Source organism: Sabethes cyaneus, chromosome 2, assembly GCF_943734655.1.
Source record: "Sabethes cyaneus chromosome 2, idSabCyanKW18_F2, whole genome shotgun sequence".
Taxonomy (NCBI): domain Eukaryota; kingdom Metazoa; phylum Arthropoda; class Insecta; order Diptera; family Culicidae; genus Sabethes; species Sabethes cyaneus.
In genome coordinates, this window is record NC_071354.1 from 132,226,506 (window position 1) to 132,298,594 (window position 72,089).

Sequence of the window (72,089 nt, forward strand, 5' to 3'; positions counted from 1 at the left end):
CCATCCCTCGCACTTCAATCTAAACCTGTTGCATTGGCGCACCTCTACAACAATTTATAGCACCGACCGCAGACTTGCAGATCACGAGATTCACGAGATTGGATTTAAATTGAATCTATTCTCAACCGCTGCTCGGGTGGCAGTTTAAATCATTCGTACCCCAGACTTTGTGGTGTTCAGTTGTGTACTTCACTTTTATCTCTCTAGTACAGTAGAGGTTATATAGTATTCATTCTATCTCTCTCCTTCGATCTGAGTTTGTGTTCAAAAAGTTAATATGAAGGTGCTAATTGCTTTGGCGCTCCTCGGATATACATCACTGGTTAAGGCTGTGAGTTAATCTAAATTAAAGAATCTATTAGAAAATACGTTACGTGAAAACTGACAGTAACGATAACAGCTGATAAAAAGTGACATGGTTGTGAATACTTGAAACTGGTCGTGCTCCCACTGTGATGCATATCACTGATGTGGAAAAGTGAGATTATTGTCAAAGCAATTTGGTTCAATTGGGACGCAAATCGTTTCCGAACTCAAAGTGTGATTTCCGATGTAAGCTCCGGTTTTTGTGGCCGGTTAGAATCAACAAATGGGGAAGGGCATTTTTGTTGCCGTAATCAGTCAAGTGAAGTTTATCGCATTGTTGTGCCGGTGTAACGCACAGACATAAAGGTGTGATTAAAAAATAGTTACAAAAAAAGAGTATAATTGGAATAATTTTATTATTCAGGTTTTAAAATTATCATTAGCGGGTGCACATTCAAGTGCACAATGGAATCCTAGGCAGAACGCGTAAAGATGGTGCTATAGACAAATAACCATTGTTATAGAGCAAAACAAATGAAAAAAGCGATTTTTGATCGATTGTCCATTGAAGTCGTGTAGTGGTTCCGCGCTAAATCGTATTTGTAATCTATTGTTTGCATCATATAATACAATTTTTATGGACCCCGAAAATAGTTTAGAATCATGTACTTTTTCAATTCATTTGCTTAACAGAATAGTTTACTCAAATTGAAAAATCTGAATCTCCATAAATTCGTATTGATCTTCATAAAATACAGTAAGAAAAGAGATTTGGAGTCATCAGTTAGTGTGATTTAAATCGGTGACCTTGTATGTGTACTCGGAATTGGAGAAACTAGGTAGGAAGACACATATCCAAATATTTCGCTACCTCAAATCCATTGAAAACATATTTTTTAAAAGGATGAAGCTGCTTTAAATAAATAAATAAAACTTAATGGCGTTTTGTTCGGAATTGAAAAATGTTTTAGTGGTGCAATGCAGTAGAGTAAAATAGTTAGGAAGTCAATCGTCTAATGGCAACGTTTCAGTTCGGCCATTATTAGTTTGATTCATGTTATGTTACATTTTTACAGCGGGTTTTGTTTAGAATGGATCATATTATCAATGAAAATCAAATTTTCTGGAAATTGGAGAATATTCAAATTTGGATCAGTAAATCCATGAAAATAATTTTGAAATGTTGACAGTGTTTTCTACTTTGTGACCTAAATTAAAATATTGCATTGTTGCTCAAAATAAATCAAGTTTATAATTATATACTAATGTAACAACATTAAATTACTCAACAGGACCAGGTGAAGAAGGCATTTGCTTTCCTGCAAGGTACTTCCGGTGTAACAGGCAATGTTACGTTATCCCAACCATCCTGCACCGAACCTGTGTTCATAGAGGTCAACGTCATTGGGCTTACTCCCGGTAAACACGGTTTCCACGTCCACGAGAAGGGCGATCTAAGTGATGGTTGTGCCAGCACTGGTGGTCATTATAACCCTGATAAGGTTGGTTCAGATAAATTTTACTACTGCAAAAAGTAACTTTGACGGATAATTTCAGGTAACGCATGGAGCTCCCGATGACCAAGTGCGTCACGTGGGTGACCTTGGCAATATCTTAGCCGACGAGAATGGAATCGCAAAAACGTCCTTTTCCGATACGGTAGTTTCTCTATATGGCACTCGCAGCGTCGTTGGTCGGGCCATTGTTGTACACTCTGGCGTGGATGATTTTGGAAAAACAAATCATCCAGATTCACTGAAAACGGGGAATGCTGGTGGGCGAGTTGTATGCGGCGTAATAGGAATTCTGTAAATATTCGTTTTTGATGATCCTACCGTTTGTGTTTTGTTACGTTGTCGAGTACTAATTTATGATATCAAGTTTTACACTGTACACAGTGACTGTACTGCTTTGAAAGATTAAATATTGGCCAGATATGGCTCTTCAATACACGCATCTAATTGTTTCACATCACATCACATCACCTGTCGAACCAGTTTTGTTGCGTTGTACATTTTATGTTCATTAATATTCGTACTGAAGTAGATTTGGGAGGTTTGTGCTGTTGGTTGCATGCTTGGTTTTTAGTTTCTCTTTAGGGGATTTTTATGGAGTTGATTGTTATAGCTAATGCTTTCTTAAAGTAATACATATTTTTAACACCCGACATTCAACAATCATTTGAGGTCTAGTCTTCTCTGTTAAGCGCAATAGCTGCATTATGTAACATTCGCTGTAGTTGTATGAAATTCCGAGAGTATATTTCTCATGTCATTGTGAGAAACTTAGTTCTTGATGTAATAAGTATTCATGATCTTCAACATATGCACTGCGCTGAAATAAAATTTAACGCAATTGGTACCGTCTAATGGGGTACCTTGCAGAGTTTTCGTATGTAATACCGTATATACAACACATTTGGATAAATGAAAAAAATGTGTGATCAATACTTGCTATTGCAGAAATTGAAAAGTAGCTTGTTACACGATGTCAACAGGGTAACTTGCAACTAGACGAGTTGTTGAACAAGTTTAATGTATTCATTAATTGGAATAAGTTTCTTGTCACTTGAAGATACAAATATGGAATCCGACTTGCAAATGTTTAATCATTATACCCATGAATGTCCTAAGTTACGCGAAAAAGTTTATTTATGAGTTCAGTGAAGGAATTTTAAATGTCTTTGTTTAAGTTTTGTATATGTTATTGGTTTAACGTAACGTAATTTGTTTTAACGTAATGAATATGTAACGGCTTATTTATTTGATTTGTTTTTCTGTCTGTTGGATATAACCTTGTTACTTCGAGCTATCTGTACTTTGCGTGTACCTGTGTGAACTGGTTCAATCATGATTTTTTATTGCCTGTAGAATGATCTTCTCTCAATTTAAAATGATCCCCGATTAACAATTACCGGGGCTCAACCTTAATTTTTCTGTTTTTGTGGAGCAGGAGCTTAAGCGGTCTTAATTTCGTTCAGTACAGTTATGAATGCCTGCCTTGGACCATAAATTATCTGCGATTTCCGGATCACGCCCACTTCCACCGGGAAGATTTTTAATAATTGCGTTTGGATTTGAAGGATAAATACCTATACCTTTAAATCCGGATTGTAAAACTTGATCAGTGTTATCCAGAGTGGTTAAAGTTTTCTTTACCAGACATGGAAAAAGTTTTTAGAATCGTGCCTTTCAATTTTAGTTTGTACAATAGTTTAAATGATGCACCTTAGATTGTTTAGGCTGGAATTACAAATGAGATGATTTTTCAACTAGTGAATAAACATTTATTTATTGTTTTGAGTTAGAATAGAATTATTGGGTTCCTTTTTGATGAAAAGAAGCAGAATTGTTCTGTGAAACTGTATTAACAGTTGTTTAATTTATACAATAAGCAAATGTGAATAAAATGGTGTGTTTTTCATATCATCGATAGCGGTTACATATAGGGTTTCTTTCTAATTCTCGTCGTAGTAAGTAAAGCGATTCTAATTTTCATCATTTGTTGGATGGATTTAATGCATACTCCAAAAGTTCTTGTGCTGATTTGACACTTATCTTCCGATCCGTAAACTTTGAAATCACTGAAAAGCGATTATTAAACCATATTATTGAAATTACGCAACTGACTTTATTTCTTAAATTCGTCTTACCGTTTTAAAATCCGTCCATCAAAATTTTTCATCGTCCGAACTAAAAATCACAACAATGTTTACAAAGATAACGCGCATGTATTTGTGTAGGACGGCATGACAAATGTTATACTGCAAAATTTCCGCAGGTCAGGCAAGTTTTCCTGGCTGTAGAATAACGACAATGCCTAGCGTAAGTTATTTTCACTTATGAATAACGAAAATTAAAACGATTAGTCGACATTTTCTTCTTCGTCGCACGAAAAAACGTAGGAAATTTGGCTGGTAGGACTTATTTAATGATTAAAAGCATTAAAATATATCTTAGCTCGCTTTGATAAAAATGTTGATATTATTAATAATTTGTGTTGGATAGGACGAGAATAGGCAAATATGACGAAGCAGCAACATACCCTACCTAAGCGATTACTTGTTTATATTTAGGAAAGCTGAAAATTCTCTCCCGTGACGGAACGAAACAGCTGCATAATGTCGTTGTCGTTGTATTTCTCTTTCTTAAGGAACAATGCATTTCTGCAATGCATACGTTGCGGAAATTTAACAGTTTTTTCATGGGGTTTTCACAAGGGCATGGTGTGTTGATATCTCTTTCTCAAGTAGGAGTGAAGAGAGCAACTTTCAAATGGTCCTCGGTAGAGGGGAATTCCAAGCAAATTTTTTGGTTCCTGTCAAAATTATCAGTTTGGTATCCCACGCATAGGGGGACATCGAAAATGTATGAGTTTGACAGCCACTAGGGTAACCAACCTATTTTGGACCCCATCAGCAGCTGTACATAATTTGGACACTTGCATTTGATTTTGCTGTAAGTGTCCAAATTATGTACAGCTGCTGAGGGGGTCCAAAATACGTTGGTTACCCTACTCCCCGTAGGTTTTTCATCGAATATCAGCAACGTGGTAAAATCCGTATGTATTGTGTCTGGACCTCTACTATAGCGATTTCATCTTGCCGCATTTTTATTGCACTTTCTGTGCCGGTCGCACATTCAAAATACGGAGTCCAGTTGAGTTGAAAGTGCGCTATTCAATGCCAAATTTACAAAGCGGTCACAAAGTTTTCAAAGCTTTTACAAAATCGGAGCCATAAAAGGCATCTTTTGTGGATCTGGTTGGATCGACAATAGCCTTTTTGAGCAGTGGTTTTTCAAGACAGCTTTTAAGTTGGTGCAGTGGGATTTCGAATTTGGCATGGTTCGATTTTGGCAGGCCTCGATTTTGGCAACAAAGGTATCCGTTTTTGGCAACACAAAATATTTTCCTTATAAAAATAGGGGAAGACGGGGTAAGATGGCCTCCCTAAGCAATTAAATTGCTAGCATAAAATGCGTTCGAAAGTTCGCTTTTTCTTGTATCACACATGAATAAGCGTTTATTTATCTACCATTAACCATTATATAATTATTTGTTTTGTGTATTTTTGCACGATTTTTCGTAAAACCGTCTAAATATCACGCGTCAATTTTCAGGTGGGGTAAGAAGGACCACCAAAGGGGTAAGACGGACCTTGACGGAGTTAGACATCGTGGCAGTTTTCATGCGTTTTTAGAGTTGTAAAACTAACTTCAATGGTATTTACTCAACAGAAACAAATTTTTTAAAGATTTTTCATAAAATAGCATAAAATTAGCTTGTAACTAACATAAAATTAAGTTGTACTGCTCAGCCAACTCAAATGCCAGTTCTTTGATCATACTGAGTCCATAGAACCGCTTTACCGCTTTAAATCAAACCCTAGGTGCTACATTCCGTTATCGAAACTTGACCTTCTGTTTTTATACAACAGACTTCGCAGCCAGCAGAGTGCAGGGCAATTGCAGGGCCATTTGCTACGATCCTATTGACTCTAACAGCTTCTCCCAGCCGAGATTTGAACATACGACGACATACCATTATCCACGGCTAATTTGGCCTGATTCATCTGATCCGCCGTCTACTGCATCCGCGCTGTTTTTCTAATATACTTTCGAGGCATCTACGCAAACAACAACGAACATCACACTGGAAAATCTTCAAACATTATTAGCGCTACAACGCATAGCCCTTTTACCCCGTGAAAAATGACCCGTCTTATCCCTAGCTCACAATCTTCACCATTTTGCTTTTTTCACTTAAGCCGTACTATTTTACATACCTATTTCGACACACACAAAACAGGAATCGTTTTACAAACGTCAGTGACTCGGAGAAACGTCGAAATACTCCGTTGTTTTGCAAAAATCCCTTGAATTTGTTACTGCTAAAATTAGATCACACAAAGTCACGACGAGCGAATAGTTTGTTTTGATTCTAATTTTAACGTTTCGTGTGGCTGAGAGCCACAGAGTGTTTCGAAAGTACTCCAATGCGTTAACAAAGAAGGTACGGTAGCCTAATTGCAAAAAATTTCGGGATTTCTATTCGAAATCGATGTGGTCCGTCTTACCCCGCCGGGCCTTCTTATCCCGTCTAACCCTATACCTAAATAACAGTCAGTTTCCGCATACATGCCTTCAATGAAACAAAAATGATGCCCTCAATGTGTTCATGAAAAAAAGTTTGCTGTTATAGAATGTTTTGAACAATAATATTTTTATTGCCGTAGGACTACGCCTTACCGCAGGTTGCCAAAAACTTACTTGCACCGGACGGATAGCTCTTGGTGGACTTTTCAGACATAAAACGGTTGCAATCGTTGACTAATAATATTTACTCAGTTTCTAACGCATTTCAATTCAATTTTGTCATATCAAAAAAGTTGGCACGGTTTCGATTTGGGCAACATAGACGACACGCACTTGTTGCCAAATGCGAAATCCCACTTTTCCTACTTCAAAGATAATGAGCGATCTGAGAAAATCAGGGATAGTTCAAGCACCCACCTGGCTTTGGTGGCAATCAAAGCCTGCCAAGAGTACAATATTAGCTACCTGTTACTTTCTCAAAATAGTACACATTTGTATCATCCTTTGGATGTGCTCTTTTTTCGAGTGCTAAAAATATAGTAGCGAGAAGTTATCCAGAACTACAAAACAAATGCGCAAGGTAGAAGCGCCAAGAACGCTCTAGCGCTCTAGCATATCCATACTCCATATTTATCTTCCCGGTATATTAGCAGCACTTGAAAAACACCAACACATAGGGTGATTTATATATTTTCGACAGGCGTTACGCGTACTCTATTTTGGAAATGTCCAAAATAGAGAAGGCGTAACGCTTGTCCAAACTAGATAAATCACCCTAAACTATTTGAATCCCTTTTGTTCTGCTGTTGAGGTACAGCAATCCACCGAATAGGCCCTTCGGTGGTGCAATTTGCTCATCGTAATTACTCAGGATTTTTCAAATAGATATAACTGATTTTTGGTAGGCGATAACCTATTGATAAGCCCGAACAATACCGTGTAAATGTTGGTAAATTAAGCGTTGGTAAATACCTACAGCATCGAATTACTTCAACTAAGTATCGATTTCTTTCTGTAGTGTTCATTTTTTCTTATTTTTTCCTTCTGCTCAATATCTACAGAAAAAGTGAAATAAAATACCGTGACACGGATACTCGGTAAGTAACTAACAGCGAAGTTATGAGAGGCAAAAGAAGTGAGAAAAGCGTTGAAAAAATGTTCACCAAGGCGTGGGAAAATTAATCTTATTCTCATGTTGAGTTAATATTTGAAAATTTAAACACAACATCGCATCACGCTAAGCGTTTGATTGAGTGGCTGTGCAGTTCATATTTCTAGTTGGCTAGCCGGAGTGTGACACGGCCATATGGATATGAAGAGGAAATAAAACAAACAGCTTTTTACGCGGTGACGATGCTATCTATACTGAAACATCTATAGCCAGTTTCTGAAGAGTGTGATTCGAAAGCTGTTGCCGTCATTTATAGGCGATGGAGCAGACAGAGTATGGTTTGGCAGGATCGCTAGACGCTGAAAAGAGTACCCTTCTTGGGATATTTAACAGCACAGCGATACCGCATGTAGCACTATGCCTCGCTGATTGAAACTAAATTATAAACCGCTTAAACATTATTAAAGGCATCTAAAGATTCATGAAATTTCTAGGATATTTATGGGCAAGCTTTAACTAAAAATATTACTTGAAAAATTTACATTTCAACTACAACTTTCTTGAGATAAACAAAAATAATGACACTATACAAATATGCTCAATCTACTAACCCAAAACGCCATCAATTTTGAACTATCCTAATGCTTTTACGTTTTCCTACTATGCGGTTGACAGTGATGTCTTGAGGGGTGTGAAATGTTTTCACTTTTGTCTACGAATTCCAGGACTCTCTTCTGCTGGTGTTCGTTGACTTCGAAAAGGCGTTCGACCGACTCAATCACGAAAACATCTGGGGCGCACTTAGGCGTAGAGGAGTTCCAGATAAGCTAGTCCATCTCATCGAGGCTCAGTACGAGGCGTTCTCGTGCAAGGTTTTGCACGACGACGTCTTGTCCGACCCCATAAGGGTTACTGCTGGCGTGAGACAGGGCTGCATTTTATCACCGCTTCTGTTTCTCATCATTATGGATGAGATATTAGTTGGAGCAGTTGACAGTAGACCAAATCGAGGATTGCCTTGGAATCCTCTAACGATGGAGCAGCTAAATGACCTCGACCTAGCCGACGACATTGTCTTGCTCGCACAACGCCGAAATGATATGCAGAGCAAGTTAGACGACCTCTCCGAGAGCAGCAGGTCTCACAGTCAATGTGGCGAAAACTAAGTCTATGGTAGTGAACACTGACAATTCCACCAACTTTACAGTAGCGGGACAACAAGTTGAGCAGGTAGCTGTCTTTCAATATCTTGGTAGCCAAACAACGCCCGATGGTGGTACCAAGACTGATATAGCCACACGGATCAGAAAGGCCAGGGGTGCCTTTGCAGGTCTGCGAAACATTTGGCGCTCAAACCAGATCACTCTACGTACGAAAACCCGAATCTTTAATTCAAACGTTAAATCCGTACTGCTGTATGCCTGCGAAACGTGGTGTGTCTCAGCGGAGACAACGCAAAAACTGCAGGTATTCATTAACCGGTGCCTGCGATATATTATTCGTGCCTGGTGGCCTGATAACTGGATATCCAATGAGGAACTCCATCGTCGGTGTCATCAACGGCCGATAGCCACAGAAATTCGTGAGCGTAGGTGGAAGTGGATCGGACACACCTTGAGGAAAGGAGCGAACGAGGTTTGCAGAGCAGCACTCGACTGGAATCCACAAGGACAGCGTAGAAGAGGCAGACCCAGAGGCTCATGGCGACGGAGCTTAGCCAACGACATCCGGGCTGTAGACGAGAACCTGTCCTGGCGACAGGTAAAAGCCATGGCGGGTAACCGTCAGCAGTGGAGATCTCTGATTTCATCCCTTTGTTCTGCCGGACCGGCGTACATGGACACATAATAAAAAAACAGTACACATCAAAGCCATGGGTATAAACGTCCTTATGAACTTGACCCTTCTTTATCGACAGACTTCGCAGCGGGTTACTAGAGTACAGGAAAATTACGAGCCTAGTGCAAAGATCCTATTAACTCTGTGGCGGCACCTAGTCGAGATTCGAATATACGACTGGCTTGTTATGCCAGCACCGTACCCCAGAGCTATCTGGGCGGGCACAAATAACAGAATCGAATAGTCAAAAATAAGATACAATAATAATTAAATCGGAATATTAGAAGAAACAGGTACAGCACGTTCATATCGATTTTTTTACAATATCAAGATCAAATTAAAGAACGGTTGTCTTAAGAAACTGCTTATTGGTCGGCCCTGAAAGCAGTCAATAAATGTTCACGTTTTCAGCTAAGTGCTCAATAGTGAAAACACAAGGAAGAGAGTTTTAGAACGCCTTTCTTCTCCTTGATTAGCATTTTCATTCAAAAAAATTATCATCTCTCACCATGCTAGTCGCGCGACCTTAAACTGAAAAGTAACAAAGTTATATACTAGCTATATTTTCGTGTTCATGATACATAAAACCTCATTCTATGTTGTTCTGCTAGGTTTGGTTAGAACAAAGCACAGTATAACCACAGTAAATAAATTTTTCCCACAAAAAAAATAATAGCCATTTAACTTTATTTCAGGTACCCATTTGAAGCACCAGATGAACCCTGTAGCAACGGTCAATCGAAGTTGTTCAATTCAGGACGTATCACCATGTATTTACTAATTGGTTTTGTTACCGCTAAGATTTTTGGGCATTAATATTCCACGCGAAAAAGGCCCATTAATTTTTCTCCTGTCATTGTGCCCTTTACTAGTAGCGCTATGAACGACAACTACAGGTACCTAGTTCATTGAACTGCGTGATTTCTGAAATTTCTTTAGTGCCCATGCTATTTCTGTATAGATATAGCATTATATGTCGCCAAAATAAATATACCCTTGGAATAAAGAAGGGTAGATTAAGTATTTCTTCGCGTGAGAGAAGTTGTTCATATATTTAAGATTCCTATGCATAGGGGAGACGAACATCACATCATTCTTCCTTATAACTTACATTTTAATTTAGTTTTTTGAATTGATACAATGTAAAGATTTTTTTTTGTAATAGATGTATGTTAAATTATAATTAATATTATAATATAAATAAAAAAACAATAACGCAAAACTCATAGACCAGCTTTTGATGATATGCTTATTCAAGACACGTAATACGAGATTAACATTAAAATTGATTCCAATAATTTTTAGACTGAGATTAAACTGACTTAAACGGCTTGTGTCTTTTTGCACAAAACATGAATTATAGCAAAAGTATGAGTTCTCTAGATAAATAATATACAATCACGTTACTTTTAATTTTTCAAAAACAGGGGAGAATTCATTTTACTTCTAAAACTCTTTTAAATCCCACTTAAATATCTGTTGAAATTTCCACTTTAGAAACTGCGATGATGACTGCTAGAAATACTTCTAGACAAAAAAAAATTTGATTATATGCTCAAGAAACACGGTCTAGAATTTGATTAAACTTGATGTATTTGTTTCCTGGAAATAAATCAATGTATTGGAACCAACTTTTTTTTGTTTTGCTGGTAGAAATTTGGAAAAGACTAATTACTTTTGAGATTTATAAATAAAACACAACTTGAAAAAAAAAAAAAGAAAATGAACACACAAAGCTCAAAATTGATAGAAGTCTTGTCCAAACATTTACCAACAAAACAAAAAAAAATCGAAATAAGAAAATGTGTTTTTTTTTATTTTCATTAGTTTAAGTTTGGTTGGTTAAACAATTTTGGAGGAATGATAAAAATTAACTGTCGAAACAGGAAACACAGTTTTTGTTAAATCATTCAATCGGACAGCTTAACTATCTTTCCCCTATCATTATGTATAACTAAAAGCTCGACTGGCCGCTATTTACCATATTTACCGAAATAGTAAATATTTATTATCGTTCTGTAGATAGCTGTACATGGACCATTTATCTTCTCTAGTACAATGAATTTAAAACAATAAAGCGTCTAGCCAGAGTATAATACATAATGAATCGAAGATATGGGTAGGTCTGCTACAAACTACTGCATTCGTTGCATGACTGAAGGTAAAGTGTAGCATTTAATCAATCCTGAGAAAAGTCAAGGCTAGCCATAGTTCTTTCAACAACACGTATTATACATGAAAACATGTTTACACAATCATTTGTCAAAATGTAAATATAGTTTGAGCCGTAATCAAAAATAACATGTTTTATTCTATTACAAATATATAATATTGCTGATTTTTGTGCAAATGATTGTATTTCTAATATTTATCGTCAACTTTCTCCAGAGCATATGGGGCCTACTAGAAACATAGAAAGAGAAGGTATGCCGTATTCGTTAATAAGAATTTGTATCCTCAAATCACAGAAGGCGATTGCAAGTATAATACGAGAAATTCATATATCAACAGAAGAGATAACGTCCCTTACTAACACATCTAGTATGTGTTAGTAAGGGACGTTATCTTTTCTGTTGATTCCTGTTTCAGAATCACGAAGATTCCCATTTCATAGTAAAGGGAATTCTTTCACCAAGTTATAGGTATCCTGGCAATTCACCTTTTGGGTTCTCATACATGAATCCTGTTTCTAAAAGCAAGGCATTCTGTACGAATCCTATGCAGAATTCCTACATACGATTCCAATGCGAAAAATTCAGAGATTCTGTGCGAATCGTTTTGGTTCGTCCACCACGTTATTGCAACTGGCAGCAATTTTACGAGTCGTACGCAAATTCGTTTTTTAATAAGAATTATCCTGTACTTACTAAATACATTGAAAATAAATTTAACAAGCAAGGAGGGGTGCAGTGGGGAGGCAATAACGAAAAACTGATGGTTCAAATTGCTAAATTGCAAATATGTGTGGTAAACGCAGAAAATAAGCACGCTAATAATTTTCGCGTAGGACTCTAAATAGGTGGAAACTCCGTAATACTCGTAATTGACTTAAAATGAATAGCTATTTTGTTTATATCAGTTGTAAAATTTAAATGTGCTTGTTATAATTGGGCTTAATTACTTGACCAAACTCGTGTTTTTAGTCTTTGACCTTGAAATGCGGTCAGGCATTAATATAAATATTTTTTTGAAACGATGGTTTCTACAGTTGATGGAGGGACGGTAGAGGAAAGTAATGAAATTTTTTTGGGAAAGGAGGGGAAAGAGTGGAAAGGAAGGGTGGAGGGTAATAGGTAGCTATGCTTAACAAGTTGTCGTTGTGACTCCTATCTTTTGTCCAATGCTGGAAGGTGCATAGGTCGAACCAAGTTATAATCAAAGATTATAACCGGATTTGAACCCACAACACCTGCCAGGGCGTGTGGCTCGCTGATACCCAAAAAATATTAATATTAATGCCTGACCGCATTTCAAGGTCAAAGACCCCCCCACCCTTTCTTTCCACTCTTTCCCCTCCTTTCTTAATTACTTACTTTTTGATCCATGTTCACCATGTTATTGATCCAAATCTCCACTGCCGACGGTTACCCTTCTTGACTTTCACCTATGGCCTATCGCTAGGATAGGTTCTCATTAACGGCCCAGATGTCATTGGCTAAGCTGAATCCTCATGAGCCTCAGGGTCGACCTCTTCTTCGTTTTTCTTGTAGATGCCAGTAAAGTGCTTTCGTTTGCTCTTCTCCTCAAGGTTGTTGAATTTCTGGTGTTATCGACCGTTGATGACATCGACAATGGCCACTAGGTATGAATGATATTTCGTGAGCTTATGTCAATTAATATCTGCAGTTTTTGCGTTGCACCACGTGTTGCAGGCGTACAGTAACACAGATTTCACGTTTAAGTTTAAAATTCGGCTTATGGTAATATCTTTGAGCGCCAGATATTTCGCAGACCTGCAAAGGCACCCCTGGTTATATCAGTCTTTGTACGTTTCGGAGAGGAAGGCCTGAGGAGGTCTGCGCCTGATCCCCGCTCTTCGACGCCAAAACCGATAAGTCGTCCATGAGCGCCGTGAATAGACCGACCGTCTTACTTACTTACTTACTTACTTACTTACTTACTTACTTACTTACTTACTTACTTACTTACTCACTTACTTACTTATTCAGCCGAGAGCCGGGATGGCTCTTGCCGTATCAAGAATTCCTATTCATTTTGCTCGGTCCTGGGCTACTCGTCGCCAATTCGTTGCGTGTCTCGACACACGCAAGTCGGCTTCAACCTGGTCGAGCCATCGTGCATGTTGAGCCCCTCTATTCCTGGTGCCGGTGGGGTTCTTGAAGAGAACGGATTTCACTACACAGTCGTCCGGCATCCTTGCGACGTGGCCGGCCCACCGTAGTCTCCCAGCTTTCGCCAAGTGTACGATGGGAATCTCTCCAAGCAGTGCCTGTAGCTTGTGATTCATACGTCTCCGCCACTCTCCGCTTTCCGTTTGCGCTCCACCAAAAATAGTCCGCAATACCTTTCGTTCAAAACGGCAGGTGCACGTATGTCTTCCGCAAGCAAAGTTACCGTTTCAAGTCCGTAGAGGACTACCGGTCTTATTAGCGTTTTGTACATCGTCAGCTTTGTATTATATTTGATTTATATTGTATAATTCTTTCTTTGCAGAGTCATATGTCTGTCTTGTATGTGTATTTGGTGTTTTGTCCGCTTGTTAGTCCGCGGTAAGTTTCTGGGAAGTGAGTTGCCTCCAGCACATTGGTGGGTAGCCGACCTTGTTAACAAGAGTCCGACCGAGCTAGTCGTTAGTTATAGTTTTTTGGAAAAAAGTCCTCCCTCTCCTATTACCGCCAGATTTGTAAGTATCTGTAGAAGGTAAAATCACCTAACGTATTTGGATTTCAACTTTTATTTCTTTTCTGTGTAGTGATCGTTGACGGCTCGAAGTGATGGATGAGTTTGTATATTTGAGACCACTGTCAAAAGCCCAAGTAATGAAATTCAAGTTCAATGTTTTCATATAATGTAATGAAACAATTAAAGGTGTTTGTCGTATCCAAACAGAGTGGGAGAAGACGTGAAAGGGGAAAGAGCGGACAATTAGGTAAGGAAGGGTAATTTAAGTAGCGCTTACTAAGTATGTGTACCATCCCAAGTAACAATTTGGGTTTTATTGCACTTTTATGATGGCATTTAAGACACAAATTGGTCTTGAAGACCAGCATAAGAGTACAATAAAACTCACATTGTTGCTTGGGATATCTCTTTACCCAAGCTGCAGGATCCACTGATCGAACCAAGCAACAACGAGAGCCAATTATAACCAATCATAGCGTGATTATCAACTCGACCAAAGCTTGGCAGGCACAGGACCCTCTCAATTCAATGAAACTTTGTGTATGTAAAGAGTTCATGTGAATAAGCAACTTTGCATACTTAGTTTTTCCAATATTGGTCTAGACAAGCTTTTGGAAAGGGCACAATTTTTTTTCACTTTTTTTTAATAAAAAAATTAACTCGAAAACTATAGGACCTACGAAAAAATTATCTATGGGTGACTTTTAGAAAATACTTAGAAAAATTTAAAAATTGATTTCTACACTGAAAAAAAAATCATTTTAAAAATTAAAAATCGATTTCCTAAAAAACGCCACCTCAGAAGTTATAATTTTTTTTTTGAAGATAAATAATTATGTAGCCTACAAATCTTTCATATATCGCAAGATGGTCAAACTGAAGGGGGAAAAGTTTTTCTAACAAAAGCTTTTTTAAGTGCCCTAAGGGTTGTACGAAAGGGTGACGAAGGACTATATCAGATTATTAGATCAAAGACTAATGCAGTTCACATGTTTGGCATATGTATGTTTATGAGAATCTCTGAATGCCATTCAGGGAATGTTTAAAAGAGAAGAGTGAAACATTCAAATCCAATTCTTCATTGAATACAATGGTGGTTATGAAAATACGTGGACGGGGGTTCATAAATACAACGCCTGCAACCATTGAGACATAGAGATTTCTTTTAAAAATCACTAGTGTGCATCATAAAGGTTGAAATAGAAATGAAAGAACAGCCCATAGATTATTCTATTGAATATGATTATGCGTAGCTTGACATGTTTCAATAATTTTACTTTAACTCACTTGTGACCTTTAAAAGGGCCATTGGTTACAAATAACATTAAAGCCAAAGCACGTTCATCGCAAATATGACGTGCCATTCGTTTTTGACATGAATCGCAACAGATACGTAAGTTAGCGGCGTCGATTCACTGTCTCTTGCTCCGAGAAGGTTTTACTACTTTCACAGCTTGCCGCTTGTTACATACCAGGAAATTTGGCACAAACGCAAAAATTTCTGTTTTATTTGTATGAAAGTCCTTATCCTTCTACCTTATCCCTGGATGAGGGGTCTTAAACCATTATAAAATAAGTTCATGCCACCAAAAACCCCAACATGCCAAATTTGTTTCCATTTGCTTGATTAGTTCTCGAGTTTTGAGGAAATTTGTGTTTCATTTGTATAGGAGCCCCCCCCCCCCCCTTCTCTTACACCCTCCATAAAATTGCTCTCTTATCCCCCCTAAAAAATGGGTGGTCATTTCATTTATCCAACGACATATAAATTGTTCAGTTTTGTTCAGTAGTTTAGTAGGGGAAGGGCTGTAAAAACGGACACTGCGAGAAAGGCGGACACTTGTCATATTTCATAAACAATATTTTTTTGAAGCAAATCAATGATGGGAAATGTTTCTATAGACTGAATGAACACTTGAATTATACTGCAGATTTTTAGTAGCTCACAAGGAAACATCACTATCGGTCACAGGCTTAGAGCTTAACCATATACACAATAGTGTAATCCTGTCGATCTAGAACTTCACTGCACTGCTCGTAAAGGTGTAGCCTATGAACTTTTTTGACAAAACTTAACTTGAAATTTGTATGGGCATTTGACTTAATGGAGGCGCATGGTCCATTGTGAATATCTTAACGTTTAAGTAACAGTTCAAAAAGAAAATGATATGGTTTGAAAAAGGATAATTAGATTATGCAACAAGCCTTTCTAAAATCCCTTTTTCGTTCACCTGAAAGTGTTATTAAACTTTTCTCCTCGTTAATTCCGATACGAATGTTTGGTGTTCTGAATTGAAACTACAAATGTAATTGGTTGAGGTTGAGGTTGAGGTTGAGTCAGGCAGAAGTAAAATGATTTTCAATTTTTTCTGAGCGATTTGCGGCTACTCCATCATTTGCTTATAACCGGACCACGAATTAATTTTTAAAACTCTGTCATCTTCAATTATGTCCAATAAAGCCTCCTTCATCCTTTACTTACTTGACTTTTATGGCGACAATCCACTTATCGAATCCATGCCGAATTCAGGAGCCGTCTCCACATTTCTCGGTCTTGGGCTGCCGCTCTCCAGTAGCCCCTAACACCCGCTGCTCTAGCAGCTACATTAACCGCACTCATCCAACGGGTACGCGGTCTGCTTTCGCTGGTCTCTCATCCAACATCCTTGCTACGTGACCAGCCAATTTAATCTGCTGTGGTTTAGTCGCTTTATAATATTCGCATCTTGGTTTACTTGGTAGATTTCATGATTCATGCGCCATCAGAGAATGTGGCGCCTCTTTTGTCTGATATGCCGCCAAGAAGTGATCGTGAAAATGATCAAAAACGACAAGAGCTCGTCGGTCGCTTTCTTTCAATTTCCACGGTTTGTGGCCGTAGAGTACCACCGGGAGAATTAGCGTCTTATAGGGCGCGAGTTTTGTACGGAGTTGCAGACTACGGGACTTCAGCTGGCTACGTAATCCGTAAAAGGCCCTGTTGTCATTAACGTCCCAAGGTAAACAAATTCGTAGACCACTTCGAAAGTATCTCCTACTATCACCACCGCAGTTCCAACACCCACGGGCCAACATATACTTTGTTTTAGAAGAATTTATGAAAAGTCTCATTCGCGCAGCTTCCACTTCACGACGCGTATTCGCTGTTTCCACAGCTCTACGGTTAACACCGATGATACCGATGTCGTCCGCAAACGCTAGGAGCATATGAGATTTCGTGAAGATGGTACCGATTCTCTACATGCCTGCTCTTCGAATAGTACCTTCCAATACAATGTTGAAAAGCAAATTCGATAGCCCGTCATCTTGCTTCAAACCATCTAATGTCACAAATGAGTCCGATGTTTCACCCGCTATCCTAATGCTTGATTGGAACCATTAACAATAGAACGTTTCAGCCTTATCAGTTTTGTTGGAAAACCATATTCGAGCATAATTTGCCACAGCTCATTGCGTTTAACTGAACTGTACGCCGCTTTAAAGTCTATAAACAAATGGTGAGTCTGCAAGTTGAATTCTCGGAATTTATCGTGGATTTTTCGCAAGGTGGACATTTGGTCCGTCTTGGACCATCTCTCTTGAATACCGCACAGGTATTCGCCAACAAAGATCTCCTGCAATGGCATCAGTCTGAGAAACAGGATACGGGGGAGAAGTTTGTATGCATAATTGAGAAAATTAATGCCTCGGTGATTGTTGCATTCGAGTCAATGGCTTTTTTTGTAAATAGGGAATATGAGACCTTCTAACTAGTCCGTAGGAATTTCCTCCTTTTAGTCTTTTAGTCTATATCTTTTAGTATAATCTGATGGATTACACCCGTTCTTTCAAAAGTTCACTCCCGACTTTCAAAAGTTCAGCAGGGATGTCATCCTTTCAGCTGCTTTGCCATTTTTCAGCTATCTCACTGCTTTTATAACCTCGTCCAAAGTTAGTGGATCCACAGCTCGTCCATCATCTTTAGTCGTTGTCCTATTTCTGTTGAGCGCTCCATCTTGTTGACCATTCAACAATGTATCGAAATGTTGTTCCCAACGTCTAGCAACCTACTTCATCCATTGCTTGGCAATTTCGCTGCCCATCAGACCAGATTTGTTGGAGTATATTTGCAAATTTCCAATTGCTGTTTTATTCAACATGATACGTAACAAAGAAAAGGTTAAGAGGAATGATTTTTTCGGTTATCCAGCAGCAAAACTATTGTAAACGTCTCTGAACGTTTGGCTCAATAATGCTACCGTATTTAGTTAAATAGAGAGAAAATACCGTCCTGTATCGTAAACGAATAACTTGAACCGCAATTAACGTATTATCAGTATGAGAAAAGCTTAATAACACTTTCAGGTGGACAAAAAAGATTTTAGAAATGATTGTTGCGTAATCAAATCATCCTTTTCCAAACCATATCATTTTCTTTTTGAACTGTTACTTAAACGTTCCGGATATTCACAATGTACCATGCGCCTCCATTATGTCAAATGCCCATACAAATTTCTAGTTAAGTTTTCTCAAAAAAGTTTCATAGGCTACACCTTTACGAGCAGTGGAGTGAAGTTCTTGATCGACAGGACTATAATATGGTGTATATGGTTAAGCTCTAAGCCTGTGACCGATAGTGATGTTTCCTTGTCAGCTGTCAAATTTATAAGCCGAACAATTTTTTTTGACGTAGGACTACATCTTACGGCAAGTTTTGAGATAGGGTGTCATTCCAAAAAATCGAAAAAGGCGAGCGTCACGAAAAATGAAAGGTTTTGAGCGCTAATAGCTCAGTGGTCTTCCGATCGATTTTCAATATTCTTACACCAATCGATCCGAAAATCTTCTAGGAATTGACCCAAATGAAGAAAAGTATGGACTCTTGATGTTGAACTATTGAAAAATTGAAAATAATGAACCTATGTTTTACCAGAATTCTCGCTTCGTGATTGGTTGGAAGATTCTTTGCGATGATCTAAACCTATACCAATTTGATATCTGTGCTTGGGAAGTAAGCTAAAACAAGTGACAAAGTTACCCCATTTCAACAAGATTTCTTAACACCGCGGTTAAACTTAGACCATTTTGATGTCCTTGCTTGGGAAGTACGCCAGAAAGAGTGACAAAGCTCCCTCGTACCAACAAATTTCTTATGAACGCGATTAAACCTAGTCCAATTTGATGTCTGTGTTAGGGAAGTGTGCCAGAAAATATGACACAAGTTCGTTGTCCCAACAGATCGCAAATTCTTTACTGCAAGACGATTAAACCTCGGCGAATTTGATATCTGTGTTGGAAAAATGTGCTACAGCTGTAGTGTTCGGTTATAATACGACTCTGTATGAATACGCATGCTTGCCGTTTCATTAGAAGTGTAGTGAAAAGATGTGCTGTTGATAAAATAGGATTGAATTGGTAAAATCCCTTCAACGTGGGGAACCATGGGTAATAAAAACAATCTTTAATTTCAGTAAGGTAGCAGGAGAGCAATAGTTTGTGTTCTTGATTTTGTTGAATTGTTTTCAAATGCATCTTTTGAGAATTGAACGTATGCAATGTTACTACTTTGATAAATGTCAAATGTTGCATATAGCATGTATACATGCAGAATCGAATGATTACAAGCATGAACAACATTTTACTATCACTACAAAGAGACTTACGTAGTCCTGCGTCACCTATATATGCGGTCGTGTCTTGTACACAACCCCTCTGATTTTTTTTGACGTAAGACTACGTCTTACGGCAAGTTTTGAGATAGGGTGTCATTCCAAAAAATCGAAAAATGCGAGCGTCACGAAAAATGAAAGGTTTTGAGCGCTAATAGGTCAACGGTTTTCCGTTCGATTTTCAATATTCTTACACCAATCGATCGGAAAATCTTTTAAGAATTGACCCAAATGAAGAAAAGTATGGATTCTTGATGTTGAACTATTGAAAAATTGAAATCGATGAACCTATGTTTTACCAGAATTCTCGCTTCGTGATTGGTTGGAAGATTCTTTACGATGATCTAAACCTATATCAATTTGAAATCTGTGCTTGGGAAGTAAGCCAAAACAAGTGACAAAGTTTCCTCATTTCAACAAGATTTCTTAACACCGCGGTTTAACCTAGACCATTTTGATATCCTTGCTTGGGAAGTACGCCTGAGAGAGTAACAAAGTCCCCTCGTACCAACAGATTTCTTACGAACGCGATTAAACCTAGTCCAATTTGATGTCTGTGTTAGGGAAAGGTGCCAGAAAAAATGACACAAGTTCGTTGTTCCAACAGATCGCAAATTCTTTACTGCGAGACGATTAAACCTCGGCGAACTTGATATCTGTGTTGGGAAAATGTGCTACAGCTGTACTATTCGGTTATAATACGACACTGTATGAATACGCATGCTTGCCGTTTCATTAGAAGTGTAGTGAAAAGATGTGCTGTTGATAAAATAGGATTGAATTGGTAAAATCCCTTCAACGTGGGAAACCATGGATTATAAAAACAATCTTTAATTTCAGTAAGGTAGCAGGAAAGCAATAGTTTGTGTTCTTGATTTTGATAAAGTGCTTTCAAATGCACAATCTTTTGAGAACTGAATGTATGCAATGTTACTACTTTGATAAATGTTACATACAATGCATGTAGCATGTATATAAGTTGCATATAGCATGTATACATGAAAGATCGAATGATTACAAGCATGAATACATGCAACTATCACTACAAAGAGACTTACGTAGTCCTGCGTCACCTATATATACGGTCGTGTCTTGTACACAACCCCTCTGATTTTTTTAATTCTATATTAGAGAGGTTTTCAGCCTGCGGCTGGTTCGCCTCAATTAATACTGATAATTCGTCGCCTCGTGACACCTTTTCGCGAATGTCCGTCTTTCCCATATCAAGTGTCCGTCTTTCCCGCCCATGAGCAGACACTTTGATTTATACATAACTAGAGGACCCTGCGCGTGTTGCTGCGTCATTCTAAAAAGGGGGTAGATGCATAATGCTGAAGGTAATTGTAATCTTGCAATCAACCAAGATATTCCTAAATCATACCGCAAATTTCTAAGACCACGTAGCAATTTTAGTTTTATTCTTCTTCTTCTTCTTCTTCTTCAGCAGCATAGAGCAGGGGTGGCTCGTGCTGTTTCAAGCACTCGTCTCCATTCAACTCGGTCTTGGGCCACTCGTCGCCAATTTCCTAGTCGTCTCAGAAGTCGCAAATCGTTTTCGACCTGGTCGAGCCATCGTGCACGTTGGGCCCCCCTGTTCCTGGTGCCGGTGGGGTTGTTGAAGAGGACTATTTTCGTCGCACTGTCGTCCGGCATCCTTACGACGTGTCCGGCCCACTGTAGCCTGCTAACTTTCGCTAGATGTACGATGGGAGTCTCCCCAAGCAGTGCCTGTAGCTCGTGATTCATACGCCTCCGCCACTCTCCGCTTTCCGTTTGTACTCCGCCAAATATCGTCCGCAGCACTTTCCGCTCAAACACGGCAAGGGCGCGTATGTCCTCCGTAAGCAGCGTCACGGCTTCAAGTCCATAAAGAACTACCGGTCTAATAATGGTTTTGTACATTGTTAGCTTCGTGCGGCGGCGTATGCTTCCTGATCGTAGCGTTTTACGAAGGGCAAAGTAGGCCCGATTTCCCGCTTGGATGCGCCGCTGGATCTCCTTACTAGTGTTGTTGTCCGCGGTCACCAGCGATCCCAAATACACGAACTCCTCTACCACTTCCAGTTCGTCGCCGTCAACGGTTACCGTCCGTGGGAGGCACGCATTTGTTTCCTTTGAGCCTCTTCCTTTCATGTATTTGGTCTTCGACGCATTTATTTTTAGCCCAATTCTCCTAGACTCCGCTTTCAGTCTGGCGTAGATTGCCTCCGCCGTCGCAAAGTTCCTGGCAATGATATCGAAGTCATCTGCAAAGCCTAGAAGTTGGCTACCCTTGGTAAAAATCGTGCCTCTCGTTTCGATGCCCGCTCGTCGGATCACCCCCTCAAGAGCGATGTTGAACAGCATGCAGGATAGACCGTCACCTTGTCTCAACCCTCGTCGCGTCTCGAAGGGACTCGAGAGTGTCCCAGAGATGCGTACGAAACACATCACTCGATCCAATGTAGCTCTGATCAGTCGCGTCAGTTTGTCCGGAAAACCGTATTCGTGCATTATCTGCCATAGCTTGTCTCGATCGACTGTATCGTATGCTGCTTTGAAATCAATAAAGATGTGATGCGTGGGCACGTTGTATTCCCGACATTTCTGCAAAATCTGTCGGATAGTAAAAATTTGGTCCGTAGTTGCGCGAGCCCCCATGAAACCCGCCTGATAATTCCCTACGAAACCTTGTGCTATCGGTGACAGCCGGCGTAACAGGATCTGGGAGAGTACCTTGTAGGCGGCGTTTACCAGCGTTATACCACGATAGTTGCAGCAGTCTAGCCGATCACCCTTTTTGTAGATGGGACAAACCACTTCTTCCATCCATTCCTCCGGTAGCTTTTCCTCCTCCCAAATCCTAGAAATAACCCAGTGTAAAGCCTTTGCTAGCGTTTCTCCGCCATGTTTATAAAGCTCTGCCGGTAGGCGGTCCTTCCCAGCGGCTTTATTGGTCTTCAGCAGCCTGATTTCTCGTTTGACTTCTTGGAGATCAGGTGCTAGGACATCACTATCTTCCATGGGCGCTCCTAGGTTAATTTCCGTTCCGCCTCCTTCTGCGACTTCGCCATTGAGGTGTTCATCGAAGAACTGCTTCCACCTGTCGACCACCTCGCGCTCGTTTGTAATTAGATTCCCTCCCTCGTCCCTATACATGTCAGGTTTCGGTGTGTAGCACTTTCGAGTTTGGTTCACCTTCTCATAAAACTTGCGCGTGTCATTAGCTCGGAATAGTTGCTCTAATTCTTCACGATCTCTGTCCTCGTTTTGGCGCTTTTTTCTCCTCAGGATCGTGGTCAACTGGTTCCTAGCTCGTCGGTACTTGGCCAGGTTCTCTCTAGTGGCAATACTTAGATAATTTCTCCAAGCATTTTTTTTCTCTTCCACCGCTTGTTGGCATTCCCCATCAAACCAATCATTTTGTGTACTCCGAGGCTCAATACCTAGTGCCGCGGTAGCGGCCTCTCCGATGGCCGAGCGTATTCTGCCCCAACCGTCTTCGAGGTTTGAAGCACCTAACTCCTCGGAAGAGGGCAGTGCCTCATTCAGTACTCGCGCGTAGTTCTCGGCAGCTTGTGGGTTGTCTAGCTGCCTGGTGTTCAGCCGAAGAGGGCGGCTTTGACGTGTCCGGTATACGGTGGACAGCTTTGAGCGCACATGTACTGCTACTAGGTAATGGTCAGAATCTATATCCGCACCCCGACGGGAGCGTACGTTCGTGATGTTAGAGAAGAACCGGCCCTCTATGAGAACGTGGTCAATTTGGTTCATTGTACGTTGGTCAGGTGATCTCCAGGTGGCTTTGTGGATATCCTTGCGCGGGAAAAAGGTGCTTCGGATCACCAGGCCTCGGGAAGCTGCGAAGTTTATACATCGTTTTATTACTAACCCTTAAATAGCGAGGTTGTCAAAATCGCAATAAATATCGGTGAAGTTTGCTTGAAAACAGTTGAAAACTGGTCAGAAACCATAGACTTAGAGTAATTTTAACATTTTTTTCTTTTTATTTTCATTTCAACAATGTATTTTTTCTTAAATTTTGTTTTTAAAATAATTATTACCTTTTCTCACATTTATTTAATTTGACTTATTATCTAGGCTTCACCGATTTATTATTAACAATTTTGTTCCAAAATTGTTCTATCTTTTCGTATGGACGAAATCAGCTAGTTTTTGGTGGTATTGTTATTGACTAATGTTTTATGGAAGAATCTAAAATTTCTCGAGCTCGATTACGTTTTGAATTATGCAAAAATTTCTGCTTACTTTGTATGAGAGCCACCCCCCTCCCCCCTCTTCTAGATGGGGAAAGGGTCACAAAAAACGGTAGAAAAAAAACTTGCGTCCAAAAACCCCCATATGCCACATTCGGTTCCATTTGCTTGATTAACAGTCGAGTTATGCAGAAATTCGTGTTTCATTTGTATGGGATCTCCCCCTTCCAGAGGGAAGAGGGGTCTTAATCCGCCTTAGAAAAAAATTCTGTCTCTAGAAACCCCCACATGTTAAATTTGTTCCATTTGCTTGATTAACAGTCGAGTTATGAGGAAATTTTTGTTTCATTTGTATGGGAGCCCCCCTTCTAAAAGGGGAGGGGTCTCAAACCACCATAGAAAAAATCCTGTCTCTAGAAAGCCCCACATGTCAAATTTGGTGCCATTTGCTTGATTAACAGACGGTTTATGAAGAAATTTGTGTTTCATTTGTATGGGAGCCCCCCCTTCTAAAAGAGGAGGGGTCTCAAATCACCACAGAAAAAAATCCTGCCCCTAGAAAGTCCCACATGCCAAATTTGATGCCATTTGCTTGTTTAACAGTCGAGTTATGCAGAAATTTATGTTTCATTTGTATGGGAGCCTCCCGCCTCTAGAAGGGGGTCTCAAACCATGCCAACAACATTCCTCACATCAGACGTAATGCGTATGCCAAGTTTCATCAAAATCCGTCGAACGGTTTGCGAGTCTATACCGTTGCCTTCGTTTCTCTCCGCTCGCTGCTCAACACTTTCAGCTCTTCTCTTAATCCCTCTACGTTCTCTTTCCCTTGTTTGTCTACCAAGATTAGTCCTTTTTGGTGGCATAGTGTTAAAATATTATGTTAAGTTTTGTAAAATACAGACAATGCTGCAAAAGCTTTGATTTTAGGTTTGTAAAATTCAACAAATTAATTGGTGTTGACATGAGATTGCTTTGATGTTTTTGCTTTTTCGACAGTAGTGAATGTATGCGATTGAAATGCAGTTTGTTCCACATGCAGTATTTTCGTAATTTTTAAAACTTCCACATACAGAAATTGAACAAAACCATGCTAACAACATTCCTCATATCATACGCAATGTATATGCCAAGTTTCATCAAAATCCGTCGAGCGGTTTGCGAGTCTATACCGGACACACGAACAGCATTTCATTTTTATATATATAGATGTTTATAATATTCAAAAAAAGTATAAATTTTGGAAGAAATGTTCTAGCACCCGTTGTAACTGTATTAGACAGAGACTTAAAGGTTCAGATTGCATGAAGATTGCGATCAGTACAGTTATATTTGAGTAGATATTGAGGCTTAACCTTAAGGTGTCCGTCTTTACCGCCCTTCCCCTAGTTATAACCATTTGAAATCTTTTATTCAAACGTTACACTTCTATTTTCACAAAGTGCTACCCAGTCCCAGTATAGAAAACAAAGACGTAGTCCTACGTTGAAAAAAATTGCGCCCTCTCCAAAAGTTAGGTTAGAGCAATTTTGGAAAGCTAAGTATGCAAAGTTGCTTATTTACATGAACTCTTTACACACACAAAGTCCTGTCCTGGCTTCGCTCGCTCTTTTCGCTTCGATTTTGCTATTTTGATTAGCGCATCTCATCCACAAGCAGAAATTGAAAAAAGAAGTGTAAGGTGCTATAATGCTGCTACCCCGTTGGTAGCAAAAACAGTGCTCTTTGGTTACCAACATTGATGCAGCCTTAGCGTATCGTAAATACAGAAAATAAAACTATACTTTCTTCTGCAATATTGTAGGCAATTACTTCCTCTGCAAATGCTCCATATATCACTTTTTCAAATTCTGCTTGATTGAGGCGCAGTAAAAAGAGAAAAATCGAACCGAAAAGAGCGTGCCGAACCTGTCACTGGTAGAGGCTAGCTCCAAGTTGATAAATTGCGATTATTGTCAAACGAGTGTTTGTGGTGCCACAAAACTGAGTTTGTACGTCATATTCAAATTGATTTAGAAAAGAATTTGTTTTCTTTGCCGAATGCGTCATGAAAAAATTGTAACCGATTGTTACAGTATGATTAAATAATTTTTTAAATTTGTTATGCATGATTATGATAAACGCCCACCTATTTTGAATCCTGTACTAAACGCTCAACACAGTTCAAACACATTCCACAACACCGATGGGCTAATGGGTAACGGCACAAAATACAATGCGGTCGACAAACCGCCAAATCAAGTGAAAAGAACCTTTGGGCCGTTCTCAAGAATGTGCCAACGGCCATTTCGAATCAGGCGAGCGAGTGCTTCAGTAGTGCGAAAAATTTGAATTAGTGCCAAAGTGCCAAATTTAACGGTTTATAAAAAGATTTCAAACCGAGACAGTCATTCAGGTAACAAAAAGGGAGAAATAACTTATATAAGCCCGAAGATTACACTAAAAGGGTAAATTTCCCACCCACGTATAGGACCTTTTGGTATATTTCATATACTTTTCCTTGATACCGTTTATTGCGATTGGCGATCGCATTCCCGGGAGCTTGCGAGCAACCGAAGGCACTCTGCACTCGTTTCGGCCTAGGCAACTTGACGGTTGCCTACGCCTAACCCGTAAAGGACCAGCGTTTCGTCCTCTGATCGTCCGCGATTATAACTGCCAAGGAGGACATCAACCCTCGGGCATTGGCCCTAAACATAAAGGAGGATTCCCTTCTCGGTCTGGCAAAAGTCGGTATCGTCCGTCGCCAGCCGATTTTAGTCAAAGAAGGAAGCGCCTGGGAGAATACTTGCCTGGAACGCCTTTCCAGATCGCCCATTCCGTCGTCGACGCCATTTTGCCAGCCGGTATTGGAGACGCCCGTAGCCGCACCGAGGATCAGCGAGCGCTCGCCGGTCAATTCAGTCACCGTCACAGTCGAAAAGCAGAGGAGCAGCGTGGTACGTACCGTGAACCCAACCCATTGGAAACACTACACCGCACAATAAACACACTTAAATAAAAAAGTTGGCCGTTTTAGTGTAATTCTAGTATCGCAAAATCCCTCCAGTTTGCCCAGTAGCGCGCCGACCTTGCAACGAAGTCCGGGTCTCGTGCTGCTGAAGTTTGTCGGGGTAGCAGCTCACTTGGGAGTTGTTACAAAATTGTCAGAACAAATTTGATTGGAATTTTGTTGAACTATTTTCGAGTTTTTTTCGGTTTTTTTTCGGTGCATTCAAATAGAATGAATTTTGTTTTCTTTTTTGCGACAATATTTCTTCCATTCAATTTTAATTTTACTTTTACAGAAATAATTATAATTCTTATATTTTTCTGGGATAAATTTGATAAATATTTGGTAACTCTTTACGTATAGGTATTGTTAATATCTCCCTAACGACATATAACACTCTTCTTTAAAACATTTTGGCAAATATTAATGGACTAAAACCAAAAACAGATTTACTCTCAAAACTAAGCCGATATAATTTTGGCAGTCTAATGGCAACCTAATAAAAGCCGCTTACTGCGCGTGTTTCAATATTTTTGAAAATGCCTATTTAAACAATTTATTATTTATGTATAAGTGAAAGATCGCCTGATTGAATGCTTTTTAGGATATCATGCCAGAATACAAACTATAACATTCGGTTAGGTATAAAATGCCATTAGCACTAGTACCTGGCTATGTACCCTGGCACGAATATAGATCAAAAGTAAATAGAATCGGCTCTACCGACATCATTGTGCTTCTCCAAGTAAAACGTAGCGCGGAATTTTCCTTGACGATGAAAGCACTGACCGCCGATGTTGGGAAGCGGTTATTGCGTGGCTTGTCGTTTGAGGATCGCTTGGGCAATGGATTGAAATGTGGCACAACATGTGGCCGTTTCACTTGACCAGTCGTTCTACTGTATAGCGGGGTGCTGGGGGTAGGTGGTGAGTTTTTCCGTTTTCAGGACATGCTAGGTGTTGAACTCGGCAGGAAAACTTACATGGAAAAACCTCTGGCGTACATAATGAAAAACTGGTATATTCAAATGACTGCACGCCAACATTGATTCAGTCTCGTTCAAGTAGTTGAAAGAATTTGTCGGTTGGAAAGTGGTCCCGCGAGATTGGCTGTGTTTGTTCAAAACTATAGTCCTGATTTTCAATCAAGTGAAAGTATAATTATTGTGCAAATACCAAGCGCAGCATTTACGCGTTGTTAAAATGAGATCATTATTGATGGATAATATACGAGCCCGGTTAGGCAGCTGTGGAACTACCACGATAAAATATTTGCTCTTTGTCTTCAATCTTATATTTGCGGTAAGCTACTATTCCTATTATTTTTAAGTTAAATTGAATTTTATATATATAAGCTGTATATAAACATATATAAACAGAGAGTAAATGTAGCATTTATTAGGTGTGATTATTTTTAATAAAGATGACGCCTCCATAGGCCTTAATCGAAAATCAAATTTACGTAATTTAATCTATATAATTTTTCTATAGTTGTTCACTAAAGTCTTCAGAAATTGGTCAAAATGAGCAGTAACATGTCGTGTAAGCCCCATTTTTATGTTTATTAAGAACCTGCGTGTTGACCGTTTGTTGACCCAAAAGACAAACAACAAGCAATTCAATTAATGATTATCATACGACTGTAGGGAAATTTCGTCCAAAAGTATGTGACGCCACGCGCCGTCTTTTTATTACCATCACCTATTTCCAGAAACAGCAGTGGTTCTAGTGGTTCTGGCGGGGGCTTTCACTGCATTAAGAATTAGTGCCTGAATCCGCTCTCACCCCCGCATCACAATATCAGAATAATTACAGGTTAAGATAGGAATCGGACTGCGAGCGTGGCAATGTCCTTCATGAAAAGAAAATGATTATGATTCGACGGTTATGAGGGCCAGAGAAAACTGAATTTATTTGTGGTGCCTTGACCATCGTTGTAAGTAGGACAGACGATATATATTATCAAAGGGTTTATTCATATAAGTTAATAATGCAGACAGACGACACAATTTACATGTAGTGTTTTAATTTTTCACAATTAAAATTACTGCTATATGTTTGCTAACATAAAAGGCAGAATGAAGGCTGAAAAGAGAAATATGTATTTGGACGAAAATCCCAGTGCTTCAGATAATAAATTTTTGCACTGAATTCTCGAATATCTATTTGATAAGATAAATGACATAATATTTATTAATCATTTCAAAGGATCTGTAATGACAGACGCAAAACATATCACGTTGCAATGTTTTTATTGCTCTGTTTTGGCATCCGCATGCTTTTTTGCAGTTACATTATCAAATAAAATTTTGAAATTACATGTTCTTCTCTAAGCATAAAGCTTTGTAAGATCAGAAAATTTCAGTATTTTTTGATTTAATCAACCGAGTGACAAGGTGTACCATCTGAATCTGGTGAAGAAATTCACTTAAGAACTCCGCTCCTAGGAATACATGTAATTTAAATTATTTAGGAGAATTTTATTGATATAAATCAAATAGAGTGGCATTACAGAAAATTAAGCACAGTTTAATATAATTTTAAACCTATAGTCTAACGGGTGGCAACTAAAATTTTGGAATTTTTTTCTCAAGCTGTCAAAAAAAGGCAAAGATACATCAAGAAGATTCGATTTACCGAAATTAAAAATACCTTATCCATTGTTGAAAAAAAAGTGTACATTTGAAAACGGTCCGTAATCGGTTGTTCGGTGAAGCTTTCGTTTGACGTCGAAATAGGAGCGTTGTACGGCCGTCATGTCAACTTTGTGAATGCATCTCTTGATTCTACCAATCAACTGTTTGCAATGTGTGGCTGTCCAATTATTTTTGTACACCAGGGAACTCAAAATCCCGAAGAAATCTTCGATTAGGCGCACTGAGACAAATTTTTCGGTCACGGTTTTTGGGTAAAAATGGGATCGAATGGGTATTCAGGAACGATTATGTTTTTGCTCTGTTCGGCCAAAACACGTATTGTCCATCTGCATGATATTTTTGTAGAAACGGGATTAAAATTTTCTTCAAACCTTTGTCTGGTGCCTCTGAATTGATAGCCAAACCAGAGGACTTGTTGTTGAAGAATTGCTGATGATACTGCTATTGCGGAGCTTCCACTTTTTTAGACTCCCACGCGAAAATTGTTAGCGTGGTTATTTTCTGCGTGTCCCACACATCCTTACAATTTAGTAATCTGAGCCACCAGTTTTTTGTTATTGTCTCTCCACCGTACCACTCCTTGCCTGACAAGCATATTTTCAATGTTTTTGGTAAGTACTTGATAATTATTATTAAAATAAGGATTTGTGTAGGACTCGTAAAATTGCTGCAAGGCACAATATTGCTTTGACTGCGTCCCTGTTTTTTTGAGGTAGTATCGCAGATCAGACTTCCCAAAAAACCACCTTGGTCTACCACCTGCGCGATTGAGATATTTGAAACGACAACGTTCGAAAATGCTCAAGAAATACTGTCGACATAAGAACCAGTTCTCTAAACACCAATTTGAGCAAACGAGTCGAGTACACCGTTGCTAAAATCGGCAGTAGTTCGCATTTACTGACATGGAAAAATGTGAAGTGCGTCCGCATCACATTTCGAGACTGTATTCAACTCAACCGCAATCCTCCATGACCCGGATACTTGCAACGCCATTCGCCAAGCTACCGTCGATGTTCATGACATGGATGTTTTCGGTGTCAGTGCTTTGATGGTTGTTACGGCACTCGTGAAGTTAAAGTTATCTTCTACCAGACGGCCAGACGGATGACACCAATATACAAAACAGGAGACAAAACAGATATTTTCAATTATTGTGGGATAACACGCTCTCCGCTGGATCGAAATGCTTCGAGATCATACTAAATAAAGTAATTTTTGAGGGGTCAGTCCCGGCGTAGTGGTTAGCATTCACGCCTCTCACGCCGAGGACCCGAGTTCAAATCCCAATCCCGCAGAACATGACGTTTTCTCAATACGGGTTCTTCCACAAGTGTTCTGTAGAGTCGAACCTCTGTGAATTTATTTTCTTCTGCATAAGCAATATGGACAGTACTATGCAAATTAATGCGATATATACAGATATCAAAGCTGCTTTTGACTCAGTGAACCATGAAATACTGTATGCCAAATTTTGTCGTCTGGATCAGCTGAATTAACAACATTCACTCCGTAGTGTGCTATTCCTCAAGGAAGCAATTTAAGACCTCTTCTATTCACTCTCGTCTTTAATTATGTCTCTCTGATTCTACCAAACGGCTGATCTACACAAATAATTTGAAGATTTACCTCGCCAAATCTAGCATTTGAAATAAAGCTACTGCTCATTAGTAAGATCCGTTCTCGAGTTCAATTGTATGGTACCCCTATGAAAAATTGCACATTTCCCGAATCGTATCAGCGCAGCATAAGGTTGTCCGAAACGCGCTACAAAATCTTTCAAGGACGCACCCGCAAGACCTACGTTACCTATTGACCATTTTGATGGTTTTGATGACCATTTTGAACAACTTTTCCGAGTTTCAAATGTCAGAGACCAACAAAACCAGCAGTGTTTGACGCCATCAGTTCGCCGAATTGATCGCGTCAACTCTGAGGCGCTGGATGAATTTGATAAGCTAAGTAGCACAGAACAGAAATGGAAGTAGAAATCCAAACACGTACATGCTGCTTTCTACAGATACTAGCGAACCTGGCGGAAGCGAGTCACTTTTTTCCACGAAAACGCACGAACGCATACGAATGCACACGAAAGCATGTGAAAGCTGCTATGCGATTGGGAGCGAGCGTTCTGCTTATATTGCTGTTATTCGCTTCTATGCGAAAACCTTCCCAAAGAAAAAGAAAAACAAAAATGTCTCTGTTACCAGTTTTGATCGCCGTTCGGACTTCCACTTCTGTTCTGTGTAAGTAGTCCATCTTATCGAGGCTCAGTACGAGGTGTTCTCGTGCAAGGTTTTGCACAACGGCGGCTTGTCCGATCCTACAAGGGTTACTGCTGGCGTAAAAATGGGCTGCAACTTATCACCGATTCTGTTTCTCATCATTATGGATTAGTAGGAGCAATTGGCAGTAGTCTATATCGAGGATTGCCTTGGATTCCGCTAAATGACTTCGACCTAACCGACGACGTTGTCTTGCTTGCACAACGCCGAAACGATATGCAGAGCAAGATAAATGATCTCTCCGAGAGCTCCCAGGCAGTAGGTCCCTCACAGTCAATGTAGCAAAAACTAAGTCTATGGTATTGAACACTGACAACCCCACTAACTTCACTACAGCGGAACAACAAGTTGAGCAGGTGGACGCCTTTCAATATGTTGGTAGCCAGACAACGCCCGATGGTGGTATCAAGACTGATATAGCCACACAGATCAGAAAGGCCAGACGTGGATTTGCAAGCCTGCGAAACATTTTGCGTTCAAACCAGATCGCTCTAGATACGAAACCCAGAATTTTCAACTAAAACATTAAATTAGTGTGGTTGTATGCATGTGAAAACAATTATATAGCGCGTACGGATAGCTGTTTTATTTGCATTCGTGTTCTTAAGTCACAGTTTAAGTCGTGTAAAACTGATTTTTATGTGTCGAAAAATACATCAGTTTGTTCGGTTGCAAACGCTCTTGCTGAAGATAATTGTCGTTCGTTAAAATCGACTTGATTTGCTAAGTTTTCGCAGCTGAAAGATTGATTTCGATCACCTTTATCAACCTGTTTATCAGCCCGCAGCAGCAATTGTTTCTTTCTATACAATAGCCCGTCCGGGCAGTGCACCGCAATGACAACGGTGCTCTGCAGTGTGTGCTCGCATCGAATTCCATCAGAAAGTGACCGTGTCTATTGCTACGGTGGCTGCGAGCACATCTGTCATGCCAGATGTAGCGATTTAAGTCCAGCCGGTATTACTGCGATTAGAGAAAATATTTCTCTCAAATATATGTGTTTCGACTGCCGCAAAAAACAACTCACTTTGAATGAGCTTCAGCAGCGGTGCACTGAGTTGTTGGAAAAAATAAATCAGATGTCTGATTATTTGGTTTCTGAAGAAAATCGGGTAGAGCATATCGTGAAAAATCAGCTTGATGAATTTCAGAAAGGATTTGTGTCGCAATGTATGCCAGTTTTCACTAAAGCAATTAATGAGGCTATTTTAGCTGCTGTTCCTTCTACTGATATTTCCCAACCAATAACGATGAATACTACTACTTACGCTAGTGTCGCTGCGTCAAGTAATAAGCGCAAAAATCCTGATGTTCGTGCTGCTGGCCAAAATATGAATATGCCGACGGGTGCTTCTCAGGCGGATGAAGGTGGTGTTCTAAGATCGGGTAAACGAAGGAAAATCTCACCTGGCGTAGAATTGCCAAGCGATAACCCGCAATCGTGCAACGTAGATAAATCTCCTAGACCAAAATCAAACATCTTAAAACGAAGGGAGCAAACCGTGTTCTTCAAACCGAAAATAGTGCAAACGTCTGAGACTACCAAGCAAGATATTCGCCAGACACTGGACCCTGCTCAGTTTGCTGTTAAGGATGTACGATGCCGTGATAATGGTGAGGTAGTCATCCGTTGTGACACGTTTGCTGATGCTGAAAAAATGCGTTGTGTTGCTAGCGAAAAACTGGCTGATAAGTACGGGATCGAAATACAAAAGGCTCTTAAACCGCGTGTGAAAATTTCTGGCTTCTGTGATGATATGAATGAAACTGATCTTCTCGATAAACTGCGAAAGCAAAACAAAATTCCCGATTCTGCAATCTTAAAACTTGTTCGATTCTCGAAAAATGCGACGCTTTCCTCTGCTCCTATGTCTGTAATTTTGGAAACCGATCCGTGCACTTTTGATTTGCTGATGAAGATGAAGCGTGTTCTTATCGGCTGGGAGCTGTGCAAGGTTGTCGAAGCGATAACAGCCTTCCGATGTTTCAACTGTTCGGAATACGGCCATAAAGCATCCGCATGTAGCAAACCCCTTTGCTGTCCCAAGTGTGCTGGACCCCACGATGCCAAGGAATGTTCGGCTGATTTTGTGAAGTGCGTTAATTGTGACCAGCTTAATAAACGACGAAACGCTCCTGACGATAACCTTGTTGATATCTGCCATGCTGCTTGGAGTATTGATTGCCCGCTCAACATGAAGAACTTGAAACGTGCCCGACAGAGGATTGACTACTCGACATAGCAACCAACATCGACGAGTTCCGGAGAACGAAATAGAGATTTCTCACCGATTTGTAGGATTAATGATGCAGTTGCGTACCCTGCTCTGTCAGGTAAAAACTTTGGTATATGTTCTACCGAAGCATTCGATGCTGCACCGCAATCATGTACCCCCGTATTGCAGAACGAAGACGCCACCGGAATCATCATTTTTTACCAAAACATCAGAGGACTTCGAACGAAAGTTGATGACTTTTTTGTTTCGGTTTGCGACACCGAATTCGATGTTATTATCCTCACCGAAACTTGGCTGAATGACCAGATTTGCTCGCCGCAGTTGTTTGGAACCAGCTACAACGTCTATCGCAACGATCGTGACGCGGAAAGTACTGGAAAAAAGAGAGGTGGTGGTGTACTGATTGCCGTTTCCAACCGTATCAGTTCTTCAAGAACTTCTAGTAATGTGGAATGTGAGATAGAACAGTTGTGGGTTGATATTGCTGCAGGTTGTCGAACCATCCGCCTTGGCGCCGTGTATCTTCCTCCTGATGTCTCGAGCTCCGTCATTGCGATTGAAAAGCATATCAATTCCGCATTAGCAGTGTCTGAAAATCTACAACCGCATGATTTTCATCTTATCTTTGGCGACTTTAATCAACCGAGCCTGTTGTGGAAACGTGCCTATAATGGAAAATTGTATGTCGATCCTGAATACTCCGCATATACTACAGCTAACTCAGCATTAGTCGATGGAATGACAGTGTTGGGCATGGAGCAAATAAACCACGTTTCCAATGCCTACGGCCGAACATTGGATCTTGTTTTTGCTAACGGAAGCGCAATAGATTTCTGTGATATAGCTGAAGCAGCTGAACCCCTAACAAACGCCGACGAACATCATCCTCCGTTGCTTGTTAATATGCGGTGTCCTTCTCTTGCAAGATTCAGCGAACTGACAGATGGGAGAGAATTTGATTTTCATCGCGCTGATTTTCGAGGGCTGAATCTTGCCCTGCAAGGAATTGACTGGTCATTCCTTGATGGGACAGACATTAATGAAGCAGTGAATTTGTTCAACCAAACTGTGACTTCTCTGTTTAATGCGTATGTCCCCAAGCCTAAAGTGAAGCATAAACCTCCATGGTCCAACTGCCTCCTCCGTGTTCTCAAACGCAAAAAAGCCAATGCATTAAAAAGGTACTCTCGCTGTCGTAATGCCAGCACTAAGCTAGACTTTACTAGCGCAAGTTCGCGGTACAGAAACTATAACCGTCATCTGTACTCAGTGTACGTTAAGCGAAAGCAAAACGACTTAAGGCAAAACCCTAAAAAGTTCTGGTCGTTCGTAAACGAGAAACGTAAGGAGAGTGGTCTTCCAGCTAAGATGTTTCTTGGTGAGCAATCATCTAGCGGTCTCGAAGATACTTGCGGTTTATTTGCTCAACAGTTCTCAAGTGTTTTTACTGACAGTGACGTATCAACTGAGGAGATCGAAGATGCCATCAAGCTTGTCCCAGAGAACCTCTGCTGTATCAACATTATTAGTTTCTCCGAGAACGAAGTCATGAATGCTTTAAATAAGTTGAAGCCGTCTGCAACTCCTGGGCCGGATGGCATTCCCCCTCTCATGTTGAAAAAATGTGCAATTCCACTCGTGTATCCACTACGCAAAATAATCAATCGATCTCTTTGTGAGGAAACGTTTCCTGTAGTTTGGAAGAAGTCATTCGTTTTCCCCGTGTATAAGAAAGGAAACAAAAATGATGTTTCAAATTACCGAGGAATCACCTCACTTTGCGCTGGTTCTAAAGTATTTGAAATACTGATATCTGATGTGTTACAGCGTAATGTTACTTGTTACATCTCGGCTGATCAGCATGGGTTCTATCCTGGGCGTTCAATTAAAACAAATTTGGTCGAATTCACTTCATTCTGCATCCGGAATATTGAAAAAGGAGCTCAAGTGGATACTGTTTACACTGATATTAAAGCCGCTTTTGATCGTGTCAACCATCATCTGCTTTTAGCAAAGTTAAGACGCCTGGGAGCGTCTGATTCATTCGTACGCTGGCTAACATCGTTCCTCTCCAACCGCTTTCTATCAGTAAAGCTTGGAGACTTCAAGTCTCAGGAGTTCCAGATTAAGTCGGGAGTACCGCAAGGCAGTAATTTGGGACCGCTGTTATTCTCGCTTTTCTTCAATGACGTCTGCCTGGCGCTTCCAGTTGGTTGTCGAACTCTGTATGCTGACGACTTGAAAATCTTTTCCGTCGTACGGTCGAAGGAGGACTGCGCGCGGCTTCAACAGTTAGTCGATTTGTTTTTCGGATGGTGCACGTGCAACCATCTGACTATTAGCGTGGCAAAGTGTATGGTAATTACGTTTACGAGGAAAAAATCGCCTTTAGCCTACTGCTACACTATTAATAGCCTGCCAATTCAGCGTGAAACAGTGGTGAAGGACCTTGGGGTGTTGTTGGATACCGAATTGACTTTCCAGTGCCACTATAGCTACATTGTCGCGAAAGCAAACAAAAACTTGGGATTCATCATGAGAATTGGGAAGGATTTCCGAGACCCCTATTGTTTGAGATCACTTTACTACTCGTTAGTTCGGTCTACCCTCGAGACAGCTGCAGTAGTTTGGAGTCCTTATGCTACAACGTGGTCTACAAGGATTGAGGCTGTACAAAGAAGGTTCATAAGATTAGCATTGCGATTCCTTCCATGGACTAACCCGTTTGAGCTCCCTCCATACGAAAGTCGTTGTAGATTATTAAGCATGGAAACCTTGGCTAATAGAAGAAATTGCACGCGTGCTATATTTATCGCTAAATTGCTTTATGGTGAAATAGACGCACCCAACATTTTGGCGCAAGTGGATATAAATGCAGCTGCGAGACCTCTACGATCCAGTAACTTTATACGCCTGACTTTTCATCGGACGGCTTATGGTCAAAATGAACCAATTCGAGCAATGTGTGCTATATTCAATAATGTGTATCATTTGTTTGATTTTTGTATTACGTGTAACTGTTTTAGAAATCGTATCTATAATTTTATTAATTTTGACTGATCGTATGTAATGTTTTAGTATTATCATGTAGACCCTGTTGTCCGATGATGTAAATGAATAAATGAATGAATGAATGAATGAAAAGTGGTGCGTCTCAGCCAACGGAGATACTGCAGATATTCATTAATCGGTTATTTCAAGCCTGGTGGTCTAACTACTGGATATACAATGAGGAACTCCATCGTCGATGACTTCAACGGTCGATAGCAACAGAAATTAAACGTGAACGTAGGTGGAAGTGGATCGGACATACCTTGAGGAAACGAGTGATCGAAATTTGCAGAGAAGCACTCCACTGGAATGCACAAGTGAATGCATGCAGGCCCTTACGACTTGCAAGGTACTGCGTGTGACGCTGTTCGTCCGAAAGCGTGTTAGTCCGCGTTTTCTCAGCGCGGTTCTTCGGAGAAAGGCTCCGTTCCTATGAAAATTGACCAAACTCGTGACTTTAGTCATGACCTTGAAATGCGGTCAGGCATATATTAATATTTTTTTTTTTGAAACGATGATTCTACAATTGATGAAGGGACGGTAAGGGAAAGTAATGAAGGATTTTTTTCCGGGAATGAAGGGGAAGGGTAGAAAGGAAGGGGGGGGGGTAATAGGTAGCTATGCTTTACAAGTTGTCGTTGTGACTCCTATCTTTTGTCCAATGCTGGAAGGTGCATGGGTCGAACCAAGCTGTAATCAGAGATTATAACCGGATTTGAACCCACAACACCTGCCAGGGCGTGTCGCTCACTGGTACCCGTGTACCTTTGAACCATCATTTCAAAAAAATATTAATATATGCCTGACCGCATTTCAAGGTCATGACTAAAGTCACGAGTTGGGTCAATTTTCATAGGAACGGAGCCTTTCTCCGAAGAACCGCGCTGAGAAAACGCGGACTAACACGCTTTCGGACGAACAGCGTCACACGCAGTACCTTGCAAGTCGTAGGGGAACTGTGGGTAAGACGAACAGGGTGGGTAAGACGGACAGGTGATTGATTCTACCAGTTAAGCATTAAAATTCGTAAATGTTTTGATGGGAATCCAACCAGCTTGCTATCTCATGATGTCTGGACGTTTCAATCATCATTTAAAACTTTCCAATTTTGATAGAGTACAAAAAAACTAAAAATTGGTCATGATTCTGCGTTTGGATGTAACTTTTTTTCCGTCGGAATTAAGCTTTTTGAGTGGTTTAATTCTAAAATGTTGCCCATAGCATGAAGTTTTTCGATTTAATACCTTTTCAAGTAACGTCTGCATTGAAATAATACGTAATTTCATTTGCGTATGAAAAATTGTGAACGCTTTAAAAATATGTATAATGATGGGGTGAAATGGACAACTGCTAGTGTGGGTAAGATGGTCAGTGAACATATTATATTAAAATTGTTGATTTTGTTTCTTAGTGATATCTCAAGCATATAAATGAAAATTTAACCGGAAAACGTGACTTCAAACAAATCAGCAGCGGCCAGGCATGAAACAGTTTTTGGAATGCTTGTTCATATTGCCGCTGCCAAACAACTTTCTATTGGCTGCCTCTAGTGGGAGGGGGTGGACTGCCCCCTTCATTTTTTGCACGCTACACCACCATATTTTACGTATTCAATTTGTTAAGGGTCAAAAATAATAATATGCGCTCAGTTGTGGCGATTCACAATACCTGTCCATCTTACCCCCACACATTGTCCGTTTCACCCGCAGCACTAAAAAAGTTCACTTTTTCGGACCATTTTTAAAACTCAAAATACACATTGAAAAACATTTTTTGTTAAATATTTCACTAGCTCCTTTTGAAAACAATATGTTGAACTGAAGTAAACTGTATTTAGGTTTTATAAATCATAAGTTCTCTGTATTATATTAGCTGTTCTTCTTAACCTGTTCGTCTTACCCACAGTTCCCCTAAGGGCCTGCATAGTGTCGTCGTCCTGAAAGTAAAAACACGTTAGATTTAAACTTCTCGGTCGGTGGTTTCTACAGTAGATGGAGGAAGAGGCACAATTTGTGTCTAAAAATAGACCAACCCATGTCGCTATGGTTAATAAGGGGGGTTGTGCAGACTTCTTTTGTCCAGCGCCTCTGTGGTTCAAAGGTACACGGGTACCAGTGAGCGACACGCCCTGGCAGGTGTTGTGGGTTCAAATCCAGTTATAATCTCTGATTACAGCTTGGTTCGACCCATGCACCTTCCAGCATTGGACAAAAGATAGGAGTCACAACGACAACTTGTAAAGCATAGCTACCTATTACTCCCCCCCCCTTCCTTTCTACCCTTCCCCTTCATTCCCGAAAAAAAATCCTTCTTCATTACTTTCCCTTACCGTCCTTTCATCAATTGTAGAATCATCGTTTCAAAAAAAAAAAAACAATTCAAACTTTAGACAGTTGAATCTGCTTGTTTAGTATACAAGAAGTTTCAACGAAATGTGTAATAAGGATTGTATCAGAAAAAATACAAACCGATATTCACGATTGTGTGATCGTAGTGAAACTAATAAGTACCTGATGCCATTCATCCTAAACTACAATAATCTTTTATGTGTCTACAATACAATAATATTTTATTTTAGGTGTCCGGGTTGATTCTCCTGATCGCTGGAATCTTGGTATTGTTAGACGTAAACGATTATCAGCATTTTGTAGAGGACAAACTAACGGCTCCACCAGTTGTATTGATTGTTGTTGGCACATTTGTTTTCCTCGTGGCATCACTCGGCTGTTATGGTGCTATCAAGGAATCGCCGAAGCTACTGAACGCCTTCGCTGTATTTCTACTGATTGTTTTGATAATAGAAGTTGCTGTAGCTTTTGCAACCGTGGCATTTAAATCAGACCTTCAGAATGCTCTTGAAAACCAACTGGAAAAATCGATTGTCAGACATAACAGTGCCGATATGGCAGCGTGGAACAGTGTGCATAAGCAGATGATGTGCTGTGGAGTTCAGGGTCCAAAAGATTGGTATGATAACAACAACAGGACCATGCCAGCTAGTTGCTGCAAGCCGGATTTAATCGACCCCGAAACTAATGATTGCAAAAATGCGCTTCCATTGTTCATGGACCGTTATTATCAGGTACGGCTCCAAATCCCGGAAATCAATTAATCTTGACTATTTATAACCTTGTATCTTTTTGTTGCAGGAAGGATGTCTGATGAAGCTAAAAGATCACTTTGGCAAAAATGCAGTAATTCTCATTGCCGTTGGCTTCGCCATAGCAGGTTTCCAATTGTTGGGCATTATATTTGCGCTTTGGCTATCATCGGCAATCAAACGGGATAGTAACTAGACGTTTAATTGGATCATAAGGTCGTTCTGAATTTATTGAAGAACCACTAATTGAGGTCAGAATCAGGCAGCAGCAGATCTAACGTAATGAGTGAGAGATCCCAATGATGTAATTATATAATGCCGTAATATCCCGAGTTTTTAGAAAGAATCGTCCTCGCAAAAAGTGCAATTTATTATGAAGGGTATTCTGTAATATTTCACTTCAACGTTTCCATTAGTATAAGATTCTAATTTCTCAACCCTAAAGAAAGATTATAATCTAAACTCCCATGTATTTCCATATGTATTATGTATGCTTGAGTAGTGTAGATTGTACGTGTATTCTAGAGTGCAGGTCACCCAGTTTCGACAATTAGTAACTTATCACAAGTTCGCATATATTTTGAAGTACTTAGTTCGAAGTCCATAAATAAACGCTACAGCTAGAGACATATTTATTGTAATAATCGATATAGTCGCTAAAAAATACTTTCGACCTGATACTTGAATAGCCCTTCGCTAAATTTGAATAAACCGAATCAGAGACATAAAAATACGTGGTGGGTGGGACTTATTTGAAAATTAAGTCAGATTAACAGCTAACAAAGGCTTACTCAACTATTTTTATGTTTATCAGTAATGATTTGCTCAATACGCTTAACTACATGTGAATATGCAAGTAAGTGGTCGGAAGTTTATAAAAGATGAAATCACTCTGCAGATGTTTCAAACGCTTCAACAATGTTCAAGAACTTCAAGAAGAGTACTTTTAACGTAAATGTTATGTACTTCTATTTTCAGGAAAATATTTAAGTTTTACCTCGTCTAAAATTTTTAATATTTTTTTCTTATTTAGCATTTGCAATGCAATTTTATTGTGTACATATCTGTAACAAGACGCAGAAAAAATTGACGCATTGTAGCAAAAATATTGAAAGCAATCAAGAAATGAGTGAGTCAAACGCATTCGAAACCCCTCATTTCTTTAATTGTGTGAGATGTTAAAAACCCAAACACATATTGGCGTTGACGGCAGTAAAACAGATTTCGTAGGCGTGAAGAAGAAAGCAAAAATACTTTCCACTCTTGTTTTCTCACGCAAAACTCTGAAGAATATCAACAAAGCCGTCATCGTGAATAGCTCAGCAAAAGATTTATATGTGATTTTGCTTAAAATACCAATATTTGTAACCTGAAATTAAAGAAAAGAAAAAAAACTTTTTTCAAATTAAATTCTACTATTTAAATATTCATTCCATACAGATACGTACTTCGCCTACGACTTGCAGGCTTCGAACAACACAACGAAAACAAACACTGATTAAGCCCGCAAGTCGTAGGCGAAATACGTACCTATCAGGAATAAATATAAATAGCAGAATTTAATTCGAAAAAAGTTTTCTTCTTTTCTTAAATTTCAGGTTTCGTATTCTATCAAGACGCTCCAAAAACTTCAGTCAACATTTGCAGACAAAGTACAAACATTGCAATGGTCAGTCTCTAAACCATAACTGTATCCATAATTATAATACAAATTCAATTCGATGGTAGTTTTGAGTACATTTTAATTTAAACAGCTATGTGATATCTAATAAAACTGCATCCAACAACCAGAGTAACAAATGCTAACATGGGATGCAGCCTGAATATTTTCCATAAATATCATTCTTAGCATAAGAAAATAGTATATAGCAATTTAAAACAAACAAATAGAACTAACAGCACTGTAATTTTAATTTGATGATTTGATTAACACGGCCATACTTTTTTTTTAAGTGAATTTATTTAGTTCGCTAATTTGTGGACTTATTTACCGATTATTTATTTATTCAGCAAAACAAAAACAATTGATAAACTAAGTTGCACCTTGCTGCATAAAATAGATAGACAGAAAAGAAATCTTTTATTTAAATGATTTTACACAGTTACATGAAGTTAGTATTATACCAATGTTACTATAATCCGGAGAGTTTATCCATCATCCATTCTTATGTTAAATCGCATATGGTAGTTTTATTCATACATTGTCCGGCAAAGTGAACTTTATACGCATACGCCTAACAGAATTAACCAATTGCAAAAAACCTACTTACTGTTATTTCAAGTTAAAATTTTAATAAATTAAAATCAATAAAGAGCACATATTTTTTTATAATCCGGTATTTTCCTATCTATAAAGTAACCAAATGAAAACAAACAAGCTTCGATGCAATGCAAATTATTCGACAAAAAATTATGAAAATAACGCCAATGGGTATATGTATGCTTTATTTGGCATTTGGGTGGGGAGGGTCATAAAAACATAACTTTTGAACCATTGAACTGAATTCAATACTTTGATACCAAGACCCGAATTATCTATACCTATAAAGAAGGATTTCTGTCTGTCTGTCTGTCTGTCCTGTGTTCATTATAGAAGCAAAAACTACTGAACCAATCGGCGTGAAAATTTGCATGTAGAGGTTTTTGGGGCCAGGAAAGGTTTTAGTGATGGTTAGAGACCCCTCCCCCCACTAAGAGGGGGGGCTCCCATACAAATGAAACACAAATTTCTGCATAACTCGAGAACTAATCAAGCAAATAGAACCAAATTTGGCATGTGGGTGTTATCGGTGACAAGAATTTATTCTAGGGTAATTTGAGACCCCTCCCCTCTTTATAAGGGGAATTATAACTCCTCTCCCCTTTAAGAGGGGGGGGTTTCCATACAAATTTCCTCATAACTCGAGAACTAATCAAGCAAATGGAACCAAATTTGGCATGTGAAAGTTTTCGAGGGCAAGAAAATTTTCTATGTTGAATTAGGACCCCTCCTCACTTTAAGAGGGGGGGCTTCTGTACAAATGAAATACCAATTTACTCATAACTCGAGAACTAATCAAGCAAATGGAACCAAATTTGGCATGTGTGTGTTTTTGGAGACAAATTTTTTTTCTATGATGAATTGGGACCCCTCCCCACTTTAAGTGGGGGTGGGCTCCTATACAAACGAAATACAAATTTCCTTATAACTCGAGAGCTAATCCAGCAAATGGAACCAAATTTGGCATGTAGGTGTTTTTGGAGGCAAGAATTTTTCTATGATGAATAAGAACCTCTCCCCACTTTAGGAGGGGGGGCTCCTATACAAATGAAATACAAATTTCCTCATAACTCGAGAACTAATCAAGCAAATAGAACCAAATTTGGCATGTGGGTGTTTTCGGTGATAAGAATTTATTCTATGGTAAATTGAGACCCCTCCCTCTTTATAAGGGGAATTGTAACTCCTCTCCCCTTTAAGAGGGGGGGCTTCCATACAAATTTCCTCATAACTCGAGAACTAATCAAGCAAATGGAACCAAATTTGGCATGTGAAGGTTTTCGAGGGCAGGAAAATTTTCTACGGTGAATTAGGACCCCTCCCCACTCTAAGAGGGGGGCTCCTGTACAAATGAAATACAAATTTCCTCCTAACTCGAGAACTAATCAAGCGAATTGAACCAAATTTGGCATATGTGTGTTTTTGGAGACAATTTTTTTTTCAATGATGAATTGGGACCCCTCCCCACTTTAGGAGGGGGGGTCCTATACAAACGAAATACAAATTTCCTCATAACTCGAGAACTAATCCAGCAAATGGAACCAAATTTGGCGTGTAGGTGTTTTTGGAGGCAAGAATTTTTTCTGTGATGAATTAGGACCTCTTCCCACAATAGGAGGGGGGCTCCAATACAAATGAAATACAAATTTCCCCATAACTCGAGAACTAATCAAGCAAATAGAACCAAATTCGGCATGTGGAGGTTTTTGGAGGCAACAATATTTTCTACGGTGAATTAGGATCCTTCCACACTTCAAGAGGGGGGGCTTCTACACAAATGAAATACAAATTTCCTCATAATTCGAGAACTAATCAAACAAATGGAACCATATTTGGCATGTGGGTGTTTTTGGAGGCAACCATTTTTCCCATTATGAATTAGGACTTCTTACCTTTTTAGGAGCGGGGGGGGCTCTCATTGAAACAAAATACAAATTTGCTCATAACTTTAGAACTAATCAAGCAAATGGAACCAAATTTGGCATGTGAGAGTTTTAGATGGCAGAATTTTTTTTCTGTGGTGTATTACGACCCCTTTCCCTTTTAAGAGGGTGGGCTCCCATACAAATGAAATACAAATTTCCTTATAATTTGAGTACTAATCAAGCAAATGGAACCAAATTTAGCATGTAGGAGATTTTTGAGTCTTGAATTTATTTTATGATAGTTAGAGACCTCTCACCCCTGTGGTAGGGGGATATGGACTCTCATACAAATAAAACAGAAATTTTTGCGAAACTCAAAAACTAATCCAACTCGAGAAATTCGAGACTCTTCCATAAAACATTAATCAATAACAAGACCACAAAAACTATCTATAGTAACACTAGATCATTCAGGACGAGAACTTTTGGAACTTTGTGTCTTTGGGACTTAAGTCGTACGTAACTAGCAAAAAGTCACAAAATATGATAATAATAGTTCTTATGACAGTGTTTGTATTTTCAATTTTGATTCTATGATATAAGTATGTTTTCCTTTAATTTCAATTAACAACTTAACACAATAACTTAGAAAATTGGAACCGCACATTGGTTGCTCAACATTTGAGTTGGGACAGTTAAAGTGAATTATGACTATTTTTAAACTGTAAAAAGATCCATCAAACAAAAAATTAAAAAGAAAGTGATAGATACACATATGAAAAACATTATAATCGCCTTCCTATTTAGCGTAATAATTAACACCATTTAATTATAGAGTGTGTCTTGCCTCGGCATTTGTACTCTTTGGTTGTATGCAAGTGCAAACAATATATTGTCTATATTACTATCTTGAAAACCAGATGGCACCATATATCATTTTGAGCCAATTTTCAATGCTGTGCTACTAGTTCCGATAATCGACGATTTACTGTATTTATGCTTCATTGCAATATTGACGTGAATGTGTTTCACCTATGCATAATGTTTGTGCAACTGAACTTTCCGTCAGCAGTCGTAGTCGTATAGTGGCTTTGGAGGTGTGGTTGCAGACTGTCAATTAAATCTGCACTTACTTTCATTTCTTTAAGTCCATTGAACCTAAAGTGTTGATTCTTGATTAGTTTGGGTGGTAGTGACGGTACAATAAGCTTTTTTCTACAGGATGAGTTATGTAGCTTCGGTAGTTTCACAGAAGTGCATAAATCACCGGTACCGGTAGTTGCATGCCAACCTACAAAGCACTCAAAGTGTTTTCGTTTCGTTTGTAATGGCAATCAATCACTGTTTGATTGCCCGTGAGTGTTTGTATGTGAGGGTGGAAGAATAGTGTTGTCTTGCAAAAACAAGCATATTTTCCGTTTCAGTTATGTGGTTGAAACTCACGAGAAAAATGTTTTTTCCATCAGACAAACAGACCAGTTTTGTTCTTTGTAGTAGGAGTAGCTGTCGCTGATAAGAAAAGTGTCACTAGTAGCTACACATTCTCAGCATCGGCCGGCAATTTTAAAGCAATTATCGACGTCGTGGGAGTTCATGAAGTAAGTTAAAATGAATGAATCATTTATTAGAAGCCGGTATGCGGTATGTACCTAACTGTGATAAGAAAAAAAGTTCGTGAGCAATTATACGTAACATTTATGCAATAGTATATATACATATATATACTATATATACTATAGTACCCCATACACATAGGCCATTGACTATATCAGTGGAAATATTCATGTCTTTGCGGCAATGCGACTGGCAATGTATTGAAAGAATACCCAGTTCAACTCTCAATTGATCAGCCAGGTATACCTGTACCCTTTTCATATTAGGATTGGGCAAAATTGTCGAAAGTATCGATAATTGAATATCAATATCAAATCCGCCGCTTTATCGATACCGTCGATATATCGTCCTTGAAGCATCGATATTAGATTTATCGATACTATTTAGGGCGGCATTCTGGGATTAGGAAATGCTACACAAAAAAGGGATTCATAAAAATTAATCAATAAAAACAAAGAGAGCAAAGAGAGTGCCCCCAAAACACGCACGCAACGCATCACTCGCTCCAGTGCAGCTCTATTTCGGACACGTCGCTTTGTACGGAAAACCTCACTTGTGCACCACCTGCCACAGCTGTTCGCGCCCGACTGAATCGTACGTGACCCCGGAATCCACAAAAATATGATGGATTGCACTCCCGACACATCTGGATGACTTGCCGAAGAGTAAAAATTTGATCCGTAGTAACACCTCCATCAGGCCCACTTGGTACTCCCCTTCGAACTCTCCTGCCACCGGGGATAGACGACGCAACAAAATCTGGATGAGTACCCTGTTGGTTGCTTTGACCAGCGTTACTCTGTGGTAATTATAGCAATCTATCCGATCACTCTTTCAGTAGATGGGACAAACCACTCCCTCAATCCACTCGTTCGGCAGCCCTCTCTCAAACTCAGGGGTTTCAGGGAACCATCCACTGAGGTGTCGTTGTTGGCGGTTCTTGGCCATTCCTGCAGAGCTCCGCCGGGAGTTGCTCCTTTCCGGTTCTAGCTCTTCTAGATTTCTGTCCCACCACTGCCACTTTCATCGCTATTATGGCGCGTGAAAAGCTGGAAAGTCTTTGGTAATGCCGTTAACACCCAATACTACTCTCTGTGCTAGTGTGCTCTCTGGTCAGTTCTGAATTACTGAAAATCGCGTATCGTATGCACTTACTGTTCAATAAGCGTTAAACATGTAAGTGACATTGTTCAAGGTTTTGCATAAGTGTCAATTCCAATAAAGTAAATTTGAGAATAAAGCTTAGCTATGTGAAAAGAAAAGAGTGCGAAAAAATCCTTAAAATTTTGCTTTCTTGAGCATTTTCTGGCCTAGTTTTAGCCTATATTTTTTCAGCTGCATATCCCGCTTTATCAAAACAGTATCGGGGTGAAATTATCGATTTATCATAATATCGACGTCGCAAGTATCGATAAAATATATCGAAATATCGGCCTTCGAGTATCGATATCGCGGGTATCGATAAGGTATCGCCCAATACTATTTCATATTTAATGCTGCGATTTCGGTACGTTCCTTTTGAAATAATGTCGAAAAGCTTCAGATCCTCGTTAGGCCATTGCAAATTATTTTTCAAATTTTTGTCACCCCCTCTCCCCCCTTGAAGTTGGCTGGAAAAATCCTGGGACAAAAAATAATTTGTGGTTAACAGTCATTTTTTTTTTATAAAATCAATTGAATTGTCTGTAGGCTCTAAAGCCTAAAGAACTCGGAAAATGAGTGAACGGAGTATTACGCTTCTAACACGAAACAGAAATGTCAATTCAAACAATGGAATTTCCAAAAACGGCAAAAAACAATTCTTTCGATTTTGTCTTTGTTTTGGTCGATTTTTGCTAGGAAAATAACAACGAATATATGAAGAGTAAGAATAGTTTTGGTTTTCAAGTTAAAACTATAAGTAAAAACGCTTAAAACGCATATATTTTTTGCTCGATTAAAAAAATTTCTTTGTGTTTTATTCGCCTTCCTCCCTTCAGTAGCCCAACATCGGAAGGACGAAAACTTTATAAAATATTTGTAATGGCCTTTAATCGTCTAACACCGATTTTGATCAACCGTGTACAGGTGTACACACTTAGTAATTTTATGATCAAAAGGGCTCCAATTTTACTAATACATTGTGTGAAAATTTTAGATCAGCGTTTTTTATTTTGCACCCCCTGGTGAGTTAGGGTGATCCTAAAAGTAATCGACACTATTTTTTTAAATTGTATCTCCATTCAAAAAAATTAACGTTTCTGAAATATTAATACATTATGTAAAAACACTTAGAAGTTCAAAATAATATAAATATACAAACTAAGATTTTTTAGGTATCACATCATGAAAACACCAACATTTAAAGACTTACATGAGGGATGCGTCCCGTGTAAAAAAAGCCGTGCAAAAATAAACCGTGTTCTTTCGAGAAACCGTGTAAAAAATCCGTGTTATTTCGAGAAACCGTGCAAAAAAAGTCCCGCAAAAGAAAATTCTGCGTAAAAGAATCTGTGTAAAAAAAGAATTGGGTGTAAAGCTCATTTAGGTTATAATTTTTCGTAAAAGCTCGGTATCATTCCTTTCATTTGCTATTAAAATTATTAAAATCGGTCGAGTGATTTAAAAGTTATGACTTAAAAAAGAAAGATCAAATGATGATCATCAAATGTGATTTTTGGAAACACCCTAAGTCAGGAGAGAGAAAATAGAAAATACAACAAGTACGCAAAGTTTGAACAAAATCGGAGCACTATTTCCGGAGTGATTCACGATTACGACGCAACTAGCAAAATGTAAACAAATCGTTTTATTGCACCATCAGCCTTAAAAAGACTGATAATATCCATGGCAAGAATCCTTTCTTCTGTTTTAATCGATAGAATTATTTAAAACAAGTTTTAGTGATGGGCGATAAAAGTGCTTAACCAAAACAAAAGATAATTTGCAGCTTAGCCGTTTGCTTTGTTATGAAGTAACAGGCTTATTTGCCAATCGTTTTGTAAACAGGCGATAGTAAAGAACGAAGCTGCGTTGTTTTCAAAACACAGGCGCATGTAAACAGGCGAAACCAAATAAAAAAATCAAAGCAAGGCGAAACAGGGCTGGGCGAATATCATTGTCAAAATGCTTTGAGGCTTATTTCAAGGGGTTCAACAAGAAGGCTTAGGTTTTGAGCTTGAATGCACAGATTTAATGCAGTGTTGCTGTGAAATTATAAGATTGCTTTATGCTACACCAATGTATGTCTTCAGACTCGAATTTTGTCATTTTTGCGTAAATTACGACTTGAAAATGTACTTGCAAATTATCACAGTGATATTCCTCATTGTTTACAGTTTGCGAGTTGCGCCCTAATCGCAAATCACTCCGGATTTATCGTGTCTTGTCAACTTTTATCACTGAATTACTGAGTGGGTACACTTACTGTGGTTTTTTTCTCATTTATCTTCAAAACCGGTCGAAAGGTCTTAGAATTACATGAAATTTTGACGATGAAATTCCATACAGTGATAAAAAGTAATTGATGTTTGAAATCATGCATCCAAAGTTATAGTTCCATTTCCGTTTTCACATAATGTTACCCAGTATAGTAAACGAAAGAAATATTTGCTAGTCCGGCAATGCCAATTTGCTCAACGCCTTTGATACTTAGTTGGTAAGATATTCGTACTCGAGTATAAAATACCTGTGATCAGAGACTGTCATGTAATATCTAATTGAAATAAACTTGTTAGGAAAATTATATTAAATCAGTCACAACAGTTGTAACATTTACTTCAAAAAAATGTTACAAAGTTGTTACGAAAATTGTGATCAGTTTGTTAGAAAAATTGTAATAAATCATTCGTGAAAATTGTCGTAAATTTGTAATAAGTTTGCTAACAACATTGAAGTAAATCTATTCCACAAATTGTAATATGATTTGCTACCAAAATTGTAATAATATTTTACGAGCCATCTGTTACCAACATTGTGATAAATTCGATACAAAGACTGTAAAACTTATTAACCGGCAATTGTAATAAATCTGTTACAAAAATCGCAACAAATTTGATATTAAAAATTGTAATATATTTGTTGAGAAAGATGAATTTGCTGCAAAAATCGGTAATGCATTTGTAGACCTCAGCGTGGTATCTATTCAAGGTGGTCTATTGGCTGATGGTAAATTCAGTGGCTGAGCGCCAACTACTACACTACTACATACAACTTTAACCGGTAAAGCCGTCTGAAGACGGCGTTCGCCTTAAAAACCTCAGATTCACATATAAAATTTGATTTGAATGGACTACCGTCATCCGGGGTGACATTGGGCCACGGGGGTGAGATAATGCCAAAAATTAACAATGTTTGTTAAAAAAATAGATTAGATCTATGCAATAGATTCATAAAAATAGATCAGTTGATGGCTCAAATTCAAGATGATTTTAATCATAACATATTTATGCATAACGTGGAATGGAACACAAATAATGTTAGCGAACATTTTGGCTAAAAAAGGGCTTCAAACTTTGAGGTTAAAAATACTGCGAAAAAACGTTGAAAATAAATGTCCCATATAAACAAAGCCAAACAAGAAATCGTATCAGCTTACTATTCTGAAGTTAGATAATGCATACATTTACAATGTATTGCAAGGTTATTATGCGTTGAACGGCTTTTGATTACGAAAATAATTTTTTTAAACTTTGCACTTTCCGAGCTCCACGAGGTGATATTGTGCCAAATTATAACGATCGGTTCGGTGTGTGAAATTCACATACTATGTATGTATGTATGGGCGGGAATCCACCATCAGTTCAAGGTCCTGCCAGTGTATGTGGGTAGACTTACAGTAGATCCAAATTTGATTGTAAAATAAATTTCACACTAAAGCTGTTGTAGAAGTACCAAACGGGATTGGGCGGACCCACAAGCAGAGACACTTGTGCGCATTCCGGGATTATAAGATTTTTCTTCCAGAATTCGGATCCTTCCATGTAACAATCAATTTCGCTGCACCAGCTTTAACCCACGTGATGGTTTTTTTGTTCGAAGAACGAAGAGTGCAACATAAATATTGTTTCAGACCTTCAGGAGTTCCTCCTAGTGATTCCGGTTGACTCCTCACTCCATCCTCCAGTCTTCCACTCATATGATGCCTCTGTGTTTAGGAACTTATCATATAATGCATATAATGAATTTATCACATTATATATGTATAATGAAATGAAATTAATATGGATAAAAATAGAACGAGCTCACCAGTAGTCCTTTGAATCAGATATAGTTGCATCATTTGAGCTTCCATCAGTCCTACATGTACATCAGCCCAACAATATCCATGTACATTTTCAGAAAGTTTTACGGTCAATGTTTCCATTGTTCCATTGGTGTTTGAAAAGCTAGAACGAAACAAATAATAAGAATATATGTTGGGACTTACCTATCAACAGGGCCTGGTAGATCGGCCGATTACCCAAAACCACAACCGGAATCCACGCAGCATCGCACCTCCTAGCTTAGCTAGGCAATCTTAAGGAAAGAGCATTACCGAGTATGACCACGTGGAGGTGCTAGATAGGAACTTGGGATGGCTAGAGCTATGTTGGACGCATCTACATTGCCTTCCCCCTTTCATACCCGGTGTGTGAAATTCACATACTCAACAAAAATACGTCAGTGTACATCAATACACTTACATTGCTTACAAGGGAACACAATATTTTGACAATTTAGATTGCATTATCTTTTAAGGACCTAACAGTATCGTAAGTCTGCTAAATAATTAAAATTCATTAGATTACTTTTTCTCTAGAAATTTCAGAACTTTTGAATAAACACTTTAATATGAGACAAATAAACTTTACCTTATGTATACCACTGACGAACTGACATGACACATAGAAGAAAATTCTTCAAAAACCATCGTCCTACACATTTTGCTTGCACATTAGCGCCCTCTGTTATGCATGTTGCGGAGTAGCTACCATTTGCAGGATTATATACTGTTGGGTTTTCACATTTGTAGGGTTTTATACTGTAAGTTTTTTACATTTGCATGGTTTTATACTGTAAACTTGAAGCAACACTCGAGCGCCACGGTGTGGCCATGTTGCGAAACATGCTTTTTTGAAAAATAAGTGGTTTTTGAATGGACGATGAAATTAACGCGAGTGTCTCGTCTGTTTGTCTGTGTGTATACTGTCGGTTTTATAGGAAAGGCTTATTGCGTGCCCTCTGGCTGCAGGATATCGAACGAAGTAAATAATTAACTTTGTTAAATGATCAAATAGATAAGTCTTCTGAGATTTTACACCCCTTTCCTTTCCCCTTTGTAAAGTCCGGAGAGGTTACTACATATTGAGTTGCTGTCAATAAACCACGTACTCATTATTGGTTGTTGTAGACCCCCCGAGTAGTTTTTGTCCATACATTTTATTATAATTTGTAAGATGCGTTGTTTTTGGTCGTCCCCTGATTTCTAATAGCCCACGTAGTTCATGGTCGGCCCCGTACGAACTAATTCATATTGTTATTCATGTGTATTGTTCATAGATACGCTACTGTTTATTTATTAGGTATTTAACTCAACTTTATGTTTTTACCCCTATGTTACCCCCTAGAAGGATTGAGATTGTGCCAAAGTTCATGTAACTTTAATATTATCAATGTTCACTGTAACTAAACCATCTTTGTGGCAGTTGTTAACTAAACATTGAAGTATAGTTTGACAGGCTTTGCATCAACTTAATCGCTAAATAGTTTGTATAATAAGCTAAAGAACAAACCCCTATGCTTTTTTAGCACAATCTCACCCCGGCAGCCGGTATATAAAAAGTGTATTCAGGACAGATTTCTTAAAATTTTTGCACCAAAATTGCAATATTCTGTCCATGCACACATATATTATTTGTTTCATCAGCAAATTCTTCTTCCTTGAACAGCAGGTCCAAATGGATTGATTGTGCAACCAGTTCATTGCACTCGTAAGTGCACATTCACTTTTCTAAAGCAAGTGTATTATGTAGCTTGTTCAGATACCGTGAAAGGTTCCCAGTGAATCTTCATGATGAAACTAGCACTTTTTTGTATAATGTTGTGCAGATGATTTTAACAGGATATAATGTAACACAATTTGAATTCAAGTTTAGATGTAAAGGCACCGTATTATTTAGAGAATTTCCTACACAATATTAATTCGTAAACCTAATTAAAACACTTTTAGCATGTTATACCTAACCATAAGAAGTTTCAAAGCTAGTTGCTAAATTAGAAACGAATCGACTGAATTTTTATGACAACTAACAGTAACTTGCCAAATATTGAGATCCTCTGAAAACGATTTAAAACGAGTGCGAAGTTTGTACTTCCACTGTCTTGATTTTTCCACTTATTTGAAATTTTCTTCATCTACACTTCGATTTGAAAGGCACACATAGTGATTATCATTGATGAAAAGTTTATAATAACAAATTGAAGCTACATATTCCGAAGCTTGCTATTTATAGGTATAGCAGGTATTATCGTATATATCTGGATACATTACATAAACAAAACCAAAACTACTGCAAAAATCCTCAAAACCGAAAAGAACCGCCGCTTGGAATTGTGAGCTGACTGAAAAACCAATCAACCGTGAATCGGCATGATTCAAAATATTTAGATTAAACCGTATAAGACATATTCGGGTACACAAATTATAAGAATTACATTCAGTACATTCTTTTAGTTTTTTCTACCATATTTTTAATTTTAATAATTTGTAAACTACGCGTAATTTATTAAACTATCTAGACATCAGGACCTGACTATCTATCTAGACATTACCTGATCAGAGATCAGGTAACTACATAATTGTCAAATTGGAATAATATTGTATATTCCTGGTTTTTACTAGGTTTCGAATATTATCTGTAGATCGCCATCATTCATATCTAACTAACACAGGAAAGATACAAGCATTTTATATTGGAGACGCAATACTCCAAATTCTGCATGGCACATATATGGTTAGACTAAGAGTAGGTACAACTCAGCAGCATTTGATTCAGCGTGATAAAGTACATATTACAGACAGCATCCACTTCTTTTATCTAGAAATTCAACCGGCGCAACTGATCTATTATTAAAATCGTTTCCCTGTTTTCCTTATATGGCGTAATGTAAAACCAGCTGAGCGGAGCTGAGTCCGCTAATGACGGCATCAACAACATGACATGGTAGTCTTTTAAGACTATAGCGATTTCCTGCTGCTAAAAACGTTATTAAGTGACGGCAGCTATCAGTTGTCAACAGGGTAACTGCGAGAGACGCTAAAATGTTGGCGAATTTTGAATAGATGCTAAATGTCTTTCAAGTGTAGTGTGCTGTGTTTGTGGGAACAATTTTACTTGACATAACTTATGTGGTTATAAATATTCTGAAATAGGTATATCTATTCAATTGGTCTGCAAATATTCTGGCCTAGAATTGTTTCACAATTTATAATAATGACTACCTATAACTGAAGGAGGCAAATTTTGTAACTAAATCGCCTTGCTGTTGTATTAAAAATGTTAAATGTTAGAGAGTGGGAAACAGTACTAAACTAACAGCGCGCATTAAAATTAGTGCAGTTGAAATCTGATAAGAAGCTAGCGCTAAAAATCAAACATATGCAAAAGAAAACATATCTACCTATGCTATGCTTTCATAAATAACATCCAGATATTTTGTATGCTATTTCAGAGACATGTCATCTTTGCGTGTATGTGTCTAGAGCACAGAGACAGATAATATTTTGTTGTGTGCTATAATGAAGAGCTATTCCTATTTAAAACCATTACTTCTAACCAAAAATGCTCTTAGCCGTAGGAACTCAATCCGAATCACCTATATCATAATTACAATATAGTAATGCAAGTTGATATTTCTTTCGGCGCGTGATATAAATGTTATAATTGCAACACATATAACGTCTATTACATTACTTTGATACATTTTACGCACAAATAAATGCCGTGTTTTGTAATTAATCATGATATAACCTAGACCCCACTGTAACATAATTCGTTGTCTAGTGAAACCGAGACCAATTTAAGCGAGACCTAGTTTATAACAGTTTTGGTGAAAAACAACGAGGTTTTGTCACAAAAAGTTTCTATTCAAAGATCATTATATATCGCGAATCATACTTGTTAGCATTTCTAGTTCCTGCTTATTCATTTCAGTTTATTATCTGCTGTATTTGAATGTTTTTATTATTAAAGGAATCTGAAACAAAAGAATACGTGTTGTTTACTAAAAAATTATGCAGAAAGCAGTCAGTTTTAGTCATGTTTTGATTTTCATAATTCAACTTCCATTGACATAAATTTATTTTAGTTTTAATTGCTTCGGCAAAGTTATTAAGAAATGGGTATGAATCAGTTCAGCTTATACATAGCGCCGTCAAATTTATCAAACGAAAAACAAGAAATCATATTTCAGTGCATTGGATTCATAAAGCATATTATACTTGCTTAGGAACAATGTTTTGTCTAGCACCACGATGTATACTGATGATGTGACTATTGAATTTCGCTTACGTTTGAAACTGAAACAAATTGCTGCGCGCAGTTCACTATTGTAGCGGAAATATCCAAATAATGTTTTCGAAATAGGTAATATTGAATTTCGGTAATCCGTGCTGTATTTTAAATTACACGAGACCTTCAACGAACGCAAATTCTAAATGCAACAAAAACATTCAAATCGGTAGGAATATGACAATTGTTGCTGTTGTTAGCGGTCGAATATTAAAATCTTTCAAACACAAGGTGCTTATTTATACTCCGTAATATTTAAAAATGATTTTTCAAGGAATTACCGGCAAACTGAAATTCCATATACACATCTACGAACTACCAAAAAATGTTTGTCTTGGTTGAATGAAATGAATTTTTACTGGTTAATAAAAATAGTGCATAACTAGTGAAAAAATATTTGAGTACGCCGAAATATGAATTTTACAACTAATCTTGTTCATTTAATAAATGTTTATGCACATCAGTTAATAATTGTCTGTGATCAGTGTATGCAAAAATGATAATTTGGCAAACATTCGTCCTTAATTTGAGCAGGTGTTTTCTTTGTTCGTTTTTGCACCTTGTGCAATTTTGGGCAGATGAAAACAGGTGGAATGAAGACTATATCAACACGCTGGAGATACCACATTGTACATACATTGATTACAATAATGTGCTCATTAAATTGTGGTTCCATTTCTAGCAAAAATTATTCATATTTTAATAGTTTTTGTTTTTTAAGTACAACCAAATTATTTCTTGTGTATCAGACATACATAATAAGATTAACAATAAATCTACCCTTGAGTTCATTTTCCAGATTGTCCCCATGCGTGTCGGTATATAATTCGCTTACCGCTTTGCTGGGTGTGAGAATCAGAGATGCCAGACGCCAGTTATTTACATTTTAAAGATTTTAAAGATAATGTATGATATAAACACAAAAAGAATTGTTGTTGAGATACCTAATTTTATAGTAAACACTCTAAAATCAGATTTATTCAAAATTCAGTTGGTTTCATTGAAAACAAGTATGAATATTGAAAATTGCTCCAGTATTTCTTCGATTGTTCCACAACCAAATAATAAGTAATTTCAAAAATGCTTACGCTTATTCGCTATGTGTCCCGTAACGCTGGCATGTGTCAACAGCGTTCCGTTGAATCTTGTTCCGCTTTGTCAAGATAAATAAGGTTTATTGAGCAGATAGAATTACAGTTCAGCGTATTTTAATTAAAAATTGCAGGCACAGATTTCTAAGGAAAATTTATGGGAAATCATATTGGTTCGCCCGTGATACCAGATACAAAGCTAGGACAGGACATGACATGTGACTTCTTGTTCTTCTTGTTTTTGTTTAGGCGATTCCCTTTCAAAATTTACTACGGCAAGCGAAAAGTGTTTCCAAGAATGCAGCTGCAGTTTATGATACAAGCCATTTGTCCTAGTTGATCACTAATTACACAAAAATAGATCCAATCTGATCGAATAATACTTACATTTCGATTTAGTTTGTTTTATGTTAACACGCCACGATAGACAAACTTTTAAAAACCTAGTTCCCTTGTGAATTTTTGTTTTTACAGTTGCACGCATGAAATCAGCCAATCAGGAAGCTGGCTCTCTTTTGACAGCAAATTGGCTCTTTTGCGATACAACGTGTCACGTCCTGTCCTGGATACAAAGCTTGAAAAACAGTTGTACAGAAGCAGTGTCTGTTTACCTGCATCGAACTTTTTCGAATGCTGCGGTATTAAATAAGGAGGGGTAAAAGTACGTTTCATTTATTTATCAACACGTATTCTGTGTAATATGATAACAATGGTATGCATGACCTGCCCAGTAAACCATTTGGTTTGTATATCTCGATTGCAACTGAGGTATACGAAATCATATCTGAACGAAAAAGTTATATTTCACGCCATATAAGAACATATATGTACCAAAGTGGAGGCGATATACGTGCGAAAATTTTGACAACTATTTGTAATTCTATCTTGCGCAGTTTTTATAACACGCAACTAAATACTCCTGAATATATGATTAAATTATAATCAAATATTGCAATTGTCTATCCTGCTTTATAATTCACAGTCATGAATTGTATATGAAGACACGCGCGACTGCAAAACATGTGATTTAATGTGAACTTTCTATTACGATTTTGTGTTATCTGGGTGCACAACAGTCAATAGTTTAAAAGCATTTCCTGCTTTAAGGCAGCAGCGTTTAAGAAGGGCTTGGTGAAAATCGGCAAGGCAACACTTCAAAACGTTGAAATTAAATAAAAAAGAAAACATTCCAATTAAATTCGTTTTCAAATTTAATTTAATTTGTTTAATTTGTTTATTAATCTTCGATATAATAATAACATCGAACAGACATGTTACACTAACCGCTTATCCTTATTCGTTCACTAATCTTTCGAACTCTGTTCGAAAACAGACTCTAATGAAGCCTGCGAGTCGTAGGCGAAATACGTATCTGTCGCGAATAAATATAAATACTAGAATTTAATTGGAAAGTTTTCTTTTTTATTTAATTTCAGGTTTCGTATTCTTCTAATACGCTCCAAAAGCTTCAGACATCAAAAACTGTCTGATTCAATGCCAAACCAAAATATTAATTTATTTATACAAAAATAAAGAAACAAAAATACCTAAACGAATGTCTACCACTGTGTAATGGAATATTTACGAAAATATAATTGAATGAATCGACTACTCTCAACGGTTATTCGGTAATGAAATAATTGAAAATTTGGGCATCACTACTCGTGCCATCGTTTCTGCAGAGCCAACTTTATGCTTTACCCACATATTTCTTTTTCCATTGTGTTCCGTCTGATGTTGCGGGAAGCGATTGTCTCTCACATTTGTGATATTTCTCTCTGTTACTCTTTGTACGCTCCGAAGTGTAGAGTCGATGTCCACATAACGGACTACCAACCATCCAGCCAGACCGAGACTGGTCGCTTCGTGAGTCGTTTTGGGGCTTTCGGTTGGCGTGCATGTCTTGTTGTGTCTAGTGAAGTAGTTTAATTTCGCTTTTTTCGCCTATGATTGTGCGTAATCGTTCTATTGCTCGAGGCATTACTAGTTTATACCATTCTTACTGTCCGCTTTCAGTGGAAAAGAAGATAAACCGAGTTCCCCTCCAGGATTGCTGGCCATTGCTTCCGGTCTTTGTTTTCATTTTCACTGGTTTTCGCACTGGGAGATAAAAGTGTTCGGTCCTGTACTGCTGAAAACTCCCTCGTCGATTGAGAGTGTTGGTGGATAGATCCGTTTATGTTTTATGCATGTTAAAACCAGGAATCTGAATAGGAATATGAGTTTGTATGCTATGAAAGTGATTCAATAATTCGTGTGACAACAGATAGAATCTTAAACGTGTACTTAATTAAATAGGAAGCACCAGTCACAAAGAGCTAGTGAATCCGAATAAAACAGAAATCTTGTTAAATTAGAACCAGTTTAGTGACGAGACGTACATCATCTACAGTGGAAGAAGGAACGGAATACGTGCAATTTATTTTATGCTCATATCAATTATTTTTTTGCGTCACGTCACCTAATCTTTACCGAAGAAAAAATTCGACAGCGAATTCAGAAAACAACAAGATTGATGTGCATCGTGGTTTGTGTATAAGGTAGGATTCTATATGCAGAGTACAATATATGATGAAGAAAATGGTTCTTAATTACAGTTTCAGATTATACGTCTCTATGCACGTAAGAAATTTTTCGGAAAATGGTTATTATGAAACAACTACTTTCCGTAGAACTAATCTAACTTTTTTTTCTAAAGTTACTTTTTAATTAATTAATTAAGTTAGAATCAATCTGTGAAGTCATTACTTAGACCATTACAAATATGTTTTGCAGTTTTGCCTTCAAATGTTGGACAACACAACAGCCAGATCTCTAACTAAAAAAACAAGTATTTTAAGAGCATAAATATTCAAGCGTTTTCACCTCAAGTTTGGGTTTGAAAAGGGAAAGAAACCTCTGACCATTCCAAGCCTCTACTCAGAGCCTTCTTGTGGTCATACTTGGAAATACTCTAATTTACTACTGAGTAGCAGGTACGGTGTCGTGTGGTTTTGAGGCTGACTTCTAATCCTACAACTGAAGTTTTTAGGAAACCATTGAACCACTACGTCTTACAAGTAGCTATTGAAAGTTGGGTGTGATTCTAGAAAATCTAAAACTGCGAGCATCACTAAAAATTATAGGGTTTGAGCGCTAATAACTCGCTCATTTCTCATCGAATTCATACGGTATTTGTATCAGTCGATCAGAAATCCTTCTACGAATCAAACGATATAGTAAAATTAGTTAATTAAATATTCATTGATAAATGCAAAGCTTTGCCATAATTGATAAATCAACCAATCACGTGCCAGCACATTTTTGAAACCATTCCTTACGTTCGAGAGTTTGGATTGAGATCGATGTTCTGTTAGAATCTAATCAAAACTGAAGTCTCGTGCGAAAACAAACGTAATGGAATATAACATTCCCAGCTAGCACCAAATCGTACATCAATAACCGAAAATTATCGTAAATGATTTTTAACAAATTCGGCATTGTAACTAAAGCTCATTAAAGTCCGCCCAAGTTGATTTTCAGTCGTATATAACGATAATAGCGGACATACATACATACGATATTCAGCATCGTACTGCAGTGCGGAGCGGGGCGGGCTTAATCGGATATTATCGTTATATCGATGAAATGCGTATGTTTATTCCTCATCACGTATATCACCTCCAAAATACCACGTATATTTTGCCAATTTTGCGCACCAAATACGATTTATTAGCATGTATGAGTACACTAGAGTATGAAGACACTATGCAAGCCTTGCGTCTTACAAGGTACTGCGTGTGACGCTGTTCGTCTGTCAGCGTGCTAGCCCCGATTCTCAGCGCGGGTTTTCGGGGAAAGGACACGTTCCTATGAAATAGACCAAACCTCGTGTTTTAGTCTTGATCTTGAAATGCGGTCAAGCATATGTATTAATATTTTTTGGAACGGGAACGGAGCCTTTAACCGAAAACTCGCACTGAGAATCGCGGCTAACCCGCTGCTAGACGAAGAGCGTCACATGCAGTACCTTGTAAGTCGCAAGGGCCTACATAGTGTCGTCGTCCCACCAGTCAAAACAAGGTTAGATTAGAACTTCTCTGTCGGTAGTTAGACGGAGGAAGAGGCACAATTTGTGTCTAAAAATAACCCAACCAGATACGTCGCTACCTTAATAAGTGGGTTGTGCAGTCTCCTTTTGTCCAGCGCCTCTGCGGTTCAAAGGTACATGGGTACCAGCGAATCACATGCCCTGGCGGGTGTTGTGGGTTCGAATCCGGTTATAATCTCAGATTATAGCTTGATTCGACCCATGCATCTTCCAGCATTGGACCTATTACCCCCCCCCCCCCCCTCCTCACCTATCCGCTCTTTCCCCTCCATCTCAAAAAAAATTCATTACTCTCTCCTACCGTCCCATCATTAATTGTAGAACCACCGTTTCAAAAAATATTAATACATATGCTTGACCGCATTTCAAGGTCAAGACTAAAAACACGAGGTTTGGTCTGTTCCTTTTTATCCAAGCTGGGAAATCCGCATATCGAACCAAGCTCTAATCTGAGCCAATTTTAATCGGATTCGAACCCCCTTCTCCTCCAATTTTATGTCTATCTAAATAGCATGAAACGAATTACAGAAGCAGAGGTAGAAGACAGAGAAGTATAAAAATATAGCTTAAATAAGGTGCTAAATAATCTTTCTTAGTTCATTTTCATAATTTTTGACATAATTTCTATCGCAGCTGCTCGGCTTTCTATGCAGCGGACTCAAGGCAACTTTATTGTTCTGTTAATTAAATAATGTATATATTAAGTAAAGTATAAGTAAAGCTGCTTCGCAAGCTATAGATCTATAGACATAAAGCTTGTAACTCTCCTTAGACACCATTGACTGAACTCTTGGTTACTTGGCAGTCACATAAATTTCACTATTCAATCAAAACACTTTTATGATGTTTAAATGTCTGAAGATTTCGAAGTTCCTGCTTTAATTTCGAACTTTCAAGTCGCTGCAAATATTAACGACACTTTAAAGTTAGGTTTGCAAATATAGTGTCTTGTTGTTCAGCAAGAAAGTTGTGCGAAACTAAATTTGAACTTCCAAGTTCATGAAACCCTAACTTCTGGTGGCTGAGGCCAAGTATGACCGACATTGCGCTCTTAACGAAATTTATAATGTCACAAAACTGGTTCTGTATTACCGGATATTTTACAGTGAACTATATGTTGCCATTTTTGTTTTCTCAATAAAATATGTTCTTTCATCAAAAGCTGTTAGGCCATTGCAAATCATTTTCAAAGTTTTTGTCACCCCCCTGTTGGAAATTGGCTGAAAAATCGGGGGGCAAAAAAATAATTTGTAAGATATGAGTTAAATTTTTTTGACGTAGGACTACGTCTTTGTTTACTATCTGGGACTGGGTAGCACTTTGTAAAAACGAAAATAAAAGTGGAACGTTGGAATGAAAGATTTCAAACGCTAATAACTACTAAACTACTAAACGAAACTGAACAATTTAAATGTCGTTGGATAGATAAAATGATCAGCAATTTTATGAGAAGGTGAGAGAGCAATTTTATGGACGGCGTAAGAGGGGGGGCTCCTATACAAATGAAACACAAATTTCCTCAAAACTCGAGAACTAATCAAGCAAATGGATCCAAATTTGGCATGTGGGGGTCTATGGAGGCATGAATTTATTTTATGATGGTTTGAGACCCCTCACCCCCGTGGTAGGAGGATAAAGACTGACATTCAAATAAAACCGAAATTTTTGCGTATGTGCCATAATTTCTGCTATGTAACAAGCGGTAAGCTGTGAAAGTAAACTAGTAAAACCTTCTCGAAGCAAAAGACAGTGAATCGACGCCGTTAACTTACGTGCCTGTTACCATTCATGTCAAAAGAGAAGGACATTCGAATGGCACGTCATATTTGCGATGAACGTGCTTTGGCTTTAATGTTATTTAACCAACGGCCCTTTTAAAGGCCACAAGCGAGTAAAAGTAAGATTATTGTAACATGTCAAGCTACGCATAATCATATTTAATACAATAATCTGTGGGCTGGCCATTCATTACTATTTCAACCTTTATGATGCACACAAATGATTTTTAAAAGAAATCTTCTATGTCTCAATGGCTGCAGGCGTTGTACTTATGAACCCCCGTCCACATATTTTCAAAGCCACCATTGCATTCAATGAAGCATTGAATCTGAATATTTCGCTCTTCTCTTTTAAGCATTCACTTAAACAATGGCACTTATAGATTCTTATAAACATACATATGCCAGAAATTCAGTTTACATTAGTCTTTGATTTATTGATCCGATACATTCCTACGTCACCCATTCGTACAACCCTTAGGGCTGTATATCTTGCAGTTTTTTATGAAATCAATTGTCTGTGGGCTCTACAGCCTGAAAAACTCGAAAAATGAGTGTACGAGTTGAGTTAACGCTTCTAGCACGAAATAAAAATGGAAGTTTAAACAGTGGAATTTCCGATACTTGGACAAAAAAAATTTCTTTCGTTTTTGTCTTTTTGTTCGTAGATTTTTGCATGCAAAATAACAACGTATATATTAAAAGCAAGAATAAGTTTGGTTTTCACGTTTAAACTTTAAGTAAAAATGCCTAAAATCCATTTTTTTGCTCAAAAATTCTCTTTGTTTTTTTTCGCCCCCCCCCCCTTCAGTTGCCCAACACCGGAGGGACAAAAACTTTTTTAAATATTTGTAATGGCCTTATTTAGAAAAAAAAATTGGAACGCATCTTTCCGACCGCTTAGATTTGAACTCATTTAAATGCACCCTGGAAACAATTCGCGAAGATACTCCTCATCAAAGTTCAATTAAATAATCGTTCGTTCGTTTCTTTCTATTTACACACGCTTGTAAAACAATCATGTATGGGAATTTGGTATCTTATCTTACGTTCCATGTTGAGCTGCTTGATTCCTACGTAGGTATATTTCTTCTCACTTATCATGGTTCCTGCAACATCAGCTCACGTAATATTGGATTAGTGGATGATATTTAAATTTTCAGTAACCTCGTTTCAACGTTTTCATTTTTATTCGTGTCGTACACTAACGTTTAATCTGGCAAGGGTAACGTACTTTACCGATTGATCATTTGGTTCAGACTACGTTTGCTATCAGAAATAAGTTCTATCATATCTAAGACTTGTGAGGTTAGCGAAGGAGAGAGAGGAACTATGTTTTTTTCTATTTTTTTGCAATTGCCTAAGGTATGTCTACGAGTGAATTTCCTGCTTAGTGCAATGATCTGTTTTTATAGCAGCACTGTGTAGCTTACCTGATTGAACGCTTGTGAGAGGTGTTCAGTTTTGAATGATAGCGTAGCGCTTCAATTTGGATTGTAAAGTCCGGTCATAAAATGTTTTGTCAATTGTTATGGGTTGCGTATTGCTTTCCGGTGGAAGTTGATCACCCCTACAACTGCATATATTGCATCGTGTGTCTACGACCTACACATAATCGCCCAAACGACTGCAGTTCACCGTTTCTCTGTCACGACACCCGGTGCAAAAGCAAATTGGACGGCTCTTGTGTACCAATGAAACAAGATTAATAACATACTTTCATGAACTTGTAGCGATCTCACTTGCTACCATCAACGGCATTGGTTGGGTAGGAGTATGTGGTCGTACTTGCGTTGGCTGCCTTTGCTGATATAGCGCCCATGAATGCGTTGTCTATATAGGAGGGTTTGGATATAATGTGCTGTCATCCAAAATGTCATGATAACCGGAACCGATGCTCTTTAGCCATAGATTGACTTTTATGCACCTCTGCGCGGGTAGGCACACGAAGTAATAGAAATTTACAGGTGAATAGATATGTAGCGTCCCTTGAATCATGTCGGTTGATGTCCACTCGGACGCAGGGCAGAGCGCCGCTGAGCTCAGTGTACAGTACAGTTCAATAGCTTTGACTGTTGTTTGCTTCACGCACCGATGCTTCCTCCAGAGAGAAAATGTTATGCTATGCAAAATGCGTACGCAAATAAAACATTCGTAAAAGGCGATACCTCCGGCTATAACTATATGCTGGGAGCCGTGAACGTCACGTTTGAAAATTATTCCATGCGATTTTGCAATCTTTTTCCTAATGAGTAAACGCCAATCTAAAAAATCATGTAGTTTTTGATGTAGGTACTGGGTAGCGCTTCCTAAAAACCTGGAACTGTAACATTAGAACGATAGTTTTTAAACACCAACAACTTTTTTTTATCACGACATGAAATTCCATCGTCAGTATGTCGTTGGTTACAAAAACGTGTAGCAATTTTAATGTATGGTAATTTTAAACATTGAACAGTTACTAAGCAGCCAAAAGTGATTACAAAGATACTTTTTCAAATTTTCATAATTAAACCAATCACGTGTAAGTACATTTTTTACTTCCCTTGCTCGAAACGATGAACTTGTATATCTGCGATTTCACTTACAACGATTTCAGAAAAATGACAGTTTCTTTTGGTTCCAACAAGTAGGGGATCACTTAATCCGATTGAACGTAGACTAAATCTAAACCTCATTTGAAAAGCTAGATGACAATTTGTTAGATTTGGTGTGTTTTCACACGGTAACACTTACACTTATTCCAGAGCGAGTTTTTTCTGCATTTCATTTGCATCATCGCACTAGGTATAGGTTGGCAATTCTTCGTATAGTTTCTTTCCCATCGCGTCTATACCCAAGTAGCACACGTTGTCACAATTAAGTCGCAGCGGCTGATATGCGACAAATTTAAATGTAAAATTTGGGTTACAGTAACTTAAAATATAACCTTTGTGTAGCCGAAATAGCGCAACTTATGTAACTAAATATGGTTACATTAACAGTTACTCAATAACCAATATGTAACATGTATGGTTACAAAATGGTTACTATTGAAGTTACACTTTAACTATAAAATGATTTTCAATTGGTGGCAAATTAGTTATCTTGAAACTATTATTGCATGGCGAAAACAATACAGCAGGTTACAATATTGCTTGAATGCAAGATTTATTTTAATCTATGGCTATCAACGTCAAGCAGTAAACTTAACTGATGAATATAGAAGAGCGTATTAATTTCGCCCGTTATCTCAAGACAAATTTTAATGCAGTTTCAAATTTATGGTGAAACCTATGATTCTAGCTTTAAAATATTTACGCGCCCTAATTTAATCTAGCTTTTCATTACTTACTAGTTTAATAAATTTATTTTTTGCAAAACAAATTTTACAAAAATATTAAGATTTTAATTTTTTTCTGATTTTTTCAATTTATTCTTTGCCAGAAATCATTCAAAAATAAATTGAAATTCAACAAAAGTAATTTTTGAGTTTTCGCTATCACTTAGAAAAATTCATAGCCATTTTGCCTTTAGTTAATCATACAAGGTTACATTTCAGTTACATTATAATTGTATGTAACCTAAACTTTGCATCTGGTTACGCTATTGGTTACGGTAACCAATATCAGATCTGTTGTCGTCACCTGGTAACTAAAATATTTCTTATATCATTTTTAAGTTACACAGTAACCTTTTTACATTGCCGGTTTCGTTTCAATGTAACTTGAACGTTTTGACGTTTGAGGGTAAACAAAATTGATAATTTAATAACAGTGTCTCCGGAGAAGATTCCGTATATCAATCGAGTAAGCAAACGCATTTTCAAGAGCATTTTGCAACCCGTGTACCAATGGCTTATCTTTACTATGAGTAAAATTTTCGAGATCTACGCGTTTACAAGGTACAGTGGACCAGTTGTTGCGAAAATGTTACTAGCTAACTTTTTTCGACTTCGTAACTGCTCGTAACGGAAAATTAACTGTCTTGCGACCACCAAGTTGACAGCATGAATAATGGTTTCATTTGTGTCATTTGGTAACTACTTGGTAACTTTTTGAGATTTTGGTCATCACAAAACTAAAATGGAATAATTTTTAATTTTATGTGACCTAACTCGTTACAGGTATCATAATTCATTTCATTGTTGTGCAATCTTTTTTTTTGTTATTTGTTTATAGAAACTTATAAGTACAACTTTGGAGGCGAATCAAATTATTTTTTGCTCAATCCGTCGTGTTTACAAGGTACAGTGAACGAATTGTTACGAAAATGTTACTAGCTAACTTTTTTGCGTTTGTAACTGCTCGTAACTGAAAATTAACTGTTTTGCGACGAACAAGTTGATGACAGTTCGAAAAAAAGGTTTCGATTTTGTCATTTGGTAACTATCTGCTAACTTTTTATGATTTTTGTCACCACCTAACTAAAAAGTAACTGTTTTCAATTTTATGTAACCTAATTCGTTACAAGCGTCCTAAATGTAACTGTTGTGTAACCTTTTTCATTTTTTTATTTGTATAATTAGTTACAAGTGCTACTTGGGTAACTATGCTTGCACAGACTTTGGGAAACTTGCAACATGCGGTGAAGGTCCACTAATTGGTGGTTTGTACACGGAAAGAAATCCGTTTCCGTTTTCCTGAATAAAAATCATGAAATCATAAAGTTTGAAAGTGCGTGAAATCATTATCATGACCAAATCAGGCTTTATAAATCTCAGCAGCCATTAAACTTTATATCGTTAGTAATTTGGTGTACTTATTCACTTTGGTTTTGAACGGATGTACTCAAGAAAAATCAACATTTTTTATGTTCGATTTCTCTCATTGTATCAGAAATTGTAAACGATCATTCGATGTGCGGTACCACAGAACAAAGCGCACTCGACATTATTTGAAGCATATAAAAATACAACAGATGGCCATAAGAAACACTACCTGCTTTGTATGCTACATTGGTTATCAAAACGAACTACCGTGTAAAAGGTAAATAGAAACCATCTAACTCAAGGAAGCTCAGGATAGTTTTCACTTTGAAGTTGGTGAAGTCGCAATATATCTTTATAAATCAACAAAACGCAATGAAAAATGGAATTGAATTTAAATTCAGTGGACTCTCGGAAAAGTTAATCAAAATGTGATTGGGACGATTAAAAAATAAGAAATACAACAGCGAAAAATAGATTCGCGGATATAGGATTCACATTTTAATGTATATGAAAGTTGTAATAGAAGGAAATATGTAGCAAGAGTTTTGTAAAACAATATTAGCTGCATTCAGTAAGTATAAAATAAACTCGTTTGCTTTTGTTCTTTAATAGTTTGCGTTTTCATAGTGTGTGCATGCATTTTCTGTTCCCTGTTGTTCCTTCTTTTGCGTTCAAATACAATCTGAGTTTGTTGATTTCAACATGTTCAAAAATTCAGTATTAAAAATCCTTAAGTAACTATGTGCCCGTTTCAAACTACAACTGTATGATGCGAAAAATAACACGGTGTTACACGGAAAAAATACTTCTCAAATGACCTAGTGTACGTTGTTAGTCACACCTAGTACATGATAAAAACACATTTGAAATCTTCCTAACACCCCCAAAATTTCAAGTTATTGCAAAAAAACGTTTTTTGGCTAGTATGTGTACAACTATCATGAATAACTCAATAATTTTGCAAGCAATTTTAAGTTTTTTATACATTTTTGTAAAGCTTAGAGGATACGCTTTCAGGATATATATACATTCACTATGGTTATACAAAAGTTAGACGAGATTTTGTCATTAAAATATGAAATTTATCTAAAAAATTAAAAATTTTCTCACTTCAGGGGTCCTTAAACTGACCTTAAAAATGACCCACATTCCTAAGCTCAACATCACTTATTTTATATTCAATCCTAAGACTTTGGCCAAGATTTCAGCCAAATCGGTCAACATTTGCAAATTTGAGACCATTTTTAAAAGTTGTAGAATTTCTTGCTTCTCATATATCACCCGCCTAATCTTATCGTGTACAAGATGCTCAGTTGTAAGTTACACTGACAGAAAACACACACCTGACAGAACACGTCTTGGACGAAAATTGCGTTACAGCTCAGATATATTTGCTTTCATAATTTAATTGGAAATAAATAAATAACTGAATTAATGTCGAATCAATTTTGCTACAGGTTCGCACCATGCAGCTATTACGACGTGTTAAATATATGATAGGAATTGTTAAAATGTCATAATTTGAATCGAGTAATCAAACTTTTAAACTATGATTGAATCACCAAGCCCGACACCCGACTGGAAAACAAGTTCGGCTTCTTTTATGTGAATAAGTCTATAGCCTAAATATCAAAATTATCTTTGAATAATTATAGACTTTTTATTTTAATATTAGCATCAATATTTGCACTTATTATACTTTCAAACTGAATAAAAACTATAAAAACGTTGCTATTTTTGGTAACTAATGTCATATAAATTCCAGGAGTTACTGGGTGTAGCAGCAAGATAACCCTATTGGGCCGTACTATCAGCTCACATTGAATTTGGCATACGTTTGCATATACATTACTTGGTAAGGTGAAATAATCCCTCCATCTAAAACTCCAGGCGCTTGTCGCTGTATAGATTACACTCAGTCGGCAGTAAATTATTCCTGCGAAGCATAAAATTTGTGATGATAACACAGTTGGCACACCTTACGGTTGCTTATGTGTACCATACAGCGTATGAGTTTATGCTGAAGCATGACTGGGGTAGACTGTGGAGGTCTCAGATGTTTGGCTATGTGTTAGTTTAGGCAAATAAAATGAGCATGCAACGAGCTAAGGCCGCACGAATGCAAACCTAAGCACTAACAATTGCTTGTGTAAATATTCTGTTGCGGTATGTTATGAAATTAATTCATACATATATACATACAAGTAATTATATTTCCTAAGCCGTGTCTTTTGTACTGGTTTGTAGAAGCTGTGGGACAATCGGTATCGTGTGGTGATTACATGCACACATTAGTTCTAAAAATTACATATTGCATGTAGATTGTGGTTTGTCGGGTATCAATTCAAATACACTAACTCTCTATCATGAATTATGTTCTAATGGTACAGTTGAAATTGATGTATGCTACCTGCATATGGTAGCATCTTAACATAGATAAAAATGGCTGTAAGAAAATGCTGTGGATATACATCAGGTTTTGTCATTCTCGTTGTTTGTACTATGGTCGAAGAGCAATCGAATTTAGAATGGAGAGGCAAAATTATTATAATTACATATTAATATTCGGTACCGTCAATTTTTGTAGAAAATTTTAATTCTTAAGAAGACAAAATTAAAACAATCTCTGCTACCTAAATTATGATTTCTTACTTTCATTATTACACCAATTGTTTAATGTAATAGGTATAAATAATTATAAGGCCATTGCAAATCATATTTAAAGTTTTTGTCACCCCTCCCTTGGAAATCGACTTGAAAAATCGGGGGGCAAAAAAATAATTTGTAGGATATGACTCAAATTTCTTTTTATAAAATCAATTGTCTGTGAGCTCTACAGTCTGGAAAACTCGAAAAATGAGTCTCCGAGTTGAATTAACGCTTCTAGCACGAAACAGAAATGGAAATTCGAACAATGGAATTTCCGAAAATCGGCCAAAAAAAATTTGCTTCGTTTTTGTCTTTTTTCGTATATTTTTGCATAGAAAATAATAACGTATATATTATAAGCAAGAATAGATTCGGTTTTCACGTTTAAACCTTAAATAAAAATTCCTAAAATCCAAGTTTTTTTTGCTCGATTAAAAAATTCAATTTTTTTTTCGCCCCCCCCTTCAGTGGCCGAACACCGAAAGGACAAAAACTTTATAAAATATTTGTAATGGCCTAATTAATATAATGCAGCAGCAAATTAAACTCCTAGCGTTCGACGTAACGAGTATTGCTACTTCGAGCATGACTATAAACTCATAACAAAAAGTTCCAGAATTACGTAAATCAGTCTACACAGTTCCAAAACACTCGCAACGTGCCTAAATATAATATTTTTCGCTCAAAACCCAAAGCACTCGTCGATCAGCTTCCTTCAGCGTCCATAATTCATGTCCGTACAGAGCCACCGAGAGGATTACTGTTCTGTAGAGTGCCAGTTTTGCGCGAATTTGCAAACTACGGAACTTCAGCTGGTTACGTAATCCGTAGAAATCGCAACTGCAATTCACTTTGTGCCTTACATCTTTGTCACAGGACGAGCGTACCAAGGTATATAAATTCTCATGTGCATGTCATGTACTTCGTATTTGCGGTGTTAATAGTAAGTCCCAATTCTGCTGCTTCGCATTTAAAAAGCCTGAAGATCTCATCCACTGCCCAGTAAACAATTTGGTTTGTATATTTCGGTTGCAACAGAGAGATACGAAATCATATCCGCACGAAAAAGTTTTATTTCACACCACATAAGAACATATAAGTACCAAAATGAAGGCAATATACATGCAAAAATTTTGATAATTCTATCTTGCATTCTATACAACAATTTTTGGAACACGCAACTTAATAATCCTCAATATACGATTAAGATATAACTAAATGTTACAATCATCTATACTGCTTTACAATTCACATCCATAAGTTGTATATGACGATACGCACGACCGCAAAACATCTTATTGTACACTTCGGCTTGACACACTCTAATCATTATGCAATTCCAATGTAAAATTGACATGCATACGACTTAATGTGCACTTTCTATTACGATCTTATGTTATCTGCATGCTCTACGGTTCATTCCAATGATATCGACGTCATGCGCAAAATAAAGAAGCATGTGAGATTTTGTGATGATTGTCCCATTCCATTCCGCGTTTGCTCTTCGTATTGCACCTTCCAAGGCAATTTTGAATAGCAGGTTAGAGAGTGCATCCCCTTGCTTCAGTGCATCTATCGTCACGTAAGCGACTGAGGTCTCACTCGCTAGTCTGGTGCATAATTTTGATCCATCTAGCGACGCGCCATGGAAAACCATGTTCTAGCATTATCTGTCACAGCTCATTTCGTTTGACTGAATTGTACGCCGCACAGTGCGTTGAAAGTATGGGACTACGGGTCAAAAATCAATACTGCTAGTTTCAGACATTTTATCAAGCTAGTGTAACGAAAAAAGTAGTTCGTGAAAGTCGAAGCTAGTATTTGCTTAAATGTCTCAAAATATATACATAATGGCAAAAATGTCCCAAACGTCAAATTTTTACGCAAGCATTGCAAAAGTTTTTCATCATTATATGGGTTGCCATCGGCTATATAACTACCAAAGTTGTTTGTGAAAGCGGCATTTGTACTAGAAATACTTTGGTAAATTCAGCTACGCCATCTAGTGTTAGATTAAGCAGCACTCGAAGATCAACCTTGGCTGCAATTTCGGTAATCGAAAAGTTTTTCTTCAGTGCATGAAAGCTTGGAAAGCTATGTTTATGGAAGACGTTTAAGCATTTCTAAGCAAAATATACTTTCG

The 72,089-nt window shown here is 38.0% G+C and overlaps 2 protein-coding genes across 2 annotated transcripts; both read left to right on the forward strand.

Annotated features, from left to right (window-relative positions):
• The first annotated feature begins 204 nt into the window (after window positions 1-204).
• LOC128738652 (uncharacterized) lies at window positions 205-2,161 on the forward strand. Its single transcript, XM_053833959.1, has 3 exons — window positions 205-331; window positions 1,599-1,808; window positions 1,864-2,161. Exons 1-3 carry the CDS (start codon window positions 278-280, stop codon window positions 2,116-2,118), a joined length of 519 nt encoding a protein of 172 aa, XP_053689934.1. The 5' UTR covers window positions 205-277; the 3' UTR covers window positions 2,119-2,161.
• Window positions 2,162-28,252: 26,091 nt separating this feature from the next.
• LOC128737346 (tetraspanin-6) lies at window positions 28,253-40,575 on the forward strand. The gene is made up of 3 exons (XM_053831966.1): window positions 28,253-28,351; window positions 39,858-40,361; window positions 40,429-40,575. The coding sequence occupies exons 1-3, from the start codon at window positions 28,253-28,255 to the stop codon at window positions 40,573-40,575; spliced, it is 750 nt and encodes a 249-aa protein (XP_053687941.1).
• The last annotated feature ends 31,514 nt before the right edge of the window (window positions 40,576-72,089 follow it).

Excerpts from the sequence above, each read along its gene's own strand:
- LOC128738652 (XM_053833959.1), top strand. The coding sequence starts at position 278 with ATGAAGGTGCTAATTGCTTTGGCGCTCCTCGGATATACATCACTGGTT. Across the intron at positions 332-1,598 it reads ATACATCACTGGTTAAGGCT|GACCAGGTGAAGAAGGCATT; the intron begins GTGAGTTAATCT and ends ATTACTCAACAG. Across the intron at positions 1,809-1,863 it reads GTCATTATAACCCTGATAAG|GTAACGCATGGAGCTCCCGA; the intron begins GTTGGTTCAGAT and ends GGATAATTTCAG.
- LOC128737346 (XM_053831966.1), top strand. The coding sequence starts at position 28,253 with ATGAGATCATTATTGATGGATAATATACGAGCCCGGTTAGGCAGCTGT. Across the intron at positions 28,352-39,857 it reads TCTTCAATCTTATATTTGCG|GTGTCCGGGTTGATTCTCCT; the intron begins GTAAGCTACTAT and ends ATTTTATTTTAG. Across the intron at positions 40,362-40,428 it reads TCATGGACCGTTATTATCAG|GAAGGATGTCTGATGAAGCT; the intron begins GTACGGCTCCAA and ends TTTTTGTTGCAG.